General features: G+C 36.9%; 4 protein-coding genes across 15 annotated transcripts in view; 2 read left to right on the top strand and 2 right to left on the bottom strand.

The window, feature by feature from the left end:
• dcaf17 (ddb1 and cul4 associated factor 17) overlaps positions 1 to 2537 on the bottom strand; it is a 7282-nt gene extending 4745 nt beyond the window's left edge. For 2 of the 3 annotated variants that reach the window (XM_066688677.1, XM_066688679.1), the window contains exons 1-4: positions 2358 to 2537; positions 1599 to 1842; positions 1259 to 1362; positions 887 to 977 (exon numbers count right to left, since the gene is read on the bottom strand). In XM_066688677.1, the coding sequence (XP_066544774.1) occupies positions 887 to 977; positions 1259 to 1362; positions 1599 to 1799 (396 nt within the window). In that variant the 5' untranslated portion in view covers positions 1800 to 1842; positions 2358 to 2537. The other variant, XM_066688678.1, reaches the window with a different exon arrangement.
• Positions 2538 to 2789: 252 nt separating this feature from the next.
• Positions 2790 to 15674, top strand: mettl8 (methyltransferase 8, methylcytidine). Of its 2 annotated transcripts, none has more exons than XM_066688680.1 (10): positions 2790 to 2949; positions 4227 to 4371; positions 4979 to 5070; positions 5163 to 5539; positions 5741 to 5790; positions 9383 to 9443; positions 11695 to 11834; positions 14049 to 14155; positions 14823 to 14888; positions 15150 to 15674. In XM_066688680.1, exons 2-10 carry the CDS (start codon positions 4232 to 4234, stop codon positions 15317 to 15319), a joined length of 1203 nt encoding a protein of 400 aa, XP_066544777.1. In that variant the 5' UTR covers positions 2790 to 2949; positions 4227 to 4231; the 3' UTR covers positions 15320 to 15674. The 2 variants fall into 2 exon arrangements, with proteins under 2 accessions (XP_066544777.1, XP_066544778.1); XM_066688681.1 differs by having other exon boundaries at positions 2791 to 2934.
• Positions 15675 to 19957: 4283 nt separating this feature from the next.
• Positions 19958 to 49919, top strand: tlk1a (tousled-like kinase 1a). Of its 6 annotated transcripts, none has more exons than XM_066687933.1 (23): positions 19958 to 20055; positions 20203 to 20342; positions 33693 to 33814; positions 34332 to 34403; positions 36452 to 36490; positions 38925 to 39000; positions 39094 to 39137; positions 39886 to 39981; positions 40257 to 40346; positions 40436 to 40528; positions 40943 to 41053; positions 41673 to 41809; positions 43813 to 44001; positions 44184 to 44250; positions 44542 to 44639; positions 45228 to 45309; positions 45851 to 45942; positions 46249 to 46338; positions 46454 to 46623; positions 46992 to 47127; positions 47642 to 47753; positions 47834 to 47941; positions 48222 to 49919. In XM_066687933.1, the coding sequence occupies exons 2-23, from the start codon at positions 20210 to 20212 to the stop codon at positions 48393 to 48395; spliced, it is 2331 nt and encodes a 776-aa protein (XP_066544030.1). In that variant the 5' UTR covers positions 19958 to 20055; positions 20203 to 20209; the 3' UTR covers positions 48396 to 49919. The 6 variants fall into 6 exon arrangements, with proteins under 6 accessions (XP_066544030.1, XP_066544033.1, XP_066544032.1 ...); XM_066687934.1 differs by having other exon boundaries at positions 19979 to 20055; positions 20206 to 20342; XM_066687938.1 differs by lacking the exon at positions 19958 to 20055 and adding an exon at positions 20744 to 20859 and having other exon boundaries at positions 20211 to 20342.
• Positions 49920 to 52419: 2500 nt separating this feature from the next.
• gorasp2 (golgi reassembly stacking protein 2) lies at positions 52420 to 64327 on the bottom strand. 4 transcript variants are annotated; one of them, XM_066687940.1, is made up of 11 exons: positions 64122 to 64327; positions 61952 to 62032; positions 60046 to 60249; positions 59097 to 59183; positions 58582 to 58730; positions 58340 to 58472; positions 57443 to 57572; positions 56967 to 57053; positions 56701 to 56841; positions 55787 to 56061; positions 52420 to 53662 (listed from the first exon to the last, which is right to left on the bottom strand). In XM_066687940.1, the coding sequence occupies exons 1-11, from the start codon at positions 64182 to 64184 to the stop codon at positions 53651 to 53653; spliced, it is 1362 nt and encodes a 453-aa protein (XP_066544037.1). In that variant the 5' UTR covers positions 64185 to 64327; the 3' UTR covers positions 52420 to 53650. The 4 variants fall into 4 exon arrangements, with proteins under 4 accessions (XP_066544037.1, XP_066544039.1, XP_066544036.1 ...); XM_066687942.1 differs by having other exon boundaries at positions 55829 to 56061; XM_066687939.1 differs by lacking the exon at positions 52420 to 53662 and having other exon boundaries at positions 55100 to 56061; positions 64122 to 64326.
• Between the last annotated feature and the right edge of the window lie 7353 nt (positions 64328 to 71680).

The following is a 71680-nucleotide window of genomic DNA, read 5'->3' as shown; positions in this document are numbered from 1 at the left end:
CTTCCCTGAATGACATTCCTCAGCAGCCATCTTCTCCCTCTCATCACACTTGAATTTGAGAGTCTCGAGTCTAAGCGTCTTGGAATGGAGCCTGAAAATGCCAGCTGTCAGACGCTCGGCAAGGCCGGGCCTACTTTGCAGTCACATTTCTGAGCTCTAAGTGAAGACAGGTGTAATAGTGGTAGACCACAGTTCACATCAATGCCCTAGACACCAGCATGTTGCCATTTCAGAATGTGCCTAGTATGTGAAATAGCTCCAGAGAAGAAGCCCCAACAATGCTTTTCAGTTGTGTGTATACAGCAGGAGTATAGGAGTGTATACCATTGTTTAGGCATTTATAGGTATAGGCGTTTGTAGAGCTACTGTTCTGTGACATGGTTATTTTATCATTCTGAAGAAATAATGTCCCGGCAACTGAACAACCACACGAGACTCGTTACATAACACACTGTCAACGATGAGAGATGAATAAAACTTAAAGATTAGGGTTGTGTAAAAAAGCTGCAGAAGAAACTGATATATTGAATGCAAGCAGGGAAAAAATACTTAAATTTCATAGTGGTTTGACCCATTTCAGGTTTGTATCTTCTTATTCTTTGCATTTGATGCGTTACATATTATAGTATCTTGCACAAGTGGGTAAAGTAAGAGCAGTCCACAGCCATAAACAATCACGTTTAGAGTAAATACTTTTTAGCATTTTGATCAATATTATTTTAATAATATTCATACTCTCCTCTCTGCTGTTTTTCTCTACATTGAAATTGGCATGGAAGCTGTATTTCACAAAGCACTTTCACTATTCAAAATACTACTACTAATACTAGTATGCTAAGTGTATTGAAAAACATTTCAGAGAATCAGTTAATCAAAAATTACTTACAAGGGGGCACTGACACAATAACGCATCTTCAATCTTCTCTGACTTGGCCCGTTTTGGCAGTTCATACAGCTGCAATGGCTTTGGAGGAATACTGCCAAAATCCCAAGGAGATGAAAAGAGCAATCAGCAGTCTTGATTTGGGGCTTGATTTATTGAACAATTCTGCAATTCTGTATTAACAGATTATTAAAGATAACATACATTTGAAAATTAACATTTTTACATAAGGACCCCTCTCTTTCTCAAGATTGTACATGCGATTATATTGCTTAAGGAAAAAACAGACGATATTTATTTTTGCTTTCTTTTTTTACAAATCATAAAAACTACAAAAGAAATGCGAAGGAAGGTGAAGGCCAGCATATACATTACCTACTGTAACAGCAACGGTAATTTTCAAAGTATATTCTTCCACTCTCATAGGCAATTGGACTTTTTGAATGCCTTGTCCATACATTTGTGAAATGCGTGGTATCCTAAGGAAAGATAATACATGTTATGTGCTGTGTTGAATGCATATATTTGTATGCAGTTCAGCAGCATTTGGTGGGGAATGAGCGACAAGGCATACTGCAACACAATTCTGTGATATAATGTGACCTCTATATCATATCAAAGCAGATGAGATCAAACTTGACAGTCAACCCTGTCTGTTGTGAACAGAATTGAAGAGGAAGTGTATGGCTATAACAATAACACACATCAGTGTTACCTGTAACACAATTTGCCGAAGCAATGACATATTTTTTCGCAACAGTTTCCCAGGATCACTGGAAAACAGCCCAATTGACCTAGAGTTCAGATAAGCAGTGGCATTTCTTCTCTGTGGGCAGGCGTGTTTAAAGGGGGTCTCTGTGGATGCTGAGCTAGACGTCATCATGAGTGGGTTTCCTTGTGCGCCCTCCTCGATCATTTAGGAGCAGTCACCTCTCATGCTTGAGGATTGATTGAGACATCTATGGAGAGATCATAATATATAAACAGGGTAATCTGTTACATAACTCTGATACAAAATAATAATACACTTCACTGAGGTGCTATGTGACTGCTCCCATTTGCTTACACTGGATACATACTGAGTACCACATCTTATTTGGTGCAAAATGAAAGAAACGGAAAAAGATGCAGATAAGCTTTCTTTTTAATTACTCGATCATTTTTTTTTTTTTTTTAAAGAGCGAAACAATTCGTGCTTAAAACGTATACGATCTACAAAACACTGGACTGTATGGTCGGGGGTACAAAAGTGCAATAGTTTTGCAGTATTTCTGATTGCAAACTACTGATTGCTGATTAACATTTACAAAGGTATACCACAGACTGTTAATACGTTAATAGTAGTTACATATTCCAAAGATTGCTTTTTTTGTTAACATTAACAATCCGACATTACCCAAAATTGTAATTTCACTGTGACATCTGCAATACATCATAGTTGAAGAAATGCAGACCAGAACTTAAAACTACTTACAGTGACCCACCAGATTTACTAAGCGGAAATACGTCAGAGCTTCAGGGACCCAAGCGCTAGGATCAATCGCGTTGCACATTGGATGTTGTAGTTCGGCACTAGATATTTGCAGATTCTTTCACAAACTAAAGTGCAAATGCGCTGATTATTATTTTTGAATAATTTATCTGTATATATATATATATATATATATATATATATAAAGTTATAATGCATACGTTGGTCTTTAATGTCGAAACGCGGGCGCAGAATCGCTATACCTAGTTCTCTTTGTTCTTTAGTTTAGCTACGTCACGTATAATCACAAACCAATGATTAGCATATCAGTCCGCCATAGTAGATGGCGCCCGAATTTGTATTAAAATACTAGATCCGTCCACTCTATTATTTGCTGTATATCGATGGTTAAACCCCGGCGGACTCTTCTTCTTCCGGGTAACAAGTTAAAACAATGGCGGCACCCTTGTACGAAAGTTCAGCATTGCATTTCACTTGTTATTAACACACAACTTTTCCCTAGAAAGAAATACAATTATGTAGCATATTTTCTGTATTCTTGCAGAACGAAACATCCCAGGTGTGTGGCCTTGAGGTAAAGGATGAAAATGTACTTTGAGGTTTATTGATGGTTTAAGTCACAACTTTTGTTTTGATATATATATGTAATAATACGATTTTCATAACGAGGACAGTAGTCAAGTAATTATTTGAAGATATTTTCATTCGTGTGATAATGGGTTAATTTTGCAAGTTTAGTGTCCAACGATTTATTTACCTCAAGTGGTGTAAAGTTATGCTTGGTTTTGACGTTGTGTCTGTTGAATGTAGTTTGATTGTAGATTTGATTAAAACAATCTCAGATGTCACTGTCTTCCACTGATGCGAAGACACGTTCAGCATTGTCTCTCAGGGTCTCTCAATTCCATTCCACAGTGTCCACCACAACACACAAACACACACACATTCAAGTTACAAGGAAAATGTGGAAATTGTGTATTAAAGCACTAATCTATGTGTCTAAATTGTATTATTCCCATTGATGTTGCCATGCTTCTGTTGACATGTGCAGTTGACGCAGCATCTGACTGATATCTCAGATTAACAGGACGCTACTTAGAGCAAACAAAAAGAGAGTGATCATTCAGAAGATCAATCTATATACAAATAAATAGCTCATTAAATTACTTTTTTTTTACTTACTTTTGGTGTTAGTTTCTTTATAGTTTCATAGGTGTTTGAAATGTAAAATTAACTTGAAGATCTGTCCTACAGACTATTTAGTTCACTATTTAGACATTGGGTTGGGCTAAAGCTAGCCTTAGTGTGGGCACATCATCTCTGGTCTATCTCTATTCACAAGTCATACATAAACATAACATTAACTGCTGATATAAATCCTAACCCTGAGCCATACAGGGCTGTGCTGGATTTAAGGTTAAAGGTTTGCACTAGATTGAAGGATATACCCTGGTTTAATGACAATTATATAGTTATAATTTAGTAATGTATACAGGTCGACTGGAATAATGGTTATATTTACGAAGTTACATTTTAAATAGTTACGTTTTTTCCAAACCTATGTTTAGATTAGCTTTCTGACTAGGGATAGGCATTGGGTTGAATTAAGGTTATGGTTGAGTTTCGTGGTAAACCCAGGTTTCCATTAGAGTTAAGGTCATGTATCCACTTATTTAGATAAATGAAGTTGCAGGTTAAGGAAGTCCCTCCCAAACATCTTTAATACCTAATGGGGAAAAATAAAACAGAGATTTTTGCAGTAAAGCATTTACCTTTAGACATAATCAAATGCATGTAATGTCCAGGAGTGCAGAATTAATTGTGTATTTGTTTTATATCAAACACATAAAGTGAGGATGAGACGCCAATGGGCACTGTCCCTGGCATCCCTGGCAAAGAGGAGCCTACAGTGCAGACTGAGCAGCAGCAGACCTCCTGCCCCACTTGGTGGTAGAATATTAACCAGCCCCAATGAAGTGTTCCAGCATAATATGTGGTATGTCAGCAGCTTTTTATCTAAGTGAATGTCTTTTGAAATTAAAATAAATATTCCAGATTGAACCAAAATTATGTTAAGGAAATACATGTCAATTCATATATTTATTCCTTAGAACAGACTAGTAAGATTTAGTAATAGCTTACATTAATCAATCTCTTTGCAATTAATGCCAATGTCATGTCAGAATTGTCAGATGAGTTACCTTCAATGATCAAAGCAAAAAACTGAATTTAATGTCCACATCTGTCCTCTACTTTGAAGCCCTTGAACAATGTGCTATACAACATCCCTGTTACTCATGGTTTCCATTTTATGCTTGATAGTCTTGATACATGTTTTACAACATAATCAGTTTGCAAACATTTCCAAATTGCAATTATAGCAAATTTTAGAAATTGAGGAAACCATTGTCACATTGATTAGATCAGGCTGTGTTTGAATCTTGTGGCTTCAGACAGTTTTATGATTGATTAATAAGCTCATCAGGAGACCCACAAAATGTGTGAAATCATAAACAGATTTTCATTTTATATTGCACTTATAGCTACAGTGTATAAACGTTACAGAGAATATTGTCCTGAGGTGGCAGGATTTATTTTTACAGGGATCACGTTCAGTGGTCAGAGGAAGATGAAGAAAATGCACGACAGAAAGCTGAAGAAAATTCCAGTGTGCGCATTCCTCTGGACGAGCAAGGTAAACAGATTTAATTTTCAACAAACCAATTTAAAAATACATATACTTCCTAGATTCCACAGCCTTTTTTCCCCTTTTTTCTTCTCTCCTAGTGAAATACGATAGAGACGCTTGTAAATACTGGGATGGATTTTACGAAACCCATCAGAACAAGTTCTTCAAAGATCGTAACTGGCTGTTCAGAGAGTTTCCTGAGATTCTGTCTGGACGGTCTAGTAACGGGGCTGGGAAGGAAGGATGCTGTCACTCAGCAGCAGCTTCCTCTGCACGATCATATGTCTCTGACAGCACAGCCCCGCTGACAGGGCATAGCGAGTGGCTGTCTACACCAGGCTGCAGACACACAGAGCGCAGCAAGGAAGGGGGAGTGGAGAGCCACAGCTTGTGTGGAGAGCCTGGGAGAGAGCAGGAGAGTGGAGGGTGGACTGATACATTCCCAGGAAGTCAGGCAGCGTTCAGGATCCTTGAGGTACAGTGAAACATTGAACTCAGTTCAGTGCGGGAGACACAAGCAGCATTGGTAGATGTGTGCATGCATGAAACTTTTTGCCAACATTTCAAATTAATAAAGCATTTTTACTGGTAGAAGTCATCCTATTATGTTGGCTTGCCTGCTTATGTTCTTATATGTCTTCATTGAAAGGTTACTTCTGTTTGTGTTTATTTCTAGGTAGGATGTGGGGCTGGAAACAGTGTTTTTCCCATTGTAAATTCCATTAAGTAAGTATGACTTCAGACGCAGATAATTCAGCAGGTACTTTAGTCTCATTCTGTTATGTGTTCCTTGTTATTATATTTTTGAGCAGCCTTAAACCACACTGTTGGCTAATACAAACAGCACAGTTATTTATTCATGAATCAGTATAGCTCTTTCGAGACATTCCTGTTGTTGTTGTTGTCAAGTGCCTAATACTAAAGTTAGACAGAAATTTGTTACCTCCGTGCTCTCTCTTTTTGTCTTTTCTTTTTATTATTTCAATATCTTCAGTGCTTTGTTTATTTGTATTTTGTCTTTGTGTTTGTAAACCAAGCGCACCAGTAATTCACTGTCTTCTTCAAAGTTGCCATAAACAGAAGAAAATACTATACCTGCTTCAAATTCATGGGTCAGGAAATTACCAAGCAGTGTAATTAGAGCATCAAAGGTCAGGTTTCTGTGTAATGTGTATGTTGTTAAGAGTTGAATTCTAAGATTTTATTTTTAGCCTCATGAAATCTTGGTTAAGTGATTTAAGTTCCAGCCTCCCAATTCTGGCTTACCAAATCGATATGTAACAAAGTAGAATACAAAAATATTAATGATCTTACTTTCTCTTCTCAGGCAAAAACATCCGGATCATATTTAATCTTCTCTAGGGCTGTGATGGCTTAGTGCATTGCTCTTTTCATCTGATACAAAATGACCAATTTATTGCTGCAAGGCAAACGCCAGTATGCCTATATCACTGGCTAAAATAAGGCTTATGAGGATGTGTTGATTAAATTTGAGTGCTTGGTCCCCGTCTATTGGCTGAAGCAAGAATAATACCAAATTAACTGCAGCATATGTACAGTGAAGACATTAATTTATTAAAGGGAAAGTAAGCGGGGATATGAAGAGATACTGAACTACTGAAGAACACCAAAGTGTTGCTGAAACATCCAGACAAATTCCATTGAGTTTACAAATTATAAAACATCTCTTTTATCAGAATAAAGCTGTAGTTAAATATCTCTACCCTTAACTTTATATTTATATCGATTGAAAACAATAAGTGACACTAAAATATACCTTGGCCAGTTCATGTGTGCAATGTATGCTGCGTAGGAGCGATCAAACTCATTATTGGCTGTTAATATCAATTTTGACAGGACTAGATTATCCTTTGTCCATTGTGAAGATGACAGACATATTTCATTAATGAACTTTTGATAGGGAATGAATTATATTTTTCTAAAACATGAAGCTTTGTATGAGGACCTTACACATTCAGAAATTCAATAGTCATTTAAAAGTCAGACAAGCCTTAACAACTACTTTGGAATTCCCTTTTGTGTATTTAATATATGTCCCTAACAGTAAATGTTAGTCTAGGTCTGTTGCATTTTACTTGTAATGCTCAGCATGCTTTTATTTCTCTGACATTTAATACTTAGGTAACATTTTCAAATTAGGTTTAAGTCTCCTCAAATACTACAAGATATTAGCTGCATTACAAAGCATCTGTTAATAAAGTGTACCGATGAAATATTAATTAATGTTAAATCTTCTTGTAATTGAAACAGCTGCTTGGCAGACATCCAATAATCCATCCTCAAGGCTATTAGTTTTATGGCTTTCAGCTCTTGATAGGAAGTGCTTCTGATTATGGTGCATGTACATTTCTCACATTGTTTAAAATGACTTACTAAAACGAAAACAAAGAAGCCTAGACTTACACCGAAATTAAACTGAATGGCCAAACGTGTTAGTGTTTTCACTGTTTCACCCAAAAAGTTTTCCTTATAATCTTGGTTCCCTTTACTATCAATGCATTAATGTGACAAAATAAGAAACTGCTGTAGGATTAAACCTGTAGTAATGCTGTATTTGGAGAGTTAGTGTTAGTTCTTCTCTACAGCGATGCCTAATTCGTTGTTATATGTTAAGGCCATAAATGCATTATTTTAATATTTTACATGTCAGTGTTTTTACAGGAATATTAACATAAATGTCCCTGAATTTGTCACTTAAATGTTTTCCATTTATATATAAAAGTTATTGGTATGGTTCAATCCTAGTTGGGAGACGATGCTGTTATACCTTTAAGCAAAGTACTGTACCTAGATTGCTCCAGTAAAAATCCATATATATATAAATGAGTAATTGTATGTATAAATAATGTAATATATAGTTACAATTGTAATTCACCTTGGATAAGGGTGTCTGCAAAAAAAGAATATAATAATAATAATATCCCAACATCACACAATTAAGCATGTTTTCATAACATACTGATACAGGCTTGTGCACATGTTTTATACAACCCATAAAAGTTCCATCTTAAGGTTGTCCACTGGAATCAGTTAATTTTCTGAATTTTTAATTTCTTGAACCCCCCCCCCACCCCCCCTCAGAAAAATGTAAAGTCGTACTAGGATGCAAGAAGCTGCAACACGTTGACAGTGAAGTGTAATATGGTGTAGTGTGTTCCAAATGCAGTAAAGTGTAGTGTGGTGTATGGTGGTAAAAACACAGTAAAGTATAGTTTGGTATACTGTGGTAAAAACAGTAATGTGTAGGGTGTTGTACCATCGTAAAAATGCAGTAAGGTGTACTGTGGTAAAAAGGCAGTAATGTGTATTATGGTCAGGTGTACTGTGGTGACAAAACGGTAATATTCACAGACTGATCTTAAATTTGACCACTGGAATTTTACATTAATTTCCCCCATGGTAAAAAAGTTTAGATATGCCACAGATAATCAATTTGAATGATGTTAAAATGTGTACTTTGTGCGCTGTTTAGCAAGAAGTTCCCAGCTGTCATTTTTTTGTGAATGAAATAGCTGACTTGCTCACTTTTACGTAACTCTTGGATTTGTTGCAGAGAACTGCTGCCAGACATTGATGTCACTCTGCATAGAACATTTTGTCCTGAGAGCTTGGCAAGACAGAGAGAGAAACATGTGTAGTGTTTTTTCTTTTTTTTGTTTGTTATTAATGCAGAAGTCTTTAACCTTGACCTTCATGCATCATTTCATGAATGAAACCTCAGATGAAGACCACTTACTTAATTTTAAGTGCACCTGCAAAGTGCTTGAGGTGGTTTTTACTGTGGCAAGGTAGTTTGAATGCTTTAGCAGTGCTGTGTGTAGTAAGACAAGATAAAATAAACTCCAGAACGTCGGCCATCTTATATTTTACCCCCAGAGTGGGTAGACTAGTAAATTAATATGAGTGTCTGAGAGGTGTAAAGTGGGAAACAACATGTCATTAGCAGAATAAGGGAGTGTTATGTCTCTTGATTATTTCCACCATATTATGTTTAAGGACATTGTGATTAATATTTCTTAAACAAGTAACACTCAGATTTGGGAACAGCTAAGAGTATGTTTCAGGTTTCCCTTTAAAAAAACAACATATATTTGTGAACTTTTTGGAACTGACTTTCAGAAATGAAAACTCGGTGTTAGGCTTAAACACTAATATTGATGATGTTTTGTTTTAACTGTCACTGGCACTACATGTGATTCTTGGATTTAAAGTGGAACTCCGTTTTTGTATTCATTATTATGAGTCAGCTCGTTTGTGTATGATATCCCTGAGTTTGTTGTTTTAATTCATTCTTTAGAGACACAGGAACATTCCTGTACTGCTGTGATTTCTCACCGCGAGCTGTCGAGCTGGTAAAGGTAAGTGCCGATTCAGCAGCGAACATCTCCTATAATAGTAGTGTATAATATCCAAATGACTGTCCTCCTGTTCATTGACCGAATGTTTCTCTGTATGTCATGCCCAGCCCCTAGCTGGTGAGAGAGTATTCCATAAGATGTCTGGAAAAGATAAAGTCTGATATTGTCTTTCATAGATGTAAGTCTTTGGATTTAGTAGTCGTAGTAGTAGGAACAGGTGCAACTACAATAGTTTTACTAGAATCATTGAGATATTTAACAACTATTTTCACTTCTGCATGTTCACAGATAGAATATAATATTACATTCTGGAAGTCTATACACAGATATATTATTCTTTTTATGTGCCTAATAGTAAATTGATACATTATAACATAATCCTAGTGCAACTCTAGATATGAATAGAAATGTTTAGTTCTCATTTTAAACAACCCAAATTCATTTTTTTCTTAAACTTTATATGCTCTGATTTCAGAAGTGTGAAGAAAAAAATGCAGTTGAAAGTTGCAGAAAGGGATATGTATGTGCATATCTGACATGATTGTTTATGATGTGCTTTTGCTCCAAAGCAAGCGGCATGCAGTAGGAAATAATATGTAACCTCACACCACATGTGAGACACATAATAAGACATAGCTAATGAAGCTGGTTGTGAGTCCTCTGAATCTCAGTCGCCTAAGCCTAAGGAATGTAATGTAGAATGTATTTATTATTAATTTATGGCAGGGATAAACAAGATTATACTACAGATTTCCATTTTTTATTGGGTCCATATTAAGTCACATTGACACCAACATGTCAGACTATCAAAATGGCTGCCAGTGCCCTCTCTGTTTCATGGCCCAGCAGACATTTGATTCTCCTGGAATGTTCAGCCCTTTTATCAAATGACAGCAGCATGCAAGCTAACAGTCTGAATAATGTGAACTGCATCAATATGCAGTACGACCGAGGACAGGGAAGATTCATACTTAATAGTGAAAACCTGACTCCTTGAAGTGGCTAAAATGGGCTTTCCTATTGAGATTGCTGTAGCAAAGATATTCTAATAGCAAACATAAAAATGCAAAGTCCTATAATCATTTTCAGATTCAATCTAAGCTACAACTGGATAGCCAGTTTATTATATTGTTCTATAAGCATAGCATCTGAAGTACCCATTTAAAATCACAGATCTGTTCTGTTCTATGTCATTCTAATAATAATAATAATAATAATAAGCTTCCTTGTCCTTTATAAAAATAAATATTTTATATTCTATTAAGATATACATTTTTTGACGGAAATTAATATGCTTCAACCCATTCAATTCTATGCAAATTTTGTATAGTTATTTATTATACAGTTTTGGGAAAAATGTCTGCCTTTTGTACACTACAGATTTCATTTTTTTGTTCAATATCTATCAAGTTCAAAAACAACATCATCGAACACTGGACATGCTGGTGTAATTTCAGATTTATTTCTGTATTTTATACATATCATAATTGGGCATGTTCAGTATAGATATTTTCAAGTGGGGAGTTACTTTTTTTAAGCATTGACTACAAGAATGTCTGGGTATATTGCTGAGTGTTTCCATAGAAACATTACCCACAATTTAAAATCAGGTTATCTGTGTGCAGGTGCATGAGAGTATTTGTATTTCTATCTCTCTTTTTTTAGACAAACTGAATTTGGCTTTTGATATAATCTCTCTGCAGATGAATTGAAATGGGGGGAAAAGAAAAAAGCATTTACTCCAAAACCTCAACAGCAACTTGTGTTCCATAGCATAACACCCATTCTAAGCAGAACATATAAAATATTCAACTACAAATTTTAATTCATGGTTTCTGGCATTATTTATTTATACAGGTGTTTTTTTTCACTTGAGGAAATAGCAATGATGGGTTGGATTACCTCCAGCTTGGACTATTTTTGCTGTATTTTTGTGTTCTGGTTTGAGGGGTTCAGATGTTAAATGATGAACAGAATTTAATGGCAAACTGTAATGTTCTGCAATTTCAAAATCGAGAGTTAAAACACTAAGCATTGTTGAAAATAAAAACTATTTCTTACCATATGCAAGGATTTTGAATGTGGTGTACTTTACAGAATCAAGTAAATCTGTTTAAAAAAAAAAGAATTGTTTGTAATGACCTACTTAGGTTTACCATTTTATTTCTTCAATTAAATATAAAGAAACACATTTAAAAAGCCATCAAATTTTCAGTTAAACATTTGACTGATCCTGTTATTTTCCACACAGGCCCACCCAAGCTACAGCTCAGTTCTGTGCTATGCCTTTGTGCATGATGTCTGCGATGAAGCCGCCACCTTCCCATTTCCGCACATGAGCATAGACATCATTCTCGTTGTCTTCGTGCTATCGTCCATTCACCCTGAGCGGTAGGTGAAGGTTAGAGGACAAAGGAAGGAGACCTCATTTATCATTGGCCATTTCTCAGCAGTGTCCTCAGCTGTGGATCTCTTCCATTATTCTGACTTAATCCCCCCGTATGAATATCTTTTAAGTCTCATGTAAAATGTATGGTCTGAACCATTTATCCATACATACATTTAGACATTTATTTGTATAAGAAGTGGCACATATTTAAATTAAGCTTTAGTTTATGTGACTTGGTGTTTAGGTATGTTATATCAACAGAAATGATCTGTAGCTGGAAATATGCTCCTTTAGCAATCGAACCTGACAATGTTTTTAACTCTTTCACTCCTGACAATGTTTTGTTGTTGCTAAAGCTTAAACAGGGAAATGGGGAATACAATCTGAAAGGTAGGCAGTGAAGCAGGGTGAGGAGAGCTTGGACTGTAGCCAAAGGGAAGACAATGCTGTGTGCTGCAGGATGTTTTTATAAAACAAGAAATAACCAAACCACAACACACATGAAATGTAAATAAATAAATACATCAATGGAAATAAAATCAAATGATTTGTTTGCTAAACACATTACTGTGTACAGAGTTTCATAGAGGAAGCTGAATATTTATGATGTACAGATAAAAAAAATGAAGTCAAGACTACAAAGCCTGTTGTAGAAGGAGCTTGGTTAGCTGCTCTTTGTAACAAGCAGTGACATGTCACTACATAGACAAGGCTGTAGTAGATATCAGCTGATTAGGATTCTGGGTATGGACTGGCGGACGGCCAACTCTCACAGCATGCAGTAATAGATTTTCTTCTATTCTATCATATTTTCTTTTTTTCTTCAAACAGATCTAAAAATAAGCTGGCAGAGATGAGCAATTTCAATTTACCATCTCACTCTTTTTGTGCTTACAATCTGTTATGTAACAATTATTTTGCATCTTTCACTTTTACAAGTAGGTGCATTTATTGTAAATATGTATCAAGTATTGTATAATGCATTATGCAGATCCATTTAGCAGTACCACATTGTCTCTTATTAAGTAAGTCCCTTAAAATAGCATTGTGTGACTCAGCTTATTTCAGGTTCTTTTTTTTTTTTTGCATTGAATTTAGCATAAACAGCCTTTCAGTCAATATAGAGTGCTTGCAAGGACCCATTTGTGCAGGGAATGTGTTGCATTTAGCTGTCTAAAGAATTTTCCCCACAATGATGACCAAGCAGGTAATATAGAAAATTAAAGATAAATCCTGAACAAGACAACATGATTACTCAAAGGAAAGCATGAGGCTCATTGTACCTCGACTTAAGCCTGGCAAGGTTTGGTTTGCAAAGAAGAAACCACGCACAGATAACAAAAGCACTGTAATATATCTTTTAGGTCCTTACCTGATTTTATTTTTTGTTCTATCCTGGCTGTGTTCTATAGGTGAAGCTTTTCCATTCAGTGCTGAAGTCTCTTACCCTTACAATTTGACAGCATCAAGCCAAATTATCATTTAGAGATATATTTAAATAATTTAAAGATATCTTCAAATAATTCCAGATATCTTCAAATATTTAAAGATAGTTAAGATATCTGCAAATCATTTAAAGATATCTCATTTAAAAGTACATTTAGAAATATCTTGAAATCATTTAGAGATATCTGCAAATCATTTCGAGATATATTCAAATGACTTCCTGTTCATTTAGCGATATCTCTAAATCATTTTGCGATATCTTCAAATCATTTAGAGACATCTTTAAAAAGCACCTGATTTAGATATCTCTAAATGGTTTTCAGATATCTCTAAATCATTTAAAGATATCTTTAAATGATTTAGAGATATCTCGAAATATTTGAAGATATATTGAAATGCATTTGGATTTCTGAATGATAATTTGTCTTTCCATACACTAACAGACCTGGACCAAATCAACACTTCGCCATACCTGCGAATCGCAAATGACAACCTTGTACACTATCATGATTTAATTTACTACTAGAAGCCACTTTTATTATACTTACAAATACAAACATGGCAGGGCACACATTTGTAATTTGTGATTCATGGGCAGACTAAAGTTTTGATTTGACCAAGGCTTAAGGGAACAAACTGAACACACAATTAAAAATGGTCTTTAGTGTGTTTTCTTGTTTGCTTTACTTTAAAAACATATATCAGTAACTTAATGTTTATTTTTCTGCCATTACATTAGAGGTTGTTGTTTTTTTCCTTCCTGTTGACAGAATGCAAGGAGTTGTAAACAGATTGACCCGGTTATTGAAGCCAGGGGGAATACTGCTATTCAGGGATTATGGCAGATACGACATGTCACAACTACGATTCAAAAGAGGTGCTTCTTTGTGTTCTTCTTTCAGTTTTAATATGTGTGCAGTTAAGAGAGTACACAAAATATTATAGGTGGTTTTAAGAACTTACAAATACACCACTTTTACATATAGGCTTTTTCTAAAGGTCTTAAACAAAATGAAACTGACGTGATTCTTTAAATTTACTTTTTTTTTCTTTTCCTGGTGAAAGCTCAGGTCTGTAAGTTAGAAAAGGTATAATAAAGCACTGACCTTTAACCCTTTAAGCTGAAAAACATGATCTGTACTGCTTTTTCACCTTTCTCGTATCAGTTTGTGAAATATTACACCTTATCACCTTCGAAAACAGGCCTCCCATGTCAGGAGCCTCTTTATTTTTCTAATCATTGTGCTCTTCGTTCTCAGTACACTCATCTGTATCAGTAACACTGGATCATTGCTTTGAATGCTCTCTTGGGTACAGTGTACATTAACTTTGTGTTTTATGCATCTCTTTCTCATTACAAACATTAAAAAACAAAGCCTGTTCCAGCATCATGACAGGCTGATATATATAATGACATCAAAAAATACATAGTTTTTTGTTACTGTTGTTTAAATTATACCCTATTGAACTACTATGGCTGGTTATGGTATTGTATAAATGTACCTCAATGACAGTAATTCAGTGCTGTTCCTGTCATTTCCCAGGACGCTGCTTGTTTGAAAACTTCTATGCCCGGGGAGATGGTACTTGCGTGTACTTTTTTACAAAAGGTATATATTTTTTAAATGTCTACCCTTATTTCAATGTTTTGTCTGGCTTTTATTTATGAAATTATTACAGTTTTCTCCGAGAAGGTTTTGTCAGAACTCTAAACACACTGAAACGGTGTGGATGACCAGCCCAGTCATGGTAGGACAACTGCAAGATGTTAATGTTCTGCATTTGTGTATTTTACGTTTTGCAAACAGGCAATTTTTACTTTCACATTTCAGTAGGTGAAGGAATTCACTGCTTCTTGTTTGTTTTCACAGCCGAAGTTCACAGTTTATTTGAGAGCGCTGGTTTAAAAGAAATCCAAAACTTGGAGGACAGGCGGCTGCAAGTGAACAGGAGGAAAGGAGTGGTGATGCACCGAGTCTGGATGCAAAGCAAGTATCAGAAACCACTGGAGATGGACATTTGTAAAGATGACTTTCCATAGCTGCATAAAACAGTGTTGACTTAAGCAGGGATTGAGTTCTGGGGGTCTCTTGCATCATTACTCAGACTCTTATGGATGTGATAAAGACTTATCTAAACAAGCAGAATCAGATGTGGCAGAATCCATCGACAGGGCAACACATCCAAGTACAATAAAATGTGCCTGTCAGAAGAATATCCACCGCAGGAATAAATGGTGGCCTGTTGCCACTTCAGCCTGCTGTCTCCCATGCCCTATATCTGCATCAAACATTTTGAAAATAGCTTTAAGTCAAGGCTAATATTCAATATGGGTGAAATGTGTATGTGTGTGAGATGGCTCAATGCAAATAAAAGAGTAGGAAAAGGAAAATGGAGCTCACGGTGTAACTAGTTGTTTTTTTCAGATTGCTGAAATCCATCACCTCCATTTTGATGTTCCATTGGTGCTAATGCAATAAAAGTACAATTAATCTTTTCAATGTCTGAGTATAACTTAGTCACAGGATTAACGTGCCCAGAGGATTATGAATTCAAAAGACAAGAGAAGACTTTTCCTTCAGAAAACTTACATTCCTAATGTTTCACATTAGTTCCACACGGAACAAGAAGAGACATCCTGATTCACATTACATCACCAACTCCCAAAAATACAAGAGATTACCTATGTTTACCTGATTTATAATATGAAAAGGCTCATGTGTAATTAGAATCTGGAGTATTACTAAGTAATTGGCAGGACTTTTGGGCACAGTGAATGGATTAAAAAGAAATAGCGTTCTTTATTTTGTTACATTTAATAACAATTTGGTCTTTGATTCACCTATCTTTGTTTTGTTATTGAACTATATAAATAAAACTGTAGATGTACAAAATATGAGCATACCAATAACACCATGCAGGAGAGTTTCTGAGTCTGTGTGCACAACATGCTGCCTATGGGACAGAAAATATTCTGTTGTTCTGAAAATTGGCAGTTCAGCAGAATCAATTGCCAGCTCATTGTACCTGATAAGCATTTAACTGATAATACTAAATCCTATTGGGCAGAATCCTAAAGGGTTAAGTTAGGCTTGTACAATGGCGTGAGCAGCCCTCTTTTATGTATTTGGACATGTATCTTTATATTCTTCTGGAAACTGAGCAGGAACGGAACAGGGATTTGTCAGTGACAATACAAATATAAAGCACATATCTCCAAACTTGCAACACTTTCTGCACGTTTCAGATTTGAGCAGTTGCTGCACCTGCTATGGCAAAGGCTAACATATTTTTTAAAACAGCCTCATATATCTTTTCAGTCCTTAGTGCTGATCGATGATGACATTGTTATGTTATTATGTTAAAGTTGAGGTATTACAAATTTACAGATAATGTAAATTGTTACTTTAGGTGCATAAAAGGATCAAAGTTGACAATACATATGTGGTACTTTAGACATTAGAAAAATAAAAATACATTATTAAATACAGATTTGTTACGGTGAATTATTGTCACAAATTAATGTATCTGTATAGGATGAAATCTCTCTGAAAGCACTTTACAAACCAGATTACATTAAGTCATTAAGTAGAAAACGATAATCATGTTAAACAATCAGAAATCATGCTTAAATAACTCCATATTCCATATATTTTAAGTTTTGTACATTTCTGCATTGCCTGGAGTGGGCTGATAACATGCAAGTAAAGTAAATAAGTAAAAGACTGTCAACGTCTGTCACACCAAAGATAAATGTGCCTGTTGAAAAAATGAGTAAAATCAGTGATACATTTCTGCTGGTGACACATCATTCAAGCTATGTGCTAGTATTAGGATTTTCCTTTAAGACAATATGACACATAATGAGTTTTGAAGGGGTCTTTTTTTGAACAAATGGAAAATTCCAGGACACTCAATACTATGACTGCATTGTGCCGGGAACAACAAAAACACACAAAAAAACCTGAATGATTAGTAAAGTTCATAGCAATTTAAATTAGGTTCACTATAATTACTCTGATTGTTTCATAACTGATTTTTTAAGAGGTCTAATTGTGACCCATAATAGCTGCTTCTATAACAGAATAATTTTCGGAATCTGTTCTAAAGCATGCAATTGTGAGACAATGGCTTGGGCCAAAAGGATTTGCTGGTCTGGCCTGCGTGATGAAAAGAAGAGCTTAGTGTGGTGTGTGAGAAAGAGGTCCTGGGCGTTTCTTTTGAGAGGAGGCATCACACTCATATCAATGAACTCCAAACAGCCAGCTGTGCATAGCAAGTGTGTAGAACAACAAGAGAGCCAAGCCCTGGGTAGCCGAGCTGCATCTCTATACCTTCAGTATCTGGAGGAACAGACTGGGAGACGCAACAGGAAATCATTAACCCTCTTGTCATGTTATAATCCTGTTTCAGCCCAGTGGGCTTCCCATTTAACCAAGATGTTTTCATGTTGTGTGTCACCCCCCCTCATTTATCTATTTATTTATTTGTGTTTTATTTATATTGAACCCACAAATGCAACCCTCAAAAGAAAATCAAAATAGTTCTGCCTGTTTGCCCCGTGGAATGATACTGTGCACACGTTGGCATTTATTTTGAGAGTTTATAGTTGGATTCTATTTTTTGTATTCTGGCAGCAATGCTGTTATGATACAGTTAATCTATGTTGTATGTCTGTTTGCTTTAACTGCTGTACATTTCTAGTTATTTTTCCTAAGTCTTCCTATATTTAATTGTATTGTTTCAATGTAATTAAAAGAAGAAATGTGGCAATATTTCATTAAGAATTTTAATGCTGATTGTATATTTGCTCCAGTGGTAAATAAAGTAATTTACATAAACAGAGACGGCAGAGGGGAAAACAGAAGCTTTACTGACACAACTATAGCTCCCTGAGCGGTAAAGACACTCATTACCTGATTGGCTTTCCAAACTGAGGTTCAGCACTTTGGATAGGGAAAACCCATTAGGTGATTTTCAGGTAAATATACACATAGGCATAAGTTTAGGGGATCCCCCAATATTGAGAGAATGTTAAATTGTGTCCCCCCAATAATGTATCCCCGACTTGGGCCCGACACGTAGGGGACGCGTCCCTGCCAATATCGACAGCGTCCCAACAATCTGAAACGAAAACCTAAGCCCTTGCATATAAATGTACTTTATAACATGCTCAGGAAACCACTTGAACTGAATACTGCCCAGATTAACATGGCAGTGACCTTTTCTTGATATGACATTGACAGACTTGATATGTTTAGTATGAACCCTCCAATAATATTATACTGTTATTTCTAATTTGGTGATGCTATTTTAATATTAACCACATTCAAAAACTTAAAGCAAACCAAAAACATTTCTGATTTTATTATTATTATGACTATATTTATATTTAAATACTTCACTGAGACCTGGCGGTTGTAAGAGCATAATGCACAAAACTTCCTGTCACACCAATATTATAATAATATTTTATATGCATTTGTTTTTTCACAATTGTGCAATCAAGCAATAAAACAAGAAAAATACAAAACAGCAAGATGACTTTGAGTCTTAAAATAGCCAGTTAATGGTTGACCTTATCAGCATAGAGTTCATAAACCCTTGCTGTCCCTGACCACATACTTTATCTTTTACTTTGTCATGATTACATACCTTTACATGTGCACATCTTATGCATCTTTCCAGCATTGTATAGATTACTAAACATATTTCCATCAAATCAAATTATTAATTTCAACTCAAGTTGTTAATGAAATAATAATAAATTAGTGAAAATGTATATATCCAAATATAACAACTTTCCAAAAAATGGAAAATATTGTTCCACAGATATTATGTAGTGTTTTCCTCGGTGAGGTTTAAAAAAATATTTTTTATTCAATATTATATAGAAAAGCCTCACAGCACTGGTATCTGTGGTGAATGTATTTATATTAATATACACACAATGCATTCTTGTAATGGTATTGGAAGGTTATGTATGCATTACATTGACAATTTTAAACTGAATTTTAACCAACAAATTATATTTAAAATCGCTGTCCTTCTACAAGCTTCAAAAAAGATGATTGTATGATATAGGCTGGATGTGGTTTGATTGACAGCTTGAGCAGCTCCCGGGATGACACTCCAGAGCCGCAAGGGTTAAAATTACGTCACTTAAAACAACCATAATGAATTGTGGGAAGGCGAAACCCCCGTTGGCTTGTGCATGAAAGTTTTGAATTATTTATTTATTTGTATGAGAATTTTAATTATTATTATTATTATTTTTTTAATAAAGTTTTCCCCCCATTGTGGCAATCAAAGCTCCCATGCACACGAATTCTTATTTCAAACATTGCAATCTCAAAATAAAAATAAAACGATTTTGTATTGTATGTTTAATGTTGCGTTGAGTGCCTGCAAATTCTAATTCCTATGGGGTGGTGGACCACCGAAATAAAATGTAGGATCCAATATGAAGAGGGATGCACAGGTAGCACCGATCATCAGTGTTACCATATGATGATGATGATTATGTTTTGTGTGCTTATGAATGAAAAATAAAAATATGCACGTCTTTTCCAGCGTGTGACGGAAAGCATGCCACTTAAAACCGTGCATGCATTTTTTTTGGGGGGGGGGTCCTCTTTGTTTTGCCGTTTCCATCAGCAGCGTTTGTGCCCGGGGTGCACCAGCCTCGCGATAGTGTTTGCACAAGCGCTGCGTGACGCCTAACGCAAAGGTTACACACACGGGCTACTTCAAGACGCACTGCAGAGGTGTAGGGAGGTTTGTGTCTCAAAAATGTTATATTTTCCACATTGGGCTGGATAGCACGAGTTGAATGGTCGATGCCAGGGGCTTGCAGGTGACAGAAATCACGGGGTTGCACTGCCATTGACGCCTGTGTTTTGTGTGCTTTCTCCTTCCAAAAAGTAGCTTGATGAGTGTCCAAAGTAACAGTGGAAGTGGTGGAAGTTTGGAGGGGACGCCATCTTGGTCCCAGCTCTCCACGTCCCCAACACCGGGCTCGCTTTCTCAGCAACATTTCACGGCACCTGTGAAGGCCAAGGAAGGTAATATACGCATATATTCATGTTACACGGCTCTTCTTTCGAAAGGGACGGGTGTTTTTGGGATACGGGCGACGGGCAGTCTGGAAATGGGAGTCCCAGGCGGGTTACGCTGAGGCCGTGGGTTAGGTACTGTACAGTGCAGCCAGTCAATAGGTGTCTGCTTGATATGGAGTATCAAGGAAAAAAATCTCAAGAGGCCAGACGGAAAACAGCTATTTTTATTTCTACTTTAAGTGCATTATTTCCCGACTCCTAACTAAACGAGTTTTACATCGCTTTCAGTGTTTTTTTTTTTTTTTTTTGGGTTGGTAGCGGCTTCCGTTTGGAAAAGCAATTGCAAATAAAAGTGCCTCTCTCTCTCTCTCTCTCTCTCTCTCTCTCTCTCTCTCTATTTTGCTAAGATGTCTGATAATAAAAAGGGTCGGGTCTTTTGACATCATGGAGGACCCGTGGATTTGGTTTCGACAGGCAGAGTTTTGTGTAATTGATCAGGGCACGGAGTGTCGGAATAACACAGGTAACCGAGTTTAATAATGTAACTAATGGTAGCAACTTCCTTCGCCTTTTTTGGCAGCAAGTCTAGGATGACACATTTTTATTGCAGTCGGTAAACTGTGTCATATATATGCACAATGCATAGGATGATGATGATGATGGTGGTGGTGGTGTGCGGGTGAACGGAGACTCGTGTTTTTTTGGGGGGCTGCGTACAAAACTGCGATGCATCGTGAAAACGTTTTTAATTAAAAGGAGCAAATGTTCCGTGATGTCAACAGTCCGCACGTTCGTCGCCTCCAGCGCAGCGTTTGTGTAGATGCACGTAATTAAGTAGCCGCAGTTAATGCAATATTTGGTTAAACAATCACTACTTTTAATGCAATGACTTAGGTAGTAAAATGGTGGAGAAACATTCTAGATAATCAAGTTATTGGGTGGAGTTTGGATGATGCCTATGCATGCAATTCCAAGCAGTTTGTAAGTTTTTGGTTTTAATTGGTTTTAACCTAGTGCGACTATCAAATTAGTTCTTAATTGTGTTTCTTTGTTTTCTATATCAGCATGGCATCCCCAGAGAGGGACCTGCCGCTTGCTTGGCAATACTCCATATAATATGGGCAATTGAAGATGCCCTTGAGGGTATGAGGTGATGTGGTAACAAGGTTTACCTGAGTACTTAATCGAACGGTGGTGCTAGATGAAAAAACAAAATAACCCATCCTTTAAATACTCCAGTCATGTCCAGTTAGGCCGCCCCCTGACCCAAAGATTTGTTTTGTTGAGTAGTTTAATACAGATCTTGTATCCAATATGATTGCAACATTTGCAGATATGGTGATAAACGATATGGATGTTATTACTATACAGATGTAAATGTAATGCATAATGTGAACATTTGTAATTTGTTCTTTAGCTAGCACTTAAAATGGTTCCCAGCTGTTCAATTGATGATTTGAAAGATCAGTCAAAAAGCTACTTAACTAGAAGTCTAAATTATTCTGATACAATAGGCTATATCATATGGAGGAAACATGCTTATTTATAGGATGCATATGGTTAAGTTAACAAAAAAAACAAAAATCAACAAAACATGCCAGTTGATAGTCATTGATCTCTTTACACACTTACACTCTTACGATGTAGTGTTTTAGCAAACCCACAAATATTGTTGAGGAGCTAAAAAAAGTTGATTCCTTTTTAAAATGTGGATTTTAGGGAGTTTAAGTGTTGCATCTGTCATAAACAGGTGGACGTTCTACAATGCTGAACTGCATGCTGCTAAAATGAAATCCTCTATGTTATAAGGGTTCTACCGCTTGCTTGTGCAGGGGCTTAAAGTTTAGTGGCTCTGAGCACATTCAAGTCTTATTTATGCAAAATTGTGAAGAAATAATCCGTCCTTACAGAAGTGAATGCATGGGCCTCACATAGTCTTTGTAGTCCAGAGTTCACAAATGTTTGAGATTTTTGCTTAATATAACTAATATGGACAGTTCTAGGAAATGTCCCCAACATAGCCATTTTTTTTTTAATGTAACTTGTGTAATTTAATTTTGCATTGCATCATTTTAAAAGTGTAGTGTAAATAAGGTGGCCGAGACTTTTGTAATGTCATCTATTATGACGAGGACCCAGCGTGACATTTTAACCTGTTTAAAATTTAGCAAGAAACCCATCGGTGCATTGCTCTTGTCAGCAGAATGTTAGTACAGGGATTTACCAAAAGTAAACACGAGCCTAAATTTGAAAGAACTGGCACTTGGCCTTTCAAGTATACATGGGAGTTGCAGAATTGAAGTATAGTATGTATTCTGGCACTGCCTTTTTCTTAATGCGAGGTAATGATGGTCTTGCTTATTGAGAGATTGTGTGGGAATTGGTTGTGGATAAACCCTAAATTGCGTAATTGAGTTTGTATTTCATGATTATGTCTGCCATGGAAGAGTAGTAAAGCCCTGAGTTAGTCCTAACCTTCGATTTAACTCTTCCCTCTGTATATTTTAGACAAGCCACTTTTGTTCCATAACGCAGCAGAGTGGAAGATTTGTTGTGTATTGCAGTTGACTACCGTTTCCTAGGTGTTAGGAGGAGTTTGTCTTGTTGCTCTCCAGTCCCTATTCGTTGGACACCTTCACACATTCTATCGCATTTACAGCCTACTGTCTGCATTTACTGTACATATTCCACACAGTGTCTGTTGTGTTGATTTTGAGTGTCCGATATGTGTAAGGGTATCTTGGCTTCTCTAGACTTGGGTGATCGGTCTATCAGCAGGTCACAGAAGAATGTCTGGTGTCTGAGTTTTGTCCTGTCAAGCAGAGCTTTGCTGGTTTCTGCCACTGTTCTATTGGATAACTATGTGCTTCCTTTCAAGTCCCCATGGCAAGCTGTCTGCGGACTGAGGCTTCCTTTGGCCTACATCTTGCACCTAACAATCATTTTATCATGTGACTAAAATGGCTTCTATGAATCCAAGGGTGTGTCTATTTATTTCTGACGAGCACAGTATAATTAAGTTAATTTGGGGAGCTCGCAGAATTATTTTAAACTTAAGCACATATTTAATTCATTTTGTTCAGATCATGAGTGCTCCAGGAGAGAGAACATTAGTTAGGCTACATTGTAATTGAAATGGCTGTGTGAAGATGGACGATTCCATCGCTTGATGTCTGTGTTTGTGTTTGGAGTCTCTGGCCTAGATTTCTTTCCCTGTTCGAGAGAAGGATAAATTCAGCCTGTTCAGCCATTTTGAACTCAACTTGTCATAGTTTATATGGTAAAGTCAAGACATTCGTGATTGTACTGTAGTGTTTTATGTGATCTGTGGTGTTGATTGGCCATGTAAAGTTTCTAGTTATAGTGGGTTTGTAGACAAAATTAAACCCAAGCTACTGATATGAGAGTGCTAGCTTTATTCAAAGTGGAGGTTGCATGTACATATTTTTAAACTATGCTTGTCAATGTTTTGAGCCTTGCTGTCATTATACTGTGTACTGTATTAAGGTATAGACTAGTTATGTAAACACCTGTGTTCCACAAAGTGCCAAAAAAATTTTTGGAATGATTTAGTTTTACTTATATCTCATTTGCTTAACCTTAGCTGATTTATTTATTTTTTAGTTTCAAAGCTTTTTCTTTGGGAGTGGGAAAAATTTGTTCCATGAGTCCCAGTGGATCATCTATTTGGGAAAATGATTGAAAATGATCTATCGATAAAAACGATACCTAACAAACTTCGTTTGCACTGGCATCCTATAATTATGCTTCTTTATATATATATATATATATATATATATATATATATATATATATATATAATATAAAAAATATATATATAATCAGTTCTTCATTCAGTATGAACAGATAATTGCAATTTCTTTTTCCTAGTTTTGAGTTGCACATTTCATTTTTCAGATTTTTATTATACCCTCACTGCTCTTGGTTTAAGTTGTCCTAATAGATCTCGTATGCATCAGATAAAATATATTTATAAAAACTCTAGTGGAGCAGTGCATATTTAACAGCAGTCCTAGTCTATTGAACATCATATACATTTAAATGTTTATTTTTGCAAACTCTGCATGTGAAAGCCTGAAAGTTAATTGCAGTGTTAGAAACAACAGCATATTTTGTTTCTTCTACGGTGTGTACTTATGTTCCTGTATGTGAGCGAGTGTAGAAGAGCGAGGGTGGGATAAGGGTGAGGTTTCTGTTTCCTAAGGAAATTGATCCTTGTCACAAAGCCATCACAGCTGGCACCTGATTCTATATTCTTGGCTCTGAGAGGCTAAAAGGACATTGAAAGGAAAGTGAGACTGCATAGTTTGATGCAGGAGTGTTGTGTGTTTTGGATGGGCCTTCTACTGTACATACTCAGGGATGGAACCTGGTCCCTTGAAACACAGCATCTAACCTTAACAACAATAAACAAATTCTTTGCTTTCCAATTTGATTGTATGATCTCTTTGAGAACAAAATGTAAGGTTAACATTTTGAAAAAAACATTTTATGCTTTATCAAATGTTTGTAAGAAAATGTTTATTTAAAAGATGGGAGGTTAGAAATTGTGATGTTTTTAATTCAGAAACCACATTCTTTAAATGTAACATTTGCTTTTTAAATTACAAAACAATGTATGTAAACCTCTCGTGAGTTATAGGATCCATTATTTTTGCTTCATATGATTTTAGACAAAGGAACTTTCAGAGGAGACCTTTGTCAAAACCAAAAAGCACTTGTAAATCAACCACGTTTGTAAAAATTTTAAGGGTTATAAAAATGGATGTGAACTAGATTTAACGTAATTTTGAGCTTTTAGATGGGTATATTGTCAAAAGCAGTTTAGAGGTCATGTCCGAACATCCAGAAAAGATGTGTAGGCCTCACTTAAAGCAAAACAAAAACCGTATTGCATCAGAGTGCTTTATCAGTATTGATGTTTGTGAATAAAGATTTATTTTAGGTGTGGAATTCAAGCAGTATTTTCTGGATGTTTGTCAGTTGATAGTGCAGCTGTTCTGTTAGGTGCACTGTAAATCCAGTACTGTGGAGCTGCATTGCTAAAGATGCTGTTTGCCGTTTTTCTAGCTGGACCACACCTATCTTCAGGGGAGAAGCCGATACATTCTTTGTGCTCTTCCTTTTTGCTGGGGAAAATATTTAGTTAAGGCCTTTCACCCATATTAGAAAGTGATTCTAAGATGATGATGATGATTTATTTATTATTTAGGATTGAGATGTGTATTCAAGATGTGCTGAATTTTCTTCTCTCAAGTGTTCCCCAAAGTCTTGGTGCTCATCAATCTAAATGTTTCATAATTTTAGATAAACTAACAATTGGCAATAACCAGCCTTAGCATACTTTTAATATTTCAGCATGGCATTTCGTTTTCGTTGAATTAGAAGTCATGTGAATTTCATGTCACATTTCGTGATCTTTTACAGTTCCCCATTTCATACGTTGTATTTGTGGATGGATGTTCCTAGTGTGTACTTGTAAATGTAGTCTTCAGGAAAAATGTAATTTTTTAATTGAAACTTATGGTCACAAGGTAACATTATGCTGGTAAAAACCACCAATGCACAGAAACCGCAGGGTTGTGTCTTTGAGTCGTGCTAAACTGCTTGACTGCTCTTTGTGTCTGGTCATGTAACACGTGTTTAATGTTCATTGACATGGGATGAAAGTCACACTCCTAATTTAAATAGTTTATGAACATATTTTATGTATTTATGAAGTCGGCAAGTTTGGTTAACCATTGGTTTTGTAATGGGAGCAGGATTGATTTTGATTGGGTTTGGAATATAGACATATGACTGAATACTGAGAGAGGTCTTTATTAATGTCACATTCTGTTTTTTTACAGTGAAACCTTTTAATGTCTTAAGATAATTTCGAATTTTGCTTTTATTAGGATCACAAACCCGGATAACATAGTGGATCTCTTCACGTTAGCTGAGTTGCATTCTTATTCATTTGTAGATTTCTGGAATGAGATATTTAATAACTTAGTCCACATCCTACTGAAGTCTCTATAATAACCCTCATCGACCATAACACTAAATCTTTGCAGGTTTCAATGTACTGTCTTAATGCCTGTAATGTATATATGCAATAATGATATACGTTTCGTCTGATGGTAATATTATCCTTCTAACACAAGTTGTAAATGTAAATGTCCCACCCAGGAACTGGAGTAACAATAATAGTAAGCCTCTTCAAGACAGAAAGACAAATAGTCTTATCTGTGAATGATCCATGGCACAAGGATAATTAAGATTTTTTTTTAAATACTGACAGTTCTATCCTCTCCATATTTCGCACAGTGCATGTCTGAACATTTCAACAGTACGAATCAACAACAGAGATGGAAACATTTTGGTAACAGGACATTTTGAGACAGTGTAAATATAGTCAGTAATGACTGGGATGCCAGACCGCTGGATATAGAAAATGCCTTGTATACATTTGCCATTGGAAAGGTTTAGTTTACTCTGATTAAACGTAGATAATGGAGTGTCAATTGAATTGCATTTATAAATGGTCAAATTGCTTGTCTTTTCCATGCAAATATAGTTAGCATTGGTTAATCATAGATTGTGTCCTTCACTTACAAGCTAGCCTACACATACACCAGAAGAACTGTAGTGTGAAGCTACTCAAGTGAAGATTATTAAAAAGCAAGTCACCCCACAATAAAGTTGAATTTCTGCTGTCCCAGTCCACAGAGTTGTGGAATTAATTGTTTTTATTAATGACATGACAATTGTATTTGTAACATTCATAATTGGGTACATGGAATTTGTATGAAATATAAGCAACATTGTTATGTCAAATGTAAATAGAGAATTAAATGTACAAATATTTAGAAATGTTTCCCCTAGAGGTGTATCCTGGTGACTGTCCGTTTCTGCCTCTACTAGGTTACAAACTCCATACACATGTATCCTCCACATAATTGTATAGTGTTGTACATGTTTAAAATAGATTTTTATTATCTGAATATATTGTTATAGAGTATAGTGTGGTAAATGGTGAGCTGTCATAATGCTACTCTTTAATTTTGAAAAACTGCTGAAAAAAAAAGTCACAATGCTGGCTGATTAAACTTGTGAATAACCTTTTGATTTGTATTTAATATATACAAATGTATGCCATATATACAAATATATACAAATCTGTATGCTATACAGATATGACTGTTAAATCTTATCTGACCATCTTTCAACGATGTAGTTTATATATATATATGCATGCGCAGAAGTCTACACCCCCTTGAAAGCTTTTCAGATTTTGTAGTCAGTTCTTCAGTTTCATGTATTAAAAAAAATCCACTTCCCTACACACCACACTCCGCACTGTTATGGAGGGGGGGGGGAATATTCTGAAAAAAAAAAAGGAAAACTGAAACAGCTGTGAGTCTGTTGTTGCACACCTAGATTTGGCTATATTTTACCGTTCTTTACAAAACTCTGCAAGCTCTGTCAAGTTCCTTAGAAACATTGATGAAGGGCAATCTTCAAGTCATGCCACACATTTTCGATTGTATTTAGGTTGGTGGTCTGTCTAGGCCATTCAAGGATGTACCATTTTTGTTCCTAAGCCACTCCAGTGTAGTTTTGGCTGTGTGCTTTGGGTCGTTGTCATGCTTAAAGGTGAACTTTTGTCCCAGTTTCAGCTTTCTTGCAGAGCGCAGCAGGTTTTCCTCAGATTTTTTTTTTTTTACTTTGCGCCCTTTAAAAAAACTGAAAAACAACCCAAAAACAAAGCATTTTAGTTTTGTCAGACCACAAAATGGTTTGCCATATGACTACAGAATCTCTTGAATTCCCCTGAATAGATGGGGTTCTGGGCTTTCTTGGATACCATACTGGCCACATTCTTGGAGTGCTTGGGATATTGTTGTCCCAGTCTTGGCCATAAAAGCCTGTATCTTGCAAAGTTGCCATTGGATTCTCGGTGGGCTCATGTCTTTTTTTTTTTTTTCTCTTCTCCTCTCCTCCATTTTCCCATAAAGAATCACAAAGGAAGTGTTAAGATGAATTTCTTAAAATGCTTATTGGTTAATTCCTAAATGGTGTAGTGCTATTTCATACTGTAACGGTGCTGTGGAGGAGTATACTAATGCAATAAAGACCGTAATGAAGATAAGATCTAAATACCCATTGGTGGGGTGTACGTTGGAGTTTCTGAAGATTTATTTAACATCCTATATACGTCTTTTTAAATATGATTTTGTTTTAATTCGTAAACATGTATAGGCTGTTGGGTCTCTTTCAAAATCAAGATAATTTGTTATTTTTTTAAATTTGAATTTATATTGTTCCTTGCTTCCATCTAAAAATATCCAAGTGTTTTAAGAAAGTATGGTAAATCTTATTGCTCTAATGAACATAGTTGACATTTATCGCTGCTTAATACAGCTTGCAAGATAAAAGTAACTGTTTAAGTCTTCACCTAAGTTGCTCAACATGTGTTTTTAAATGGTATATTGGGAAGATAGGCTTCAAAGGAAAAACCCTCTTCTAACAAACCTGTTATCTTGTGTGATAAATTTGTAAACGCCTACAAATACACTTGTTTTAATTACGTAAATGGTTTGACCTCTGTCTTTGAAAAGAATAATTGAAGACACTGAGATACTCTAGGAATGCCTGTCAGATTCAAGTATATCCAGTGTAAGACCCAGTGCAGTTTGATAATGCTTATATGTCATTCAGTGTGAATGAACACTTAAAGTGTTGAATGGTTCCGAAAAAGGTAATGCATTAAGGGTTCGTTGTGCACTCTTACTATACACTATTTAGATTGTACTCGTTTGCAAGTCCACAAGTAGAGCGTATCAAACTGTGTACGATACAGGCTTGGCAAAATGCTTCCAGTTTTTGGCTTTGGGCTTTTGCTTATTTTGCATCCTGGTCATACACAGCAAATAGTGTGTGGGATATATTTATTTTTTCCCTAGCTGTAATCACCAATATAAATAACTTTGCCATTCTTTCTGCGGATTTACATAACACTTAATATGATAAAAGGCCTTATTGTAGTGCTTATCTTGTCATCAGTCTTAACGGTAGCTTATTTTGTTGATGTCTGATAGTGATTTTGTGAGCTTGGATATGATGAACTTCATTTCAGAGAGCTGATGTGGTGCTGTAGTGTAATGTCAAGCTGTAGACCGTTTCATTATCTGGTGAACTCCAGAATCCCCATTTATTTTGCTTCTTTTCAACAAATGTGGAAGTGGCATCCATCTTAGATGTCTTGCAGCCTACAGTACCTGTTCCATTGTGTCTACTGGGTCTTTAATTTCTGATATTCAACAGCAGTAAACCCACATGAGAATACCTGGTTTGGCTGCTGTTTCATTTCAAGCGTGTGTGTATTTTCTGTGTTCTGCCCTGGACAGTAAAATGTGCAGTACAACTTGATGATCTCTTTGAGTAACATATTGCATGTTTAACATGGCTTATAGCCCTACACGATTTCTGTATATTCAACTATTGAGAAAATTAGGTTAGAGACTAACAAGGACTTAATAAACCTCTTCTTAAAATGGCAGCTGTTCACAGGCAAAGTAATCCATTAGGCTTACTGTACCATTGCAATTATATTAGGATTCTCAATCCTCAGTCTTGGTGGCGTTATGGTCACCCCCCCCCCTCCTGTGTTTGGCATTTGTGATATTCGGCTAGTGTATTGAGTTTGGCTGCAAGGTAAATAGGAGAAGACTGTGCAGTCTTTCATTTCTTCTGACCCAAACCTCAAGGAATTTGTTTTGGGGAGGCTGACAGTAAAGGGGAGCCATTACTGGCTTATTTGCCAGATCAGTCTTGCTGAGCAGCAATTTGAGAACTTGCTGATTTATTGCTTTCAGTAGTACATCACATTCATGATCACTGGTGGCTTTTGTCTGTAAATCTGTAAACAAAATGTAAAAAAAAAATTAAAGCGCCTACAGGTTGCACGTTTTTGAAAATTGTTACTTAAGTTCTTGAGGAAGACCATCTTGTTATATAAAAACAGGATTTCTCCATGTTGCTGTGATACGATTTTACTTTTGATGGTCTTTGTTAGGTTTCCACAGCTGAACGGTACTATTTTTATTTTATTATTTTGATTTTACAGATTTTTAAAGGCTGTAATCTGATACTGGGATCAGATTACACTCAGTAGTGACACTGCTTTGTCAGAGTAAATGTTCCTAGAGAGCCTTGGATCTCTCCAGTAGCCTTTATCTATCTGTGGTACATTGCATGTGTGTAACCAGGTGGGTTTCAGATTACACCAAGGCACACCTCCTTCCAGCGGGCACTTCGCAGTCTAGTTTGTTTTCCATTGAAAGGTTAATAAAATCCGTGGCTTTTGTTTCCTTCAAAGTGACTGGACTGTGAAGACTTGCATGATGCAGAGTGCCTTTCTCCTTTTCTTTAGGGTGTGAGCAGTGTCTTTATTTACAAGGATAATTGTGACATCTTAAACATTCTCGTTCTCCAAATGAAGCTTGAAAATACATGCTTTCTACCTATTTATTATAGTGTCTATATAAATATTGTAAGATTGGAAAAAAAAAATGTAGGTGTTCTTTCTGGGTGCATTTATTAACGTGCAGGACGAGAGGAATGCAAGTACAAACAGAAGGCTGTACACTGTTATGTTTAATTCCAGCACTGATGCTTTGGTACTCTTTGTGTCCAAGCCAAGTAAGGCAGCCAGCTTTAAGCTCCCTCAGGCCTGAGGTATTTTCTCTGCTGGGATCTTCATAGACAGACCTGCATTGTTCCCGAAACCCATTATCTTTAACGTATTTGAGTTACTGTTATGCCTCTAGATGCTGTTGTAAATCATGTTTAAATTTTAAAGGTAAATTTAAACTGCTAATTTGATCTTTATCTTGGGATCTCAGGGAGGGGACTAAAGCTACGACAACATTTTCTATTGAAAGATTTCTGTATTTTGATGGAAGCCTTAAAGCCTTGATGGATTGCTCTGTGGAGTGCTTGCCTTATTTGTATTTGAGGATCTGTAGGCAAAATAACTGTGATCTGTCGGAAGCCACTGGCGTCTTGGAGAGCTCTGTGAGCTCGATTTAATCTTGGGCTGTTTTCTATGTGCGTTTGTAGGTAATCAGTTTGTTTTCAGCTTATTTCTAAGCCTTGTGGTACTTACTGCTCATGTGGCGCTGCTGCTTTGTTGTTAATTTCCTATATAAAACTGATAAACCAGATTTATTTAGACGAGTTTTGAAATTTTAAAACAGTGAGTTTAGAATCCTGTTTTTACTGCTAGCATTGCACAAATGTATCTATTGCACAACTAATTATTTTTTCCCCTCTTATTACTTTAGGAAAACCAAAACTAATCAATTATCAATTTAGGAGAAGCCTCAATTTCCACTTGCCTATAGTAATGTCAGATATTGTGGAATTTGCAGAGGAGTAGGCAGTGGTTAGGATTAAGTGTGAAAGTGTTGAAGGAATAATTGTGTACTTGGCTAGGTGGTGCTGAGTTTACCTGCTCAGATGTATGCTAATTAGAGGTAGACTCAATCAGCAGGTAGGGCTCCTGGGAAGACTGTTCTTTCTTTATCCTTTTCCATTAGAAACCTTATGCTACCAGTATTTTAGCCAGAGCAGTCTTGACTTTAACAAGGGGGGATAGGACACAGACTTTCAGTGAAGAAGTGTTTAACAGTCTCTCTAATGGGTTTACTATAAAAATGTTGATTCCTAGCTATTTAAAATAAAACATTTAATGTCACAAATGCTTCTTGCATTGAGCTGCAACAAGCTGTATTTTTAAACCGGATACGATTTTGCCAGCTATTGGGAGTTTTCTGGAAGGCCTGTAAACAAGATGTTACAAGATGCTTTAATAGTGCGCTGAATGCTCATCTGGAAGAACGTTACGATGGGAAATCCCAACTGTCCTTATTTTAGTCCACCGCCCTTTCGCTCATGTTTTTGCAAATCTAAAATCCTCCTTTAATAAGCACAACCAGCATGATGCATAGTGTGTTTTTTTTTTTTTTTTCCCCGTTCTTTTTCCCTGTGCTTGCTGGATTGTCCCATCTTATTTTCTTTAAATGGCGATTTTTAACAAGTTTCTAAATGCACATGCAGGCAAACAAGTTGACCTGAGAATGCATTCACTTGTTGTGCAGACATGAACTCACATACTCAAATTTGCAGATGGAGGAAATTACTTTCAGCTGTTCTTTATATTAGTATTAAAACCTTATTTTAGTTGTTAAATTAATAGCCCTTTTAAATCACTTTGATTCATTGACAAAGCAGCACTGAAAACAGTAAAATTATCAGCCACTGTCTTAACAAGAATTTCAGGGACTAGCAGACCATTTCAAATCAAATTGTTGAGTGAAATCAGATTTTAAACTTCTAAAATTAACACACTCTAGTAGATAATGAGGATAATTAAATGCTTTGTCAAATGATTACAACTTTTTTTTTTTTTTCCCCAACAAGTGAAGATAAATGCCTCTAATATACATTTGTTTGGGAAAGTGGTTAAAAATACCTAACGTTTTATAAATTAAAAGCTTTATTTGGGAAGACTGTATTCTTGCTCTCAGTTTGTGTATTTGGGGAATCCAGCAGAGGCTAGGGAAATCTGTTGTCTGCAAACATGATCTAAAATAGACGGTGAACCTTCAGTATTAGCTAAGAAATTTTTTACATTAAATGTGCAAAGAATTGTACACACAAACATTCTCATTATTGTTGGTTGTAACACGGTGAATACACTGATTGAAATTGAGTAGGTAGGAATTCTCATGTTGCAGTGAACATGCTTTGAACATTTGCCTTTCTGTTTTAAGGTGTACTTGTATCAACACAATATAGGAGGGACCACTTACATCAAACAAACCAAAAACACTCAGGGAAATCTTAAAGGACATATGCCCTACAAGTGTCAGTTTGAATGTTTTTTGTAAATTTGGTTCAGTTATAGATGAAACCATGCAAAAAGAGCTGTATCCATTATTCTTTGGTGGAATTAAGACTTTATTGTAAACACAATGAAAAGTCAACTTCCTTTATGGATGTGCTCTTGTTTTTAATCCCACTCCTTTCAGTAGAAAGTGCTACAGTAGAAAGTTATGCAAAAAGAAACCAGGTCATGAAGCTGGAGTTATTTTAGATTTTAGCCAAACTGCCAGTAATCCCGAGCAAATGAAAAAGGCATTAATTGATGAAAAGCATGTTTTTACACATCTATAATTAGGAAAGTTTAATTTTGGAGAATCCTTAGTTGTATCCCCAGGATTGTATGCGTTTCTTTTAACTTTTGACTTTGTTTTATTGACTTGTGATATCATGTTCCTGTTTCAGGTGCAATGGATGAACTACACAGCCTTGATCCCAGGCGACAAGAGCTGTTGGAAGCCCGGTTCACTGGTGGTGTGAGTGGCAGCACGGGGGGCAGCACGGGCAGCGGCAGTGCAGGAGCTAAAGTAAGAGCGACGCCACATGCATGCACACAAACGCACACGCAGCATTCTGCCTGCAAAAGCAGCTGCATTTTGTCAAGGCTGGTGAGGGGAGAACTGATCAGTTTTCTCAAGCATTTTAATGTAGCGCTTCACATCCTATTAAGAAGATTGGAGAACTATTTGTTTTTGTCTTTAATGCTTTACAGTGCTCCTAAGCAGATTAAAATATATTGACCACATCACATTATTTTTTGTAGATTTAGGTTTTTTTTTTTATGACTGAAAACCGATTTAAAAGATTATCACTTGCATCAAATTTTATAAATCAACTAAAGAATTATGGTTGCAGCCCAATTTATTATATATAATTACTCCAAGCAATATATGGCCCTTTTCCGAAGAATCGGCTATTGCTTAAATGCAGTTGCTTGTTAGTTATACGCTGAGTTCACACTGTGGTTATTACCTCACTACTTTAATTATGTGTTGAGTATAAAATGTTTACTTACTTATGTGGTGCTTCTTTTCTGTTTTCTAGGCCTTGACAAATAATGAATGTTCAAACCACAGTTTTGGAAGTCTTGGTTCCTTAAGTGATAAGGAATCAGAGGTAAGTTTCCATTTCATGTATAGATGTATGCATATCATTCAGAAACCAGGGCTTGTAAATGTCCATGGCGAACACTTATCAACGTGTGGGGAAAAAAAATCTCAATGCCAGTTTATATGGACACTTATGATGTCTTCTTTGATACTGAACAAACTGTTTGTGTGGAATAGATTGTTAGCAGACTGGGGGGGTTGCCAGTACTTATTTGACTTGTCAACAAACAAGCAGACGGGTCCATTCAATTGTGCTAAAGTATAAACATTTATTAGTTTAAATCCGAAAATAAACTGTAATGATAATTCATTGTCTCCCTACTTCTCTTTTCATGAATTTTCGAAAGTAACGATAAAGACGAAAGGAGAAAATAAAAATAAAGATAAATAAATAACAAATAATAAATCTAACGATTGTAAAAATGTATTTGCTCCCCACTACTCACTCCAACTACATCATCAATCCGTGCTCAAAGGCATAACAACAGTACAGGGAAATACTTTTGGGAGTGCAGTGCATAATAGAGGAGCAAGTGTAACTAAAAATACCAATTATATTTCTTACCAAAATTGTAACTAATAACAAGCTATGTACTTTTTATTATAGAAAAATACGTAAATTGCTAATTTGGCTCCTACATGGATTATATTATTCTTACAGTTAAGAGTGGTTGTTTATTGTAGCTCTAATATCATATTTTGCTGTTATAGTTTGTAAAGAGTCTCCTTAAATGGTAGCAGTAAATGCTATTGGTATATTAAGTATGGAATATTTGACAGTTCAGTGAATACTTTTGTGGTACTTTATGCGTATCAGGAATTTGAAGAGTTTTGGTCTCTTTATTTGCCTTGGTTTCTCATCCACTGATACTTAGCATTTAATGAAGTGAAGATGAGAGAATTGACAATTCCCTTAGTTCAAATATAAACCGAAGCAATAGTCTTCTCTACAGTGCAGTCATATGATGTCATAAGAATATGCTTCTGTGTACTTGGTGTTGGCGAGATCAGCTAATTGATGCGAGTGCTTAATGACTTCTTGAGGGACTCTGTGCTCAGTAAGTCATAGCCAGCCAGCCAGCCAGTTAAGTGTGAAGAGGACTCCAGCAGAGCTTTGTCTGAATTAACTTAAGAACTTAACCCGCCAATACCGGGCTTGCAGTAAGAACCTTATTGTTTAGGTCAGTGTCTCTGCCTCTCTTCCTTTATGCTAGCACACCTGCTGGTGTAATAAATCACTGACTGAGGCTTGTGCTGGGATAAAATAAACAGTCTCTGTCCTCCGTGGGCCGCGCTGCTGAATCTGCACAGATGTCATAGGCACAGATGCTAGCCATACGTCACAGTGTCTCTAATGATGCACTGTTAATATTCTCAATCAAAGCAACACCTGTCATTATTGTCATTCGGAAAGTCATCTTGGTCTATATTTAAATCCACTTACCATTAAACTGAAGTGGTTTCTTTTGAGTCATATATTGACTTGTGTTGAAAGAAATGAACCCCCCTGCAGAATTGTGAAAGATCAACTGACACACTGGAAGGAAGGGATTTAAAGAAATAACGCACACACAAACTACAAACTATTTCATGTAATATTAATTCTTGTAGACTTGTGTGTTCAAGTGTGAACCCGGCATTTACTTGGAAGATCTCATATTTTTATGTATTTGGATTCCAGCATGGTTTAGAATGAATGTACTACGATTACATTGCTGCCAGTGTGTACATGATGCTTGACTGAACTGTGCCCTATGGTCCTGCTCTTTCTAGTCTCTCTCCACTCCAGATTCTGTATCAGTTGCTCAAGCCCAGCACCAATGGCCGTGTAAAAAAGTCAGCAATGACAGTGTAGGTCATTCGTGAGCTTTCTCTGCTCACAATTGTGTATCTACTGGCACACATGATCGCTCACTTCTTTTTTTGTTTTGTTTTGTTACCAAGTAGAAATGCAACTATAAGTAAATCAAATATGTCTTGTAAAAGGACTTGATTCTTGCTTTTTTTATTATTAATTTATAAGACCCATTAAACGGTTTTCCTTTCTCTGTTAAGGGCTCTGATGTGAAGAGAGGCAGCTCCCCTGCGTATTCAGTACGTATTGATTTGAATTCCCCTTAATACTGTAGGATGACCAAACAAAAGTCCATTACAACCTTCATTTAATTATTTTTTTTGTAACTGGTGTTATAGATAACTAAATATTTTTACTAATATCAGCAATTGTCAATGTCTTTAAACCCCAGACTAAAATATTCCTGCTTGAGTCTATGAAGATGTTGGTTACTAAAACAGAACTGAGGAATTTGATGAGGCTTACATTTTTGTCACGCCTAATGTTGATCGTGCACAAGGCAGTGGAGATGAGCTGTGTGTGTTTATAAACTAAGAGCAGATCATCAACTCACAACCGCATATAGGCTGTGAATGAAATGGAAGAGTTAAGTCCCTTTATAGGTATGCACATCTATCAACCTAATATGGCCCATTTAGAAGACTACATAGTTTAAGAATACCTTTCCTGATGAACTGTAAGAAAGATTACATCTGATGAGAGTTAAAGACATTCACTTAACTATTGTCCCTATTTTATGAGAAGCTGAAAATGTATAATTTGAAGCATGACAAAAATTAAATAGTGAATACCATGACTTTTGCGCAGAACGACTTTAAAGTTATTGTTCATTTTGGTTGTTTTCCATGGCTCGTTGTCCTAGATTGAGAAAATGAGGCCTCTGTTTTGTATCGGGTTTGTCATTCTTTCCATTACAAGACCTTGCCAAAGAACCTGAGCTTGTGTAGTATGTCTTCACACTTCACAAGTTGAAAAAAATATTTATTTGAAACTAGGATGTAGAAAGTCTACATTGTTATCATTACAACAACAACAAAAAAAACTTAATATACTCTTGAGTTAATTTTTTTTTATGACTTGGTGCATCTTGAGTATAGTGTGGTTATAAAGTGTAGGTGCCCATGATTATGAAACTCAAGAGTAATGGGGGGGAAATCACAAATAAGAACTGTATAATTGTTAAACTTTTATCTTAAAGAGAAAAATCGGTTTTATATCTGCAGTACAATTCTTCATATGCCCATCTTCTTTCTTGTCAGGTCAAAACAAAACAAAAAAGTGTTTAAGATAAATCTATATGTAATAATGAATTCACCAAAAAAAAAAAAAAAAAAGTGTTTTGGAATCACCAATTTGTTCCCCAACATGGCTCCCTGATACAATCCTGTGCAAAGGCAAGAAGCATTCAAACCACATACCTCCTCCGTTGTTGGGACTCAGTTGTGCAGTTCTTGGTGATAACCCTGGAGGTTGTCATTATTGGTTGAAACTGAGGATACGCTGGCTGACTCAAGCCCATCCAACCAGCACTGCTCACCCAATTGCACGCCACACCCTTGGGGAATCCCAGTCACAGTCCATTATAACACAGGCCAGATTTAATATCACTTGGGAATCCCTGTCTCTAGTCATAGTGGTACATTAAGATGAATGAACATATAGCTGGATTTTGTACTAAGGAACGCTACTCCCAGTCTAACCCTAGTAGTTTTGGAACGTACGTGCCTAGGTTGTGTACCCAGTTTTTATTTTTGTGTGTGTGTTTTTGTCAGTTTTTGTTTGAAACGATCTGCTGGTCAAACAAAAAGCTCTGGCATCTAATTCACTGAAATGTAAAATACATTAAAGTCTAGTCAGGAGACATTTCAGTGCCCTTTGTGGACATTTTCCTCTAGTTGTGCAAAGAAGCTGATGGATGCAGTTTTTACATACATTCAGAATCAATTGTTATGTAAGATGTTCCCTTCATGGTTGTAAAATCATCTGTTAAGCAAAGAAAGACTTGATGCTTTTGCATTACTTATGTTATTACTAGCTTTGTCTATTAGCCCAAGCATTGTGAAATTAAATGTTGAAGATGCATGTATGCATAGGCGACTATTGCCTTCTTGATATTTTAAACAGTTGTTATATTGTCATTACATTGTGAGTCAAGATGTTGTTAATTGTAATTCAGAGTTGCTGATTCCTTGGTGTTTGGTTTCCATTTTTACTTTCTGGTTGAATGGAGCTGATGTCAAACTTTCTAAGTATATATGGTTACTTCGTAAAGTGTGGTTTATTTAAAGAACAGCATCTGAGTTTCAAGCCTCAGACTGCATGTGTGTGACCTGTCGGGCATCAGCTGTTGGGTTAAATCTCCCAGTGCAGGTGCCCGTTATTTTTATAGAGAATATCGATACACTTTTAAAGGCTTAATAATGTCAAGTGTAAATTGACAGTTTTTTGTGTGCAGATAATATATAGACAAATTATATGAATCGTAAAGAAACCATGCATTAGAACAGTCTGTGACTTTTATAAATATGTATTGCATGATGTCTTCCTCGGTTATATGAAAATATATATGTATTCCTCATCTGAAGTTTTTTTTTGTTTGTTTGTTTGTTTGTTTTTTGGTGGTGGTTTTATTTTTTGTTTCTTATTTAAAGTGATGTTGCTTTACTTTTGTAGACCCCTGAAAAAAAGCTCTCTGAATCCTCGAGAGGGAGAAAGAGGAAAGCAGAAAATCAGACTGAGAGCAACCAAGGTGACAAATTATATAGATGTACATTAAAGGTAAATGAAATATGTTATGATATATTTTTTTTCTCAGTTTTCTAACTTTATTTTTTTGATGCAGGAAAAGCTGTTGTACGTGGACCCAAAATTAGTGATTATTTTGATGTAAGTTAATTTTTCTTGGCATTAGTCTAGTCACAGAACATTCAGATTTTAAAAATGTGTAACATATAGTTAGTATGTAATTAAGTTTTTTTTATTAAATATATTTAATAGTAATTTAATACTAGTTGGGTATAATACCAATAATAAGCTTGGCAATAATAGTCTATTTAAATCACTTGATTTATCCAGTGGTGACATGGAAGGCCACTAAAGATAACAGAACCATGCACTTCTGCATGAAACAAAGAAATATACAATTGTGATTGTGTTTATTTTCCTTCACATAATAAAACAACCTGAAATGTAACCAGCCAAACAAACCTTTTGCCATAATTGGTGAATAATTGTTAATTATTTTCTCTGTTTTATTTTGTTAAACCTTTTCAAAGACCCACGTTAATAGTGCTAAGTATTTTGCATAATGTATGTACAGTCTGGATCTGCTGCATTTTAACTTATGTCATTATTGTTTAGGTTGGTTTAATCAATAAGTTGCTTATGATTTCAATCTGTCATAGGAAGCTTTTGTATTTAATTTTCTATTGCAATAGCTGAATGGTACTTTTCTACATTTATCTTGTAAAACAGTCTTAGAGACTCTTTAATGACCTACTTTAGTTTAAAATAAATATATATATTTTGTTTTATATATATATATATATATATATATATATATATATCGAAAAACAATGCAATGAAGTAGAGGATGCTGTGACGTGTTTTGCTCATGCTGATGTCCTTTGCCCAGTTCCAGGGAGGGAACGGGTCCAGTCCGGTGAGAGGAGTCCCTCCGGTTATCCGCTCGCCTCAGAACTCACATTCACATTCCACCCCCGGCTCCACTGTGAGTTCCCCATTCTGCATAGGATATTTCATTTGTTAATTATTGGTATTTTTGGGGGACGTTCACTGATTGTAAAGGAAATAAATCCACTTGCTTTGGACCCTTTACAATAAAATACTTTAATGTTAATATATTATGTTTTTTCTACATGGATCGGTGGTTTGAGTCCTGTATTATGGGCTTGTGATGTTTTCTGTCACTCTTGAGGTCTTTTAATGTATGTGTTGTAATTTGTAAGTGAAACGTGCTAATACTATATTCCTTTTTCATTGCAGATTAGACAAAATAGCCCATCTCCAACTAGTCTGTCTTTTGGGGACCATGTTGTAGTACATCCAAAACAGTTGTCCATTAAATGTGTTCAGGTAATTATGAGTAAACTACTTTACTGTTTTTTAAAGAGTGTTTTTCTGTCAGTTATGAGATCCCTTCTTATGTATCTTTCTCTTCACAGACTGATCTTACGGTGCTCAAGTTAGCTGCCCTTGAAAGTAATAAGAATCTGGACCTAGAGAAAAAAGAAGGGAGAATAGATGATTTGCTTCGGGTAAGGAACACTACTCTTCTGTCTCATGAAGAACAGATTGCAGAAATGTATGGCTTTTACCTGGATCTCAGAACTTTGTTCATTTTTATGGAATCATTGACGGGGGTCTAGTTTGATCCATTACCTGACTGCAGCTATATTTCTATCTTTTATTTTTAATATCTTGGAAAAATAGCTGTTTTGTTACAAGAACAGCACATCAAGTAGCATTTAATTGTATTATAACGTTTAATCAGCCTGAAGCCAGGGTCCTTTCATTCACATTCCTGTGAACACTGAGTCTTAAAAAAATAAAAATAATAATGATAATACATAGGTTTTAAGTTTTGTCTTCATGAAGATGTTTAATATTTTAATGTATTTCTAAAATTATTCCATTTAATCATTTCAAGGTTAATGTATTTTTCCCCACAGGCAAACTGTGATCTCAGGAGACAAATAGATGAACAGCAGAAATTACTTGAAAAGTACAAGGAACGCTTAAATAAATGCATCACCATGAGCAAGAAGTTACTTATTGAAAAGGTAAGTGTGACTCAGCCACACAGCCCTTTACTATTCTGATATTTTTTCAAATTTACTGTACATAACCATAAATACATGTAAAATGTATAATTAGATATTTAAATATGTAATTTGTTTGGGAAAAATTGTGAATTTGCACCATTAATGCTTTGTTTCTTCTCAATGTATTACTTTCAAAGACTTTTTCCCGAGTTGGTGCTGTACATTTTTATGTAGTTGGTTGATCAATCTAGATGAGTACAAATAACTTCCTATTAAGTGAAGGTTATGTTTTTGTGGTTTTGAGCAACCTAAATTGAAAATATTGAAATAAATTGAAATATTACCAGTATCTTGCTAGGACCATCGATTTTTAATCACTTTTGTAATTACAATTTCTGTGTTTTATAATCGCCTGGAAGTGTATGTGGCGGCACTGGAAGGCCTATTAGTAACTTGGCATGAAAAGCACAGTTCTTAGTGGATGTTTCTAAAGGTCTGGTTAACCTTGATTACTTGCGCCTCTGCAAAACAAATCTTTGGTGCCATGATGGGAAAGATAAATAACTTTCCATGTTAAGCGATAATACCGTTCCATTTGAATTTCCTAATGTAAGACATGAGATTTGTATTTTTCTAGAGTACACAGGAGAAGCAGGCGTGCCGGGAGAAAAGCATGCAGGACAGATTGCGGCTTGGCCATTTCACCACAGTTCGGCATGGGGCCTCCTTCACAGAACAGTGGACAGATGGCTTTGCATTTCAGAATCTTGTAAAGTGAGTATGTTTTAGTTTAGAAACTGGAGGGGCTGTTAACCTGTGTCCATATTTATTTAGATGAAACTTCTGTCAAAGGTGACTAAAAATAATCTGTGCTGGATTGTTGCAAAAGAGGTCTTGAAGGCTCTCACCTTTACGCTATCAATATAACATCTTTTTAACACTTGAAAGGGGGATGTATTCACACAGAACACAGGAGACATTTAGTGTGGAGATCCATTATTAATTTGGCATATGTCTATACACTGAGTGGACACTTTATTAAGTACACTCCCTTTCCATGAAATAGACTGTGCATTCAGTGACAGCAACATGTGTTCAGTCTATGCTTTTTGAATCCAGTGTTCTGTTTGCGCACTATTCAGAGAATTGTCAAGACACAAGGTTTAAGTGACTCTGAATGGGGCATGGTTGTTGGTGCCAGACACGCTGGTATGAGAATGTTGGAAACCCTGCTGTGGTTTTCACCCAGATAGTGTTAAGGCTGTATTGAGAATTGCCCACCACCCAAAAAACATCCAGCCAACAGCGGTCCGGTGGTCAGAAACAGTTTTTTGAGAAAGAGGCTGACACAACTTGTGCAGAGTAACAGTGGGCTACAGACGGTCAAATAACTGCGGAGTACCACAGTGGTGCTGAAAGAGGCATATCAGAGCGCACAACTGGTCATATCTTGTCATGGATTGGGTATAGCAACAGATGGCCAAACTCCTGTCCCACTCTTGTCAGTGAAATCAAGAAACTGAGGTTGCAGTGGGCTAAGGAGCACAAACACTGGAGAATTTGTAAAACATCACCTAGTATGATGAATTCCGGTTCTGGTGGGAGAACTGGGATTTGGTGACAACCGCACCATATGGATCCCTTCTACTGGGTGTCAACATTGCAGGCTGGTGGGGGTGGTGTGATGGGGTGTGTCTTCGTGGCACACATTGGGTCCCTTGATAGGAGTGGAGCAAAGTTTGAATTCCACAGGATATCAACATCATTGTCGATCAGGTGCATCCCTTCATGGCAGCAGTGTATCCATCTGTGAATGGGTTCTTTCAGCAGGATAATGCCCCATGCCCCAAGGCTAGGATTGTCCAGGAAAGGTTCTATGAATATGACCGTGAATTCAGCGCACTGCATTGGCCTGCCCAGTAACTAGATCTCAATCCAGTTGAGCATCTTTGGGATGTGATGGAACTATTAGGAGTAGAGATCCACTACCAGCCAATTTGCATCTACGGGAAGAAATGGAGTCGATATGGGCCAGCATCCCTGTGGCCAGCTTTCAACACCTTGTTGAGTCCATTCTTGATGAATTCAGACTGTTCTGAGGGCAAAAGGGGGAGCAACTTGCTTTTAGGTCAGTGTACCTAATACAGTGGCCACTCAATGTGTACATTTAAAACGTGTAGCTTACATAACAGACCAGTACAGTCCGTAAATGTTAAACTGCAAGGATTTAGTCATGGGTATTTTTTTTTTTTTTTTTTTTTTTTAACCACGTAGAAAGTTGTTTTCAAATCTGTAAATTTCCATCCTACTTGACCACACATTGCTTTCATATAGAGTCAGACTGTGGTAGCTTAAACCGCAATCATCCTAAACATTAAACCTTCCAGGTAGCAGGTCGGTGATAAGGTTGTCTACCCTGAATGGATTTGTCTTTTGCTTTATCCACATAAAAATCTAATATTACTGAGCTTCCTTTTAATGTCTTTGTCTGATCCAGTCGAGCATGATAGTTGGTGCTGTAAAGCATTGTTAGTGTCTGATTTGTACCGTCTGTTAGAGAACTAAATAAAATAACATGTAGGCTATATATGTGTATTTTTACACATTCTAGTTTGAAAGCAGTAAAAAGAGGATTGAGCAAACAATTGAAAGACAATGCCCACTATTAAGTCCCAGGATCAGACCCCGTAGCTCTTGCTGTAGTAGATCTTGATGTACCTAACCTGTGGATGGATGTCAGTAACTGTAATGTCAAACTTTGTGGTTTTGTTCTACAGGCAGCAAGAATGGATAAATCAGCAGAGAGAAGAAATTGAAAGGCAGAGAAAACTGTTGGCCAAGAGGAAACCTCCGACAACCAACAACTCTCAGACCCCGACCATGAACTCTGAGCCAAAGCAACGGAAAACCAAGGCAGTCAATGGAGCCGACAATGATCCATTTCTCAAACCTAGCCTACCTCAGCTGTAACTATCAACATTTACTTCATTTAATTTAGTCTATTATGTATATGTGTATATAGTATTTCCCCATTGCTCTCACACCTATCCTGAGTTCATAATAAGGGAACTGTTAAATCAATCAAGTTAATCAATACACTTTTTTTGAAAAATGGTATTGTTGTTTTTTCTCATTTTCCTTCTTTAAGGTTGACTGTAGCTGAGTACCATGAACAGGAAGAAATATTCAAGCTTCGACTAGGGCATCTCAAAAAGGTCAGGATCCATTACATATTAACAATATATTGATTGATTGATTAAACTTTTTATCGTGCTTGCAAGTATGGAGAAGCTTCAGTATCTTTTTAAAAGGGCCACGGTCCTCACTGTTATTTACTTATGTGTATATTTTTTTACTTTGTAAATTGTCACTCAAGAAGTGTCCCACCTAATAGTTCTGTCATTTAAAACATTAGTATTTTATCAGGGAAGAGAGAGCCAGGTATACACTGCCTCATTTGCTGTTCAGGAGGTGATTTTTATATTATTTGTATTTGGTGTCATTAGGAAGAAGCTGAAATCCAAGCTGAACTTGAACGTCTGGAAAGAGTACGGAATCTGCACATACGGGAACTGAAGAGAATAAATAATGAAGATAACTCGCAGTGAGTTTCAACCTACACTCTTAGGACACTGGGCTGAGCTAGTGTAATTAGTTAGGGTTTGTTCTGGCTTTTCTGGGGCCTTCTTCATAGCAGAATAAATACTCTTTCATGAAGATCTCTCACTATTTCAGCTCCCATCATATTGTGTCAAGTTCAAGCAGCCATCTTAAATGTCTTTGGATCAGGTTGGGATTCCCAAAATGAAGGATGTAATTGTTCCTAAAATAACACTTCAGCATCACACAAAGTAGAACAATTGGGCATTCTTCTTAAATTTATATACACATCTGGGAAATAGGTCCTGCATCATTAATTAGGGTAGGGCCTATACTATTGCATGTATTATTCCATAGCATATATCATTAGATAGCCTCTTTTTGTGAGCTTTCAGATTTCATAAAAGGTCCTTTTGCTGCAAGAGTATGAGGTTGAAAAATGTAATTTCCTTTTTATTGTTTTTTGAAAAATGCTTATCAAGAGAACATTCATTTTTAAAGTTACGAAGCACATAAAGGAAGGGTAAAAAGATATTTTTTGTAACAAACTGGTAAAAAATGTTTGCTCATTAATGCTGTTTCTGTTTTTAAGGTTTAAAGATCATCCAACTTTGAACGAGAGATATCTATTATTGCATCTTCTGGGAAGAGGAGGCTTTAGTGAAGTATATAAGGTAATTTTATATTAAATTCTAATGGAAAGAACACTATTTATGGGAGCACAATGTTTGGAAGTTCAACAACATTTGGTTTTTTTTGTTTTTCTTTAGAAATGTCCCACCTTTTAATAGTGCTTTATAGTGTCCTAATTGTACAGTTTATGCTACTTCAGTTCATTTTCTGTGGTAAATATAAGCTTGGGGCCCAAGGAGGTTAGTTACTGAGCCTTTTGGATATTTTCCATTTTCATCTAACAAGTTTATAGGTCACAAGTGAGGAGGGCGTGATTACCACATTTTAAGGCATAAGGCTATACCAAACTAAATCTGTAAACTGGGACACCTGAATAAAGAGGCAGCCTAAGTAATGGCTGAGGGTGGGAGGGCTTGTCTTGTTGCCTCTGCTCACACAACACCTAGGTACAGCTCTCCAAGTTGTCATATTGACACAGACGTGTTATTGGTGACCATCTTTTCTGAGTAAGTTAGACCAAAGAGTTGCATGAGACTGACATTCCTTGGTCAAACCCGTGTTTTTGGTGCCCCTGATGTTTAGGCCTTTGATTTGTTTGAGCAACGGTATGCTGCAGTGAAGATCCACCAGCTCAATAAAAACTGGAGAGAAGAGAAGAAAGAAAACTACCACAAGTATGTGATTCTGTTAAAGTTTTCGATATGGAAATGGAAAACCCCATGCAAAATCCACAAAGGCCTAAGTCTCCTGCCCACGTGAGCCATACCACCGGACTCCATTGGATTTGTTTGGAATTTGCATTTTGTTTTTATTAAGGTTCTATTTTTACATTAGGATTCACAGCTATTAGTCTGTTTTTCTACCGGTTTTTCAGTTATTCAAACGTCTTTTTGATGATAATACTAACTCTGTCGGAATAGTCTTCTTGCTACAGTTTAATATAATGAGTAAAGAGTAACGAGTTTCTGTTTCCGTTGCAGGCATGCCTGTCGAGAATATAGAATACACAAGGAGTTGGATCACCCCAGGATAGTGAAATTGTATGACTATTTCTCGCTCGATACAGACACGTGAGTGCACGGAATGCTTCATTGTTTTACTTCACTGTAAAATCGTTACAACTTTACAAATCCCTTTTCCTGGGAAAAGTACGTGCTTTGTCGCTAATACACATGTCTTCCGCAGGTTTTGTACAGTGTTAGAATACTGTGAAGGCAATGACTTGGACTTCTACTTGAAACAGCATAAGCTAATGTCTGAAAAAGAAGCCAGGTCAATTGTCATGCAGATTGTGAATGCACTACGATATCTGAATGAAATCAAGCCACCTATCATACACTACGATCTCAAGCCCGGTAGGTAAAAGCACGACTGCAAGGCAAATGGGTTTTTGTTCCTGGCCGAAGAGCAGTTTACACTTATTCGAAGGAGAGAAAGTAAAAGAACAGAATTTTAATTTTGAATGTTCTTAGGACCTGCTTTTTATGTTGTCCCCCCCTCCCTATAATATCTACTCCTATGCGCTCATTGGTATATTACTCTAGATCTGTGTTCTCTGTAAAGGCAGTCGGCAGTATAGGGACTGGACACATCACTAACCGCAGCCTGAGCTTTATTAATTGCTGCTTTGTATTGATAAGTGCGCCTCATGTTACTGAAAAGGATAACTTCAGACCCCCTGTTTTCTCTTATGCTAATGTCACTCACTGGATTGTTTTTGAAGGGAACATCCTCCTTGTTGATGGGACTGCTTGTGGCGAGATCAAAATCACAGACTTTGGTTTGTCCAAAATCATGGACGATGACAATTATGGTGTAGATGGAATGGATTTGACATCACAGGGAGCAGGCACCTATTGGTAAAAACAAAACAAAATATGGTTTTATTTATTTTTGGTTATACAAGAGTGTCTGATGTATTCCTTTTGATTTGACTAATTGTGGCTGAATAGCAAGAATTACATTGGCAATGCTGAAGTATCTACAGTTTGCTAAATTAAAACTAGTTTATAATTTTTTGTAGTCTTCTGTAATCTATTTTATGTATTACTGAAGCAAAATTACTATTGTTTACCAATCATAAGTATGCTCAATATCTACCATTTATATAAAGCAGATACTTAGAGCAGCTGTCACCGTGTTATTTAGTTTAAAATGGCAACCTGGTTCACTCTCAAAACAGTGTCTTACCGGGGCCTTTTGTGTGGAGTTTAATAACTGTTTTGTTTTGTTTTACTGAAACGACAGCATGGCTTAATCTTTACAGATTATAATGGCTTCTAAATAATTTAATTAAACTTAATTAGGGAGGAATGCTGTGTTCTCGAAGTGCTTATGTTGAATAATGGATTTGATATCATCGGCTCATTTCAGGTACTTGCCTCCTGAATGTTTTGTAGTTGGCAAAGAACCCCCCAAGATTTCCAACAAGGTTGATGTCTGGTCTGTCGGAGTCATTTTTTTCCAGTGTCTTTATGGAAGAAAGGTACGTGTGCTCTTGTTTTTCAACGCTTGTTGTTGTCTTTAATGTACTGGAAGTGCCTAACACTTTTGCTTTTATTTCAGCCATTCGGCCACAATCAGTCCCAGCAGGATATCTTGCAGGAGAACACAATACTAAAAGCTACAGAAGTTCAGTTTCCTGTCAAGCCAGTTGTTAGTAATGAAGCAAAGGTGAATTGTTTAACTGCAATTTTATGCATTTGCTACTGTTTTTATTTTGTATGTGTCTGTTGCCCTCTAGTGGTGATTTACAACACACAGCTGTGAAATGCCTACATGTTCATCCACATTTCTCTTACAATGACTGTGTTAAAGTACTTGGTTCTAATTGGTCATTCTCTGTGTTATTGGTCTCACACTCAGCGTATGTCTTATAATATTAGTGTCTGATGTTCCCTTCATGTCGTACTCACTGCCCTGTCTTTTTTTTTTTCCCACGTCTTTACCTCAGGCCTTTATAAGACGCTGCCTGGCATACCGAAAGGAGGACCGGTTCGACGTTCATCAGCTGGCCAGTGATTCCTACCTGCTTCCTCACATGAGGAGGTCAAATTCTTCAGGGAATCTGCACATGGGGGGCTCGGTCCCTCCCGGGCCTCCGTCTTCGAGTATCATTTCCTACTGAGGATCTGTGCCGACTGAAGTCCGGCGTGGTGTTTTGAGCAGCTTCCTCCTACAGGACCTGGAAAGTGTTAAAGCAAGCATCACCTGTGCGTGTATGACCCGTTTGGGCCCGTGTCAGCTGCTTTGTGATTGGAGAGGAACGGCACCGCACTGGCTCTCCGCTTGGGCTGTACTGACATAGAGTTAAGGGCCTTAGCAAGGTAATGAATTATAGAGCACTGCGACAGAGTAGCCTGAAACGGGACTGGTAACCGAGTACTGTTACTGGTTGGCTGAATAGTGTCCGATCTGGCACAAACACTTGACACAGGAGGCAAAAGGGAGAAATTGCAGCCTGCTGTTTTGATTTAATGAAATTTGTGCCTGCCTGGACATGAATAATAGAACTACTATACCTGTATTTAAAGAGCTGTTGGTCTTTTTAAATTCTGATCCTGTAGTGTTTGTTTTAACATCTCAGCAGTTGCATTCCTGTTGGTTTCTGTAAAGCGTTTGCTTTAAATTTTCCTTCTCACCCTTTTTGTTAAACGACCATGGGAATTTTCTGTTACAATGTGAGTGTGTGGCTACAGCTGGCATTATTGATATCCAGGCAGGAGCATGTTTGCAGAATGCACAGAAAGTAACCAAATGTAGACAAACTGCAATGTATAGTATCCTATGCAGGATGATTTAAAAAATCCCTCTTAGAAAAATTGTATATTTATTGTACAGATGTCAATTTCAGTTATTCTTAAATTTCAGCAGTTTAATTTCTGTACAAAGTGTTATTTTTATTTTTTTTTTCTTACTGGAAATTGTCATTTTTATGTCTCCTGGAGCATTTTCATTTGCTGCTATTGATGTTGCTTTTACTTTTTGATAAGGCTGTATGATCTACTTGAGGTACAAGTTGTACAGTTCAGTTAAAAGAAAAAAATAATAGTTACAAGAAAATCAAGGCATGTAATAACTAATTTGTTAGGACACAATTCTTAAAAAGTAAGAGGCCATCGTGCTTTTTTTGGCAATTAATAGGCTGTTATGGTGTCTGTTCTAGGTGGTCGTCCCTATAGAGGCGGCTCTGTGCTGCCTGAGGGGATGATCTTGCTGTAGATTAAAGGGTGTCAGGCACCTCCTCTTCAGACTGACACTAATAAGGTTTAATATTTTGTTCTTAATGTGCTACAAAGCCATTGCTGTGAAATTACAAGAACTGCCTTGTCAGTACAATCCAGTAACTCTGTACATGGTCTGTCTGTTCTGTACATTACCCTGGTCAATGTTATGTCCACGATACTGAATGAATGCTTGTTTGTAATTTCTGCAAAGGAAAACCTGTAACTACAGGTTTCACCTCAATGTTCAGAAGTTAAGCTTTTGCTAATGTTTTTGATGTTGCAGGCCTTTTTTTTTTCCTGTTTTTTTTTTTTTTTTTTTTTTTTTCACTGTACATAAAGAAGAATAACTGTCTCTGAAGGTGCTGCTGAAATTGTAGAGAATGTAGCCAAAAGAGAAATAAACATTAAAAACTGATTTTAATACATTATTGTTTCTGGAAATGTTATCAAGTACATTCTGATTTCTTTAATGGTACATTTAGAGCATGAAGTGCAGCATTTTATCTGAATATCAAAGTAGTAATCATACATTTTCTATTTGGTTGCAGCCTACAGTAGTCTGATCTAGAATAGTTTTTCATCTGTCAAAAGCAATATACACTACAGACCTTGTGTATTTTTCAGTCTGTTCATAGGTTTGTATAACCAACAAACGTAAATACACAATAGCACTTTCAATATATATATATATATATATATATAGGCCTGCCCAATATGTTCTAAATTGTAATTTAGACAGTAAATTAAGTAGCCTTGAATCCCTGCTCTCTGCCCACTAGGGGGCAGAACCTCACTTTCCCCACAACTGACTGTACAACCCAAGATGTGTTCATATGAGGCCTGAACTGCTAAACCCACAGCCTATTTTAAAAATATTTTACAAAATTAAGAATATCTACCTACCTATATACACACATCAGAAATTGAATGGGTTTTAATTGTTTTAGGTAACCAGATCAGGTGATGATTTTTTGACATTGCAGACTCGCATATTCTTCAGGCATCAGGTCAGTTCACTTTGTGATCAGTGCATTGGTTAGGGTTACAACAAGGCTACTAGAAAAGTCTTCTCCCTGCGCATAGCACGTTTTTATATAAAAACTAAGAGTCGAAATGCAACAAAGCAGTAGAATTCAATGACGTGATCAGGAGCATTGAAATATGTCTGTAAGCATCACATATAAAATGGGCAGCTAGACAAATCTTTTCAATAGGTCACCGAGTTGTGGGCAGTTGATCAGGTCTAGTCTGACCTCTAGATTGGGTCCGATTGAGCTGCAACCACAAAACATTTCCTAACCAAGTATTTTAGCTTCAAAGTCTGAAGGAAACCAGGTTTCAGATTCCTGTAGAAAAGAGAACCTTGTAGAACAGCAGAAATCACATCATTTCAGGCGTGTCAATCATGTTGCAACCTGGTGCAGAGAAACAGATGGCAAATTTACATTTACAGTGCAGTCATAGTATTTGACATTTATATGGATATTTCTGCCTTACGCTCTCATGTACTGATTTAACGTTCTTAGACAGGGACTATGGCATTTTGGCTTAGCTACTTTTATTGATAATCCTGAACAAGAAGCAATATCTCTGACAACTCCAGTAAATCTTGCAACTTGCGTACTCCCCTGCTCTGTGGATTTAGTGCATCATCAAATTGAACTTTAAAGCTTTTAAGATTACATTTCAGATCAAAATAACTTGAACTAACTCCAATACAGGCTGCATTTTCTCTTAGTAATTCAAACCACCTTTCTCAGGAAAGCTTTCCATTACTTTCTCAATATTACTCAAAAAAAAAAAAAATCTCCTCAGTATATATTAAAGGCAGAAGTGAAGCAGTAGAAACATTTTACCAGAGCACATAGTAAATGGAATGAAATGGAACATTTTATTTGCAGGAAGTTTAAAATTAAATGTCTAACTCTCAGGAGAAATAACATCTTTAGTCCCTTTTATCTGAAGAAAGGGTTTTCACAGTACACTAATCACTGACGTTTTGTTGAAATTTAAACGTTAATGACATTGACTGGATGTTCAGATTCAGTTGCATACACGATGAATGAAAAAGAGGGTCGGGTTTAAATCTACATTCTCATACCAGTTCAAATGTCCGCTGCCCTGTACTGCAAATTCTTTTTCAAGAATGCAAATGAGTTGATTTCTCTTGAAGTGGCCATGGTGAAGAATTAGTAACCTGGACTGATAGGTTATTTAAAGGAATAATAGTCACACACAGGTAGAATCCCAACAAGACGGATCTCAAAAATAACCCTCAGAACATTTATATATTCAGATCTCAAGTATATATACAGTTTATAAGTGTATTTAGTTTAGTCTCTAATGTTTTAATCATAAAACATGTCTCTACTTCATAAACTAAAGGGTCCACATTACATACTTTACACAAGTCTAAACATTTAAATGTAATCCTTTCTGCAGTGTCTTTTGACTGTTCACAATAATTCACCTGAGGAATGTGGAAGTCTGCATATAAAACAGTGGTGACTCAATTTCTTGCAAAATACAAGACTAACAGGTTGCCATTCCCTGGGATGATCTCTGAATGCCCCATTTCAATGCACACTGGTTGGCTGCTAAAAGCTGCAGTGCTAGTTTGGCAGCATCTCTGCAGCAATTGACCGTCTAGGGTCACCCATCGCCTCCGAGTGCTGGAGGCCAACCCTGCTATCATTAAAACGCGTTAAAAAAAACTACAAATTAAATGTATTGTTAATGAAGATGGTGATTAGCTGCTGCGTTCAATCATACCCTTTCAAAACGCCTTCACTGGGTACCACGGAATATATAATGGGGTCAGAAAAGCTGTAGGGAACTGAACAGTCAGTAACTGTTATGGGGAACTTGACATTGTTACAAGGAAGGAACACCTGAAAAAGATTTTGATGGCAAAAACAAGCCAAATTGCAAAGAAAAAAAATAAATTTATTTTTACAGAAGTACATGAAGAAACCATCACCCCCTCATCAAACCAGACCAGTTCAAAGAGCAGCACAGCATCCCCAGTAGCCACAATCTGACGCATCCCGCCCCCTCCTGCATGCCATTCTCCTGCCTCCGACAGCACCAACACACTCTGTGCAGCGCAACCTCCCCGCAGGGAAGACACCGTCACTTGCTCGTACGGCTCATAAACATGCAGAGCCGAACCCTGCGTGACACACACAAACCTAATAATCTACAAATTCAGCTATTAAGGAAACCCGGCCTCAAAGTGGAGAAGACGTATCTGCTCGTTCGGAGATCGCGATGCTAATTTGTTTTTCGCTTTTAATTAAATTGATGTGTGAGGGAAGTTAATGTTCAGTGGAAGGACACAGTAGGAGGCAGTGTCAGCACACAGTTGCCACAGTGATTAGAAACACACACTCAGCGGAGCGCCGGGGGAATCCGCCGACAGCCCGGCTCTGCCACTTGACAACGGGGGCCGGCGTTTAGCAACATTAGGCACATCACTGACACACAGTCTCCTAAGCTTGAGGTTTATTTTACATAAAAATACTGACTTAAAGGGACATTTCTTTTTATGGAGTTAAGCTAAACTCCTTCCTTTAGAAAACGTATTAAACATTACTTAGCTTTGCACCACAAAAGTGCTTCTGCTTTGTTTTGTTAACGCAATCCTAATTTACCGCTGTAAATTGACATCTAGATCAAAACTACCGGTGGGTTCCTAAAGAAGCGATGTACATGACTGAGCTGACAAGAGATGAGAACATTACCTAACAAGCTGGTCATCTGAAAACAATTAAATGAAATATCTGGATCTGTTGTTCAGAAATATGTAGACCTTTGTAGAAACAGAGAGAGCAGGAGAAAAGGGGAAGATGCACAAAAAAAAGAGGCGACAGCTTAAAACGACCAGGCCGAGCTGCAGGGAATGACCTCGGAACGTCACGGCATCGTGGCTTGTAGTTCTGGAACATAGAAGACAATGTTTCTGTTTTTCTCTCGCTCTGTTACAGGATATGTAAAAACGTCTGGTCAATCAGGGGCTTCCTTGTGCAGCTTCAGATCAGAGCCAATCTTAAGACTAAGGAGAAGGTACACGGACAAGAGTTGTGTAGGGTTCTGTCAATTCAAAATAACTGACTTCAGCAAACAAGTCAGGCAGTAGGCGAGCTCTTCTGTCAATCTACATTGGTTTCTAAAAAACAAAATCATAGAAAAGAGGATTAAGACAAATAACATGTAATGCTTAAATCAGATCAAAACCAAAACAAAGGCCAACATAGATCTATATTCGTCCTTTAATCAGCTATGATTGATACTCAGAGAAATTTGAGTTCAGTACTGTGGCAATACACACACCTCCACACTTAGAAGAGAGATGAAACTCCCTTGGGCTAGACTGTCCAAATCATTCAGGATGCTAAAAACCTCTAAAGCCCGATATATATGCGAATACAGTGGTGGGATGCTCAGCACATTATTCCATTATCATTACAGTTAATAAGGTGCATTCCCTTCCCCACTGGCAATCTGTGTAGTCAAGCATAATTTTAATGAGCCTGTTTTGCAGCACTTCAGCATTCCCATACCCATTAGTTGTCAAAATACATAAGGTCAGAATATAAGATACTGGCTTTGAAGGCATAAACCGGTACAGAGACGAGGCTACGCATCACTGGCACCTGAACAACTGCACAGAACACTTGTACACTGCAGCCGAACAAGACGTGAGCCAGCAAGTTAAAACTAGTGTGTTCTGTACATTTTAATGAATGACAAATTATAAATAAACTTTGACTTGTGCATTCCTTATGGGATCGCACACAGACACAGTAAGAGGAGCTCCGTGCAGTACAATACATTGTCATCAATTCACCGGGCTCACTCATTTCAGCATGGAGTACATAACATCCAGTGTAATTAGAGTTATTTAGGCTGCCATTTCACGTTACAAGTTCCAGTGCAGTTCTCAGTTCCCTATACAGATTGTGCTGGAATAGCTGCTTCCCATGGCAGATCGCACTGAGATTTCCTGAAAAGACTTCTCCCAGGAAATGCACAGGAGTAGAAAATCAGCATCATCACACCGTACTGTTTTAACATGTTGGTATTTACTAGAAAACAAATTAACATGCTTCCCTAAGACAGTTCTGAAACTTCATGGTGGAAAACAATGATCGAATCAAAAAGTCACATTCAATCTGAAATTAATATGTAACAACACAGATGCAGAACTTTAAAATGACTATCGGCATAATCAGAATATATTTTCATGGAATATATACATGCAATCAAAAACACCCCTCACTGGCTTCTTAACAGGAGGCAATGACAGCAAAAAAATAAAAGATAGGACGAATGCACAGTACCACAATAATCCATTAACAAAAACTGTGATCAAGATTTGTATAAATACCCATCATGCCTTTCAGAACAGAAAACACTCTACAACTGTTCATCTCAAGATTTGATTGGCACTTTATATCGAGGAGAAGTTTAATTGGAAAATACCCCTATGCTGATTTGAGTTAGGAACAGTATAGGTCAGAAAAGCTATACGAACAAATGGTATCATTTCTGAACATCAATGAAGAAAGAGAAACTAAAGTATGAATGCTGGACCAGTACAGTGTAAAATTCCATTTGTTTATTGCTTGAGTATGTGAACAACGTTTTTCAAGACAGGCGGCCTGCAGCGCCACCTTCTGGCCTCCAGCTATACACCAATTTCATTTCATCGCCTATCTTTCCAAGCGAATGTAAAGTGGAATGCTGTAACCCAGCACCTACATGAAATCAAGGGCCTCTATTTATTGACAAAAGAAAGTAAGGAAAATAGACTATACATGTAAATGCACGATGTACATGCTAAATTTAATACAAATAAAAAATAAGTAATAAAAATGTTACAATCCATTTAAAGAACCAAAAAACAAAACAAAAAATGACACCTCTTCACCATCATACAGTAGTCTTCCACCGAATGCATGTTAAAGAATTTAAATTCTCAGGTGTAGATCGGTTCAGATTAAATGAAAATGAAAATAAAAACGTGAGGGAAATATACACCTAAATCTAAGCTGTATAGGAATTGGCTGGCAGGCTTCCTTTAACACACTCGGGTATAATCTCTCCATTTCACCTCTTCCTTGAACCTCATCTGTTCTCATTCCCCCGTGACTCCAACGGGACCTTCCTGGGCTGGCTGTTCTGTCCTATACTGCACAATCATGTGGGTTTCTCTCCTGTGGCTAAATAAATATACTAAACAAATCCATCCACATTTAAGAGTTTAGTGTTAGGAGGATTCAGAAGACACCTGTGCATCTGTAGACTCGGAAGAGTGCGTTTCACTGGTTACCGTCGTCTCTGTCGAGGTTTCGTGAGCCCGTGCTTTGGAGGCGGCCGTGGCGTCCAGGATCAGGGCGGGAGTCTGCTCTACGTGTGCCACCGACACTACGGGTGGTGCAAACTCAGACGGGGGGGCCGTTATGCCTGTGACAAGGGGCATCTGAGTGGGGAATACAGTAGGCATTGAGAGGGGGGCTATCCCGGGCAGGTTCAGGGGAGGCAGTGGGGCGAGCGGCGCGAATCCTGTGAAAACAAACGCACGTTAGGAAGGGAGGAGGGAATACATCACCACTGTGTGTTTTACTCTGATTCTCATAATTAGGATTCCTTTCCTGTCTCCGACTACTGGCTGTAGACCTAGACCCCATCCGCAAATGCATCTAAGATTCGGTAGGACTGAACGAATTGACATTGTGTGCCATCATAAAGGCTCGAGTTTCAAGTGGGCGTTCAATCCTTAACAAAAGACTTTCAGTTGAATTCCTTGATTTGAGATGCGAGAACCAGACAGTGCTTATCTAAACAAAGACACACCCCAAGACATGAGGCTGCAGGTGTGTCAGTTAAGAGACTGTAGTTTTCAAATACATTTTTAAAAAAATGCTGTAAACATCCCTGCAGGTTAATTCTTATAATCAGCTAAAAACTAAAAAGACAATAATAAAACTCTTGGCCGATTGTGCTGAAGAACAAGAATTTCAAAAATACAACTGTTTTGTACATCATAAAAAATGCGGGGGGGAAATGAACTGTTTAAAATCTTTGATAAGGAAGAGAAAGGAATGTAGGGACAAGGATAAACACTACACTCTCAAATTTTGCCATACCAAACACGAAAAAATGAACAGTCCCAAAGGCTTCCCCTACTCCGTTCAAGCTTACCTGCTGTAGACGATGGGAGTCCTCCAACTCCTGCTAAAGAAACTGAAGTGAGATTTGGTAAAGTGATATTCAAATTTGGCAGGTTGGGTAGGTTGGGTAGGTTAGGTAGGTTGGGTAGGCCTGCTGGCAATGGCATCAAGCCTGAGAAGAAAAAGAAAAAATGTAAACATTTCTGGAGAACAGCATTGGATATTTTGTGTATTTAAAACGGATTAAGTCAAATTCCTAGGCTTGCACATCCCATCCCATTTATCTCGCTTTCTCACCGGGTAACGTGGTGGCTGGGCTCATATGGGGAACTCCACCCACTGAGGGACTGACTTGAGGAGGCAACAGTGGCACAGTTGGGACACCTAGCAAGAGGAGAACAAAACAGGGGGGGGGGGTGAAAAAAACAAACAAAAAAAAAACAAGTGAAGAGGTTAATCACGCTTCCAAAGGAAGATTCAAACGTGTGTCTACATTGAAGTAGATTCCTGATTGCATTATTCTCATAAATTATGTTCTGAACAGTCTTGTTACTAAAAGACAGGACATATCAAGTCTCTAGGTCTCTGGAAGTCATGCAGGATTAAGCAGATCACATAATTTGACAGAAAAGCAGCATATTCATAGAAATCCATCAAACCCATAGTAAGTTGGAACTGATCTACATGAGAATAATGTTCAGACCTCTTATTTCACAGTCTAAAACAGACACACAGAATTCACCTTGAGGAAAGTACACCCGGAGGATAGTTACCTGTATGAAGTACATTAGGTACAGCCGGGGCAGTAGGGGCAGAACTGATGGTCAGGCCAGCCACCCCCTGTTCCAACCCAACAGGTGCAGAAGGCACAGCCGGCGGAGGACTAACAGCTGAAAGCTGCACCTAAGAAAGATGTACGGTATTGTTGATAAATGGCAAAGGTCATGTATATCAAACAAAGTCATTTACAATTAAAGCCATGTGCTGGAGTCACGGCTTCCTGCACTACAGCAAGCCTTGCATCACAATGAGGGTTGTGTAATTGTCCTCCATACGAAAATAACACGCTCCCATCTCCCGTTCGGAGGAAGCCAGCACAGAAGCAGGCAACACAACAGAGGCAGATGGCAAGAGCGATAGCACAGCTCCCAACGACGCAAAAGGAGCCTCATCTCCCAAGGAAAGTTTGAATACAATCTGGAATTTACAAAATGCAGGCGACCACTTTGCTTGAAATTTCACAATATGAACACGAAAAAGCTTTGAGGCACTAGATGAATAGTGTGCGCACTGCACAGAGGACGGATCTATCCATTAATTAAGGTAGAATATGGAAAAACTAAAAAAATACTAGATATTGGCATTTGAAACGTTAGGAGGGTATAAACCATGATTCGTTCAGAATTGTACTGAGTACTTACAATACCCTATTGGTGACAATCAATGATTTGGCAAATATTTATGTATTACTTTGATTTTCTTATTCTACAAAGGTTTAGAAAATCCATTAGATCAAGTGTATTTTGGAAGTGGAAATTGTTTCTTAAACAGTCAATTATAAACGTTGCCTGTTCTTGGAGCTCTATACAACTATGGAGCTTGTGCTTTTAAAAGTCTTACAGTGGCAATAATGTGGATTATAAGGCATGTTGTATTATAGAAAGTCTTACCTCTGTAAAGCCATCTTTAAATGGACTGACAGGTGTACTGGGTATCTGGCCTGGTAAGCTAATCTTCTTTCCTTCTTCAAATGGGCGGGTGGGTATCCTGTGTAAATAGCCATAGCCTATCCCACAACCTAGGCTTTACAAAGAAAAACAATGAAGTGTTACACCTTTCCTCATTTGATCTTCAAATTTTTTATATTTTTTTATATATTTGTTTCTGGGGGTGGCCTGGGGGGTACGCTTACCTGCCCTCGCCACCCCAAGCAGTGTTTGGCGTGATGACAACTTCTCGACAATTGTCAGTGTCCGTATTGTATACATAGAGTTTCAGACCTTTCCCCTCGTGCGTTTCAATGAGTGAGAACAGATCCTCCGACTGCAGGAAAGGAACACACTTTAAGAAAAAGAATTTGGTAGAGCTGCATCAATCATCAGCTGCAAAGACATCCGTATGATTAAGTATGTCGCATCGTTAGACCCCACTCCCACAGTGAAACAAAAAGGGAAAGTGTTAGTACAAAGAAAAACAAAGGTTAAGAAATGCAGTTAAGTGATATTTTACAATACATGAAAACATACACTGCTAATACAGAAAGGTAATGTGTATTTTTATTAAAACATTTTCACTTAATATCTGAATATTTTTTAAAAGGGTGTGTCACTACTAACTACATGTGAATGTGATTTGCTTATTGAAAATATATATTGAAGAAAGGAAAGTTTAAAATAAGCAAAAGTGCAATAAAGACAGCTTAAGCACCTCATTCATGACAGTGTCCGCCCCAATGATGTAATCAGTGTGAGGTCGCAAGCCTGCCAGAGCAGCAGGGGAATTTGGCTCCACTTCCTGGATAAAAAAAAAAAACACAAAATTAAATAAATAACTCTAGTAAACGTGAAGTCCCTAAGTTTCATTACATGCAGTTATAGTGCGATAAAAATAGTATTCAACGTCTCTATCTGTCACATAGCGCACTGAATTCAGACATTAGTGTGTGTTTTTGGGTGCTCTCAAAGCTGTATGCAGATTCAAAATAGCTAATATTTATAAGCAGCAACAGTAAATTAAACAGATGGTGCAATTAGCCTGTGATGTGGATCATTTGCTCATGGCTGGAATCCAAATATGTCACACATTAAGAGCCCATCATGATTCTAATTTAAATTTGATTATTTTTCAAGGCAGGTTTTTGAATAATTTGGAAAAAAAAAAAAAAATGCAGTGATGGCAGTGTGTACCATTAACGCTTGCCGAACTACAAACATTAGCTCTTTATTTTACACCACAGCTTTATTCAAGTCTAAAAATGATGTCTATCCAAAGAAAAGAGACTAGAAGTACCCCGCTATTGTATGATATTAATTTGGAAAGAACATCCACATAACCCAAGTTACACAATGATGTTACCATTATTGGAAGATCCATTAGGCCACTAATGCAAACAGGCTTACAACTCAGTGTATTTTTGTAATAGTTACTATTAATTAACTATGGTTACTAATACTAACTGACTGACAGAAAAACAAAAACAGATACGCAACACTGGGTCCTTCTCAGTTATGAAATTGGTGGGGTCAGCCAAGATAACCAAAAGCAAAGGATTACCACCATCTGTAACTGAAGCAGCACTCACCCTTCACATTTTAAAGCTACATTTAGATGATGCAGTCACATGATACAATTGTAACCAGCCAGAGAGTATGCTTACCAGTACGTGCCACACATTTTCGTTGGCACCCTCGAAGCTGCAGAAACGTATGCTGACCCCAAGTAGTCCCTGCCCCCCCCACATGTTGCTCGGGGTGACTGAGCTCTCTCTCAGCTCCAGCGTTTTGCTGCTGTACACCAGCATCTTCACCGGCTTCTCCACATTTGCTTTCAAGAGGTCTTTGAGTGTGTCATTGTCTTTATTCTGTCAGGGACATAATACAAATAATAATAAAGATCTGTGGCCGGTTGCATAAAACAACTTAAGTAATTCTCTTAAGTTGTTCACTTAAGGACATTTCCCCCTTAACTAAGGGGATGAATTAAGAGTGTTGCACAAACCACCTTGTTCCCCTCGAGTTAGAAAAATCCCTTATGTCTCTTGCGATTAATCTTTTTCTTCAACCAATAGACTGCAAGCTTACTGAGCACTGCGGGCCGCTTACCATAGAAATGGTGCGATGCCTCTGATAATTGTTTTATAGAACGCTGCTCAAGATTGGCAAAATGGCAAAGAGACGAAGCCCCAACTGGTGTGAAGGAGGATAGTTTTAATTGACGAATACAGTAAACTGAAAAAATATGCTGACAGCTAGATTTAATCCTCAGGAGACAGCAGTCACTAACAAACTGTGGGATGAAATAACGGAGGCTGTGGTAAAACGCACGAAACGTCGCTCTGCAGAGGACTACTGAAAATTAAAACGTATGAGAACTAGAAAAGTTTAAAGCATTAACAGTTTGTAAAGTTTTAAAATAGTTAAATGAAGTTAAGAAACTACGTATACAAAACAAAACGTAATATTTATGTCAACATACTTAATAAATAAAGTGTATTGGAAATACAAAATAAATGCATGGTTATATAACTACTTCATACTATTTATGTTAATATTTAAAACCTGCATTTAAATATGTCTGTCTAGATGTTAATTAACTCCTCTCTAGTCTCTCAGTCTACATATTTAGAACAAATAAGAAGGAACACCTTGTTCCCTGTCCTCCACACACACACACACACACACACACACACACACACACACACACACACACACGTGTTGTACTGGCACATTCACACATTTACAATTAAAGGCAAATCCTGCACAAGGTTCCAAATGTGTTATTTTGAATAGATTACAATACAATCTAGTTTGTGCTTCTATATCCGATTCCAGCATCACACATATTTAAGTTTTATAAAGTCTGTTATATGTTTTTCCGGTAATTGTTCATCATTTAGGTTTTTAGTTATTCATCATTTTTCATTATCATCCAGTGTATCCAAAGGATTCTCTCTATCTCTGAAAACCCTTATGTGAAGCACAGCTTCATCTTAATGTCCAATGTTTAGAAATGCGGCCATTATAAACAGGCTTTAAGGTACCTGAATAGGACCCCCTTTTTTTATTATTAAAATTACCCTTAAGTTGTTTTTTGCAACCATTAACTACCTTAAGGGAAATACTTAAGTATATTCATGTATGTGATCAACTTAAGTAGGATTCCTTAACTTCCCCTTAAGAAATTGTACTTGTTTTATGCAACACACTTAAACTTAAGTACAAGTTAAGTACAACTAAGTAAATCCACACAAACAAAACAAAGTCTCGCACTAAGATGAAGAGAGGTAATAAACCGGTGCTCATATTTTCATCTAGACCCTGTAGAAGAACAAGCCCAGGTCTATAAAAAGCAGGATTATGTATCATAGTCTAATGACCACATTTCATAACCTTGAGGTTACGCAAGGCCTCCAATGGCTCTCATCATGGTGCAATATGAGGTGCATACAGCTGCATGGAATAAAGAGCAAATAGACAACCATAAAATGCAATGAAGTTTTGTGAAAATGAAAAGAAGTGTCGTGAACAATATTCAAAATGTTATAAAAGACCAAATAAACTTACCAATCGTGTATTATTAATGGAAACTATGAAGTCAAAGAAGGGTTCAAGACCTGCCCGGTGTCCAGGAGAATTCTCTTGTACCTGAAGATAGATCAATTGCAGTGAGTTACCCTCATTCAGACTCTCGCAGCTTTTGAAAAAGTAAAATGCAGTGAAGTTTTGTCTTCACAGTGGAATAGTCTTTTAGTATTCAACCCAAACTAAAAGGCTTCAAATTAGTATAAAATTAAGAGGAAATCAATCTTCCACCAGTGCATGTATAAAAGCATAGATTTCAGGAACTTTTCCTACAAGTATTAACAATACACATTGTTTTTTGATTTTCATTCAATATTAGAGAAACCCATAGTGAGGGGAATTTAGTGCTTTTGAGGACATGGTGAAATAAACAAAGCTGATGACAATAAGATGCTTTTTTTGCTTTATACATTTATCGCCTATTTCTGTTCTGGTCTCCAAAAAGTGTCCATCCACCAAATTTGCAGCAATTTAATGAGCAGCAGCTTATAGCAAAAGTTAAACTCTCCTGAAATTCTAATGTTTTGACATTTATACTCTTGAAGTGGGTTTAATCATGACAAAAGTAGTGTACACTTGTTTTTTGACTCAAGTAATTAATGTGTATATGTATACCCTGTATTCTGCAAACCTGAAAGTCTGCCAAGGCAAATACCACACCTTGCAACCTGTGTAGGACAAGACTTTAAAGCTCTGATCTCCAGTTAATTGATAACCACGGTGCTTTCTAGATACTACAGTGAGGAAGCAGTGCACCCTGTCTTCATTGGCATCTGCTCTTACCGAGTGTGTATGGCTGAGAACTAATACTTAAAACCCAAATTCTAAATAAAGTATAAAATATAACTGCATTCCTTGTGTGTGTGTGTGTGTGTGTGTGTGTGTATTTTTGTACACACCATACTTGAACTGGACCACTGATTAACATTTCAAATCACCTAATAAATTAATCTAAATTCAGCAAAGTAGTTCCATTGAAACTGTCTAGAAAATAGAGGCAAAAAAGTGTACTACAGCCAATATGATTTTTAAACTCTCATGTTTAATGCCTACAACCTGAATAGTCAGCAGTCACCTATTCAACATCTACAGCATCACAACAGCTGTCAGTTTCCGGACAGATTTTCAGACGTCAGTGTAATCCTGAACAAAACATGCAACTGTACTAAGGCTTATCTACCACTGCCACATGGATTTTAAGAAGTGTGTATGTATTTTTCTGGCACAGTTAATGTTTTCAGGATAGTTAAATATTTTATTGATACACTTTTACTGAATGATGTCATCTTTTGAAATAGATGGTAGATAGAGAACTGCACACTTTTCATATTATGGGATATGCCCCCTATGCCCAAAAAAGAAAACTGTCAGGAAGCAAACACTATGCACTTAAATTGCTTTCTATGCTAGTGTTGCAGAGGCCTGCTTAGTGCATACCTAGACTCAAGCATTTGTTTACTGCGTTTGTGGACCGGTTTTACAGGTGTACAATACATCGATACCACTGGTTTGCAATTGGGGGGAGGGGTAATCCATAATATCTCATGAATATATTGTCAATTGACTTTAGCATTGGCTTTGATCGTTTTGATACATTTTACCGACAGGACAGCTATCGCCCAACCCATCCTACCATACATATCCACGTAAGACACGCATAGCAGGAACCGATTTCTCTCTCCCCATCACTGTGATTTAAAAGTGCAAAGGAAATTAGCATCTTACTACACAGCAAATGTTAATTTGTATTATTATTATTAATGTCATTACATCGTAGAACACAGTGTCCTGAAGTGGAAAAAATTAGCAAACATGATGCATTTCCCCGACTACTAACCAGCTAACAACACTGAAGGACTACCATCGACTTTGCAAATTGATCATGAATGACAACAATAAACAGATGCATTTTAATCCATCCCTTAAAAGACGCCAACTGCGTATGCAAAAGATGGGTTACTTTAATGTGACGACTGGAAAAAAAAAAACGACAACGTCGCTACTTTAGGGGCTGCTACTACTAGGCCGCAATCACATCCCCGGCCCCGGTTTGCTAGCTCTGCCGAGCTCGGTCGCTCTCGAGAACGGGTCCCTACAAAGCTTATTCCCGCTCCCGAGCCTTTACACAAAATAAAAACAGGAAATGGCATACTCTGAGGACGTGGTAACCCTCGGACCCTCCGCCGGGGATCTCAACACTCTGCGCTGCCCCCATGTCGGCCGCTTTCTGGACTGTGTGGCTCGGACGTGTCCCTGCTCGGCTCCGGCTCTCTTGCAGCGCTGCGGCCAACTCCGGCGCCAGCGACACACACTGCTGTTACGTGGCAGTCGCTCGCAGGCCGGGAATGCTGGGATCGCGCTTCGTCCGCAGCACCGCCGGAGCGCAAATCAAAGAGCAGCTGATGCACTGCAGTCTATGGTGGCTGGACATCCGGCCTTTAGGTAGTATGTAGAAGTGAGGAAATGCACACATTAAGGACTTTTTTTTAATATATATATATAGGATATAAGCATGATGCATTCAGTTTTCAGGTTTAATGATTCATAGCAGAGCCTCTTGTGAAACCAGGTGTTAAGTTTCTTGCTTTTACCTATATAACAAGGGTGTATACTTTCACAACAGGTGTGCATTGGTGTACATGCATCATACTCCACTGTATCAAAAGAGACAACGACGGACTCATTTCACTGCAGGCAACACAATTTGAGTTGTTAAGTGACATTTCTCGTAGTAGAAGTAGAAGTAGGTACAAAACATGTCAACTACCTGGAGCACAGACAAATGCAGTTTTGACATCCCTTTTTCTTCTGTGAAAAATCTCACTCCATTGGTTGCATGACAATAAATATGTGGTTGGTATGGTTGCCCACTCCCACATGTAATCAATCCCATGTTCTTAATACTCTTCCCTTGTAGGCTGGTATTTTACAGCTTACCTGAATGTTTTTGCCCCATTTATAATGTTAATATTATACTCTAATGCTATGGACATAGTATACCTCCTTGAACATTCACTACAGTTTGTTGTAAGACTTTAAATGTAGTCTTTAGTTCTTCGCTTGAATTTGATTAAGATCAATCCAAGAGTTACGGTGCTTCAATCACTTTCCCTAACAAAGTCAATTAAATGGGATACCAGATAAACTGCACTCAGCCAAAATCCAATCCAATCCAATCATCTCGTAGTCAGTGTTAATCATCAGGAAAATAAGGAAAATCACCAAAGAAACCATATAAGATGTTTTAAAAGTGGCTGAAAAAAACACATAAAACATGCATTTTTGTTTTAAACAACAAAGAGGTTTAATTTTAAAATATAAATACTAAATACTAAATTGATAAGAGAATCCAGAGTATCAATGTGTAGTATACCACCATTTAGTAAGCACTGGTAAGTCCAGTCAATTATACATTTTCTCTGGTCCAGTCTTCAGGTGGGGTTGGCTTTATCCTGAAGAGAGCAGAAAGTAAAAGTTAATACGGAAAACAAATGTTCAATTTTTTTAATAAAATGGCAAATATAGGTCAACCACGGAACATGATAAATTGAACCGGTATACCTTCACTGCAGGGTAACATTCAATTATTTATGTCCTTTTTTGAAAGTTAATCAAGCTTAATTAGGGCCAATGTCTTGTGGAAATAGATACCACTTAGTATAGAGACTGGCTTTCAGGGGGGTGCCTGGATGCATATTAACCCTTAAGATGTGTTTGAGTGTTTTTCAAAATGTCATGCGTCATAGTGCATGAAGGTGCATCTTTAAATAACATTGTGAAAATGCCCCTTCATTGCCACATCCTATGTGAAGACGTATGGACCAGATCAATATATCATTCATACTGGATTTGATCTGTGTTAGTCATAAATATTGTCAGTACAAAAGAAAACAAGATTAAACCTTTATTAGTGAGTGGTTGTAAATTTGAACCTAAGTCAAAGTGCCAGTGTTCAGCTACCTAAAATGTCAGTTTCAAGGAAAACAGAATATATCTCAATCAGTCATTATATTCTCCAGGTATAAATTACTGACCATTACTTCATCATCCAGCCAGTTGTCAGCATTTTGCACCATCTCCAGCCAGTCTTCGAAGTCCTCGGTGGAGTTGCATGTTGACAGGCGTGCACGGTGGAAGGCTGAAAAAAAGGAGAAAAGGGAAAAAAGGAGATTGAAAAGCTTTTGTAGATAGTGGTGTTTCTATGGCATTTCAAGCTTCAATAGGATAAGACAGAACCTATATATTAAAGTCATCAGCAGAGTGCAGTGCTGTCTAGGCTATAGTTCTGTGGTCATTCTCCCCAGTTATCTGGCGCCAAGCCGTTTTCGCTGGGTTACACATGAATAGCAGGTCACATAGGTGTTTGAGAGCTTTGGTAATGGGATGTGAAACCTTTCTCTTGTAGGTCACTGGATCAATTAAAGCCATGGCTGGTAGTGACTGGATGTCAGCTGCATGAACACAAACCCACACAGCAATGTAATCAGTATTTATCTGCAAGGAATTAAAGTATACCTGGGAAATGTCATGGTCCTTTTCTATAAATGACTATTGGCATGTTAACTCTTTTCTATTCATGTCAGTTAGGTTCTTTTTTGCTGGAAGCAGAATATGAATACCACATGGGTAGCAAGGCTCACACAGACCTTGATTAGAGTGTGCCGTCTGAATTGCACAATAAAGAACTTACCTATGATGATCTCATTGTCACTTTCTTTTCTTACTGCATTGCCACTAGATCCATGTGCTTCAAGGTCCCATGTTGAGTCAAAAACAGGCTGTGGTAAAACAAACATTGTGAAACCCTTACAGGTTTTCTAGTGTATTTCTCACTGTGTTTCAATGGTATTTACAAAAATGCACTGATATATGATGCCCAAAATGATTATTGTTCTGAATACTGCAGTTGTAGATATTCTTTTTCATCGAGAGATTTTCTTTCATAATCATTGTGCCTCTCTCTGAGGTGATATACTGTATATATTTAAATGTTCTATACTTGACATTCAACATACCTACACCGTATATATGTTTAACATGCAAAATTAGGAGCATCTCCCTGGCACTGATATCTATAATTTTGAAACCTGAGGCTATGAACTGTGAGATCAATGCAAGTCTTTAAACAGCTCAAACCATTACCTCTGTGGGCTTGTCCATTAAGGTAAGCAATGTAGAGCTGAGACTGGGTGACTGCTCATTTATTGACATTGAAGATGGGTCTGGAGAGCTCAACGGTGAGTTGTCTTTTAGTTTTTTTATGTTATTGTCAAAGCAGGAGCGAGACGGATACACTGCAAAGGAATATTGAAGAAGGAAGTGTCAGCGTGTAAGGCAACAACAACAAAAAATCATAATTAAATTGATTCTTAATGTCTTCTTACTGTTGGTTAGGACTGCATGGACTTCATCCCGCAGAGCTCCTGCTTGGGGGCGTTTGTGCTGATCCACTGTGAGGCCCATCTCAATGAGTCTCCTCACCTCCTTGTGGCACCTCTCAGGGATTTCAAACAGTGGGGGGCTATTGTTGGCAATCTGGATTGTATACACATAATTCATAGATATACATGTCAGAAGCTTACTAAGCAAAGTGATATAGAAAGAGGCTGAACACCACGGCTAAGCATGAAGAGATAGGTCTTTACCACCACATCCAATGAGGGCAGCTCACGGTATTTCTTGATCCAGGGAGGCCTGGCGTTCAGCATGTGGAGGAGGGTACAGGTGCAGCTCCACACGTCCGCCCTGCTGTCGTGCTCCGATTGTCTGGCCACTTCAGGGGCCATATGTGTCTGTGTCCTGCCTTGTAATCTCTCTTCAGGGGATACAAGTATAGCTTTTGAGTTCCCATTTACCAGCCATGTAATGAAGTTCATCTCACCTAACTATCAAATCTTTTCCAATAGGTAACTCCCAAAGATAAACACACTTTAGGATATTATAAAAGTACAGCAGCCAGTACTCTCATGTGTGACAGATGATTTCAGGGTTCCCAGAATCAGTCAAGAATACCTTTTCCTTGACATTTCTCGTCTAAGTGTGACTATATATAGTACTCTTATCTCTTATCTCTTACATACAACTTACTGATTCACATCCATCTTTTTTCTCTTGTTGTATTGAACAAATACAGTATTTTCGTGTATTAGTTTAGTTTAGTTTGTTAACATTAACATCTGTTTTAGTGCACAGTAGCCCAGTCATTCAGTTCATAAAAACGTATTCATGACATTTGCAAGCCTGGGCATAAACAGCAATATTTCGACAGCTTCCATAATTGGAAAAAAATGAATAAAAACTGTTTTGTTCAAGGAGTAACCACTGCACATATTTTCCAGATGGTTCTTTTCAATCACAAATTCCAAATTATACAACAAATGCTCAATATGGTGAGTGTGTATGTGTCCATATTTCACTGACTCACTTTTCCTAAACAAATCCTGCCCGGGGCCGAATTTCTCCACAAAAGAAAAGTCAGAGAGAAAAAGTTCTTGGGTGTTGTCTGAGAGGAGGATGTTGTCAGCTGGTGGATAGAAAGACAATGTTAAGATTTGCAGATATATAGGTACTGAGATTTTTATTTTATTTATTTTATAACAAGAAGCTAATGGATGATATAAAAATACTGACTCACAGGCCAGTTGCAGATTATAAACACAATACTAAATTTTGTTTTTACTTAGAACCAATGGAAACTATCCATCAATTAATGGGCTTTTGATTTACAATTAATGAGGTTTCATAATATATCAAATAAACCACCAAAAAAGTATTTACTAAACTTATTTAAAAAGTGTGTAATCAAGCTGCTAAAGAAATAAATATACTTCAGTAACAAACAAGAAAAAGTATATAATCAGGCAGGTATTTTATCTTCCATCTTACCTTTGACATCATTGTGAATAATACATTGTTTATGCAAATAATCCAAAGCATCTAAAATATTTTTGAAATAATAAAGAGCTAAATTCTCAGACAAGCAGCCACATTTGATAAGTCCACTCAGAGACCCCCCTGTAGAGAAAAGACAATAGATTTTGTTATAAATATTAAACAATGGAAGTATTTAAATGTTCTAGTCTGTAGTCCATTCTGGTACTTGTTACAGAAATCATAATAAATATTTATATTCAAAATGTTAATTTGATTTCCATTATTATTCTTTCCTTGTCTGATCTTGAAAGAGGTGCCCACATTTTTGTTTTGTTGTGCCATCTCTTGAGTTTGTTGCACTTAATTAAAGAGATAAGATTTCTTATCTGCTGAATTGCAGGTGTTTTCTTCAAGACAAGAACCACTCACAAACTATAACAATGCATTTTAAAATATGGTCAGAAATCTGTTTAATTTGATTTTGCAGACAAATCACTATACATTTATATCAGATATTTGTTGATGAATTTATTGAATATTTATTCACACTAAGAACAATGTCAATAACACTTTCAAATACTGTTATTTATGGAGTGATACAAAATGATCACCTAATTTCATATGGAAATACACTCTATTACTTTTATGTTGAAGTGGGAGTTTGCAAATATTCACAGTACAAATATTCACAATTTCAATCTGTAAAGCTCTCTGTGGCTACACTAAATAAAAACGGATTGATTAATTATTAGTTGATTGACAATAACTATGGCTTTTTTCTTAGATGCATAAAAGTGTTTTTTACCTTCTGCAATCTGCATGAAGTAAATCACAAGGTCTCCTTCCAAGATTGCTCCAAAAAGTTCAACAACATGTGGTCCACTTAAACCTTTCCAGATTTCTAGCTCTTCTTTCTTAAAATTTTCCAATTGCACCTGAAGAAAATAGATTTCTTAATTCACAACTAACTAATCTTAGAATTTAACAAAGAATTAAGAGCCATACATATGAAAAAAAATATATAAAAGTTTCACATTTGCAACCTGTAACAATTCAGTACACAGAAGCACTAATACACCGCTTCAAAACAAATATGTCATACAGAAACAACAAATAAATTATTATTATCCTTTTATCTTTCTTTTTCACAGTATTGAAAATTGTTTTTTTCTTCAGGCTGTAAGAAAAGGAGACTAATGCATCTTAAATTCTTTCACTTTTTTTGGCTCGCTGTGACAATAGGTTTTTTGTTCTATGCTCAGAAAAACAAAATCAGGAAAGTACAGAAAAAAAACACGAAACAAGTTCAAACTTAATTTATATACCTGATCTTTATCTATAAAACAATTAAAATGAAAAGCAACTTTTGTTTAAAATAAATGTATTCTTAAATGTAGTTGCATACCATGTTAAATGTTACTTAAGATGTTTTTTAGTTTTATTTATCATACCTTTTTTGCAGCACACTTGAAATTACTCATATTGTCATGAACTTCAAAGACAGATCCAAACTTCCCAGCCCCCAACTGGCATCCCTTGGTCCATTCGATGTTCTCCCGATAGTAGCCAGACTCTGTCCGCAGGCTCTTTTGGGACATACAAAAACAGTCAAGAACATTTAACTGTGCCCACTTAGTCAGCTTTATCTTTTTAAAATAATAAAATACCTGTGAAAATAATCATTATCAAAACTAATTTAATCACTACAACACATACCTTCAAAAATAATATATATATATATATATATATATATATATATATATATATATATATATATATATATATATATATTATATATATATATATATATATATAATCATTTATAATACAAATATAACAATCCATTACAATGAATATACTGCATAAAATATGAAACCTTAATTACCTCTGTTGAAAGAAAAGCAACGACAGAAATGTTAGTCAGGCATGAAAAATCAAAAACAGGGATTTTTTTCTTCATTCTTTCACTAGACAGGTAGTATAGCAATAATTTACATTAAATACTTAAGGGATAACAACATTATTGTCATAAAGTAAAATATTTGAAATTGTCTTTAATAAATGCGATACAAATAGATGAGATATAGTCTTGATTAAATGTATTCAGACAGTAACAAACTCAAGCATTGTTTTCCAGTTTAACAAATATTGTCAGAGGTGTTTGAACAATTATTCAAGACACAAAGTCTAATTTTGAACTTCCTAGCTGCTTTCTTCTACATTTTTGCATTCATTTTGCCAACTTCAAAAACAGGTGCAACTTCCAGACTTTAATATATCCACCCCCATGTTTTACGGAGGACTGCAATGTTCCTCTTTAAATGATGCATATGGCTTTCTCCACTGCATCTTTCTTCCATCTGGGCTGAACATCAATACCTGTCGACTAATATGACCAAATTACTTTACTGAAACGTTTGCTGAGGTACTTTTTGGCAGATGTTAAGATGCCAATTCTTCTAGAAAGTACAATTTTCTTTGCACCATTCGTATTCAATTAAAGCACACAAATTAGTACTGCCAAAATAATGGACATACACACTATTGTTTTAAATACGCAATCATTATACATTTTTTTAAATTGCAATATGCATTGTTCATTGGTAATATACTGCAACTTTTCTTTAGGATTGGAGGACACTTAGACCAGTTATCCACCCATGCTCACTCACATTGTTGAGCAATACCCCTTTGTGGATGCTCTTGTTGTTGCTACATCCCTTTTGAAGTTTACAACAGAAATGAGCAAACTGCAGGAGCTCCTTCTCCCCACCATGCCCCACGGCAGGCTCCTCTTCGGAGAGCAAAGAGTCGCAGTCTGGGCTCATAACGGGTACT

The sequence above is a fragment of the Amia ocellicauda genome, chromosome 16 (assembly GCF_036373705.1).
Source record: "Amia ocellicauda isolate fAmiCal2 chromosome 16, fAmiCal2.hap1, whole genome shotgun sequence".
Classification (NCBI taxonomy): Eukaryota; Metazoa; Chordata; class Actinopteri; order Amiiformes; family Amiidae; genus Amia; species Amia ocellicauda.
Note: the sequence above shows the minus strand (reverse complement) of the source record. Positions and strands in the feature narration are given on the sequence as shown.

Bases quoted from the DNA above. Each gene is read 5' to 3' on its own strand.
- mettl8 (XM_066688680.1), top strand. From the start codon at position 4,232: ATGAGACGCCAATGGGCACTGTCCCTGGCATCCCTGGCAAAGAGGAGC. The intron at 11,835-14,048 runs GTAGGTGAAGGT...TCCTGTTGACAG, and splicing joins TCGTCCATTCACCCTGAGCG to AATGCAAGGAGTTGTAAACA. The intron at 14,889-15,149 runs GTATATATTTTT...TTGTTTTCACAG, and splicing joins CGTGTACTTTTTTACAAAAG to CCGAAGTTCACAGTTTATTT.
- tlk1a (XM_066687933.1), top strand. From the start codon at position 20,210: ATGAGTGTCCAAAGTAACAGTGGAAGTGGTGGAAGTTTGGAGGGGACG. The intron at 40,529-40,942 runs GTAAGGAACACT...TTTTCCCCACAG, and splicing joins GAATAGATGATTTGCTTCGG to GCAAACTGTGATCTCAGGAG. The intron at 45,310-45,850 runs GTAATTTTATAT...CCTGATGTTTAG, and splicing joins GCTTTAGTGAAGTATATAAG to GCCTTTGATTTGTTTGAGCA.
- gorasp2 (XM_066687939.1), bottom strand. From the start codon at position 64,184: ATGGGGGCAGCGCAGAGTGTTGAGATCCCCGGCGGAGGGTCCGAGGGT. The intron at 56,842-56,966 runs GTGAGAAAGCGA...TTTTCTTCTCAG, and splicing joins CCCAGCCACCACGTTACCCG to GCTTGATGCCATTGCCAGCA. The intron at 56,062-56,700 runs GTAAGCTTGAAC...TTGTTTTCACAG, and splicing joins ACTCCCATCGTCTACAGCAG to GATTCGCGCCGCTCGCCCCA.